The sequence below is a fragment of the Polyodon spathula genome, chromosome 4, assembly GCF_017654505.1.
Source record: "Polyodon spathula isolate WHYD16114869_AA chromosome 4, ASM1765450v1, whole genome shotgun sequence".
NCBI lineage: Eukaryota > Metazoa > Chordata > Actinopteri > Acipenseriformes > Polyodontidae > Polyodon > Polyodon spathula.
Genome location: NC_054537.1, coordinates 80,930,702 through 81,002,212, shown reverse-complemented (window position 1 = coordinate 81,002,212; position 71,511 = coordinate 80,930,702). Strand labels below are relative to the sequence as shown.

Genomic DNA, 71,511 nt, shown 5'->3' with positions numbered 1-71,511 from the left:
TACATTGCAAATGTTTCATGTCATTTTTTTATAACAACAAAAATGGGCGATGCAACAGACTAAAATAACAAAGCACGTATAATATGGTTTTGGGCAATTTTATATTTTTGCCTGCAAGGTTTTTAGGTCAGAGCCGTTTTGTTTGTGATAATGTTCCATCATTTGTCAATTTGCAAGAAAATGTGCACAACAGACTAACTACACAAGTAAAGCTATATTGTTATATAAATTGACATTTATATTGACATTTATTAAGTAATGGCAGCACATAAGAGACTCTGAAATCAACAATTCAAATGTGTCATTACATTACTTAAGGTGGATACACATGATAGTATGTTTAATGCACAAATAAAAGGTGATATATACAAATCACAAAATGTGTACGTGCAATTATCGAAGTGTTCTCTGTGTGCATGTTTATTATCAATTTGTCACAACTGATACACTTTCACTGAATTGTTGCATGTTGTGCTTTGAAAAACACAGGGAATACAAAAGCCCTTTTAATTAAATATATTTTCCTGACCATTGCACACAGGCTATCTCTCAATACAGGCACCAATGGGCTGTGTTCCCAAAATACAAACCTTGTGCTATGATGAATGTCTGGACAGATGGTCCAGTTTTTGCCAAAACATTATTTCATCCTGTGTCAAAGTGGTAAGTAGTGCACAGTTGTACAGGTGAAGCAATGCTCAATACAACGACAAACAGCAAAGTACTGGTGAAATGATGTTTATTTATAATCCACTTGACAACAACAATAATAAAGGAGGACTTGCAATGCACAACAATGTGTATTGCTCAGTGAAATAACAGCAGGGTTTAGCCCCAAAATAACAAACACAGTATAAACACACACAAAACACAAAGTCCACAGTGAGTGCTGAAGTGCAAGTGGTGCAATACAATTTATTAGTGAACACGAGTGCAGTGAAGTCCAGGTTGGGTGCTGGCCTTAAGTGACAGCTCCCAGATTGTGTTAGCCGTCCATCAAGAACAAACAGAAACAGACAGACAAACAAACAAAATCTGACAACATTCACGATTATTAATTACATCTGTTTACCCACGGGTCCTTACTGTAAAGGTACAGATCGCTGGGCCACTTCCCCTAAATACCCTCAGTCAGGCCCTCTTTCGGTGACGTGGCCAATCACGTATTCTCCAAACCGTGACTGACACATCTCCTACTTCCTGGATATCTGGCTTCCGACGGACATTGGAATGAACTGCCAAACCATCCATTACAGCGCCCTCACAGGTCGGAAGGGAGATTGTTGACTAGGATTCATTCGCACTCTGTCACACATTCTTACAAAATTGTTTTCAGCATGGACATTAAATACAGCACTTTTCCTGGAGCTGCTTATAGACTTAGGGACATCTGTTTTCCTAATTAAAATGTTACATTTAATCATTAGCATTAGTCATTTTAGTTGTCTTCAAATCTGAGTTTGAAGGCTTTTATGTACAGTACAAACTCACACCAGTACTTTATCCAAACCAGTTATCTTTCACTTCATTTGAGATAAGGATTTCTAAATATTAATTTGGTTTTGAAATGGACTGGGTATAAACATGGCATACATGTGTCCTGGAACTGCAGAAATGTTCCTGTTTCCTCCTTTAGCATTGCATTTCTTCACAAAATTGCATTTTTTAAAACAAATTAATGAACAGGCGCTTTGCTAAAAAAGTAACCAAATGATTCATTTTATCAAACTTTTATAACTCTCTACTAAATTAACTTACAATTCATTGTAATATGCATTTGCATGTAATATTATATATATATATCCGTAAATATATATATATATATATATATATATATATATATATATATATATATATATATAGGCATTTGTTAATTTGTTTCTTTAGATTTCCTAAATTACAGGAGCAGACACTGCAAAGTATGCAGGCTGCATACAGCTTTGGCAGTCAATATCCTCATAAAGAACAGTTACCAGCAAGTGGGCAGATACACTTAGGGGTAGATGCAAGTATAGGCGCAGTGCAAATAATTGCAGATGCAAAATTCAAATTGCAGCCAGGCAATTATTTTGCACTGTGCCCTATGTAAAAGAGTAATGCAAATTACTCAACACACACAAATAATGATCCGCAATTATGATAAATCGGATACATTGTGAAAAGTGTTGAATTTAAATCAAGGGAAGTAATGTTAAAACTGTACAATGCACTAGTAAGACCTCATCTTGAATATTGTGTGCAGTTCTGGTCACCTCACTATAAAAAAGATATTGCTGCTCTAGAAAGAGTGCAAAGAAGAGCGACCAGAATTATTCTGGGCTTAAAAGGCATGTCATATGCAGACAGGCTAAAAGAATTGAATCTGTTCAGTCTTGAACAAAGAAGACTACGTGGTGACTTAATTCAAGCATTCAAAATTCTAAAAGGTATTGATAGTGTCGACCCAAGGGACTTTTTCAGCCTGAAAAAAGAAATAAGGACCAGGGGTCACAAAGGGAGTTTAGAAAAAGGGGCATTCAGAACAGAAAATAGGAGACACTTTTTTACACAGAGAATTGTGAGGGTCTGGAATCAACTCCCCAGTAATGTTGTTGAAGCTGACACCCTGGGATCCTTCAAGAAGCTGCTTGATGAGATTTTGGGATCAATAAGCTACTAACAACCAAACGAGCAAGATGGGCCGAATGGCCTCCTCTCGTTTGTAAACTTTCTTATGTTCTTATGTTCTTATAATTAGGGTCAAAATGAGCCTCCCAGAGGTGATGGAGTTAGGAGTACAGAGAGCAGTAGGCACTGGATGACATTGTGGAACACGAAAATACAAACCAAACAAAAAAATACATCAGAGGAAGGGTGGCAAAGTGCTCTTGGTGCACAGAAAATAAACTTTCTGAGAGTCCTTATTGCTGAGGTCACTCAGCATGAAACAGAGTTGTTTGGAAAAACCTCAGTCAACATCAGTTATGCTGGTATCCTTAGGAAATGATATGTATTGGCCAGCCCTTTTCAGCATGACATCCAGAAATGTGCCTAACATGCTGGAAAAGGTAGATTGGGCTATCCCTCCAGACATTCCAACTGTGGTCTGAAAGGAACGAGAGGCTAAGTAGTGCAGTCCCTAGACTGACACAGGGGTCAAACTCATCCCTCAAATTAGCTATAGCACCGCATCCTCTTGCATACCAAACAAAGTGACCCTGGGATTGAATATGAGGGGTCTTCTACATCTTGCCCTTCTCCTCTGAATGTGTCTCTCCTCAACAAGAGCCAAGTGTCGCCACATCAAGAAGTGTGCCACAGCAGCCATCCTGAAGCCAATGACAGGTCTATGCAGGTGTGTGCTTTTATACAGCTCTTAGTTACTCGCTTCTACAATGATTTGCACCTTGTAAGAAGAGGTGTAAAGTTTTTGGAGGGTCAGCAATTGCTTAAGTGCAAGGCAAAATCCTTACATCACATTATAATGTTTGTGCCCGCTTAGTATCCAGATCCTGCCCAATTCCATGGTCTTTTCTTCATTTGAATACATTTGAATATCATTTTAATGTAGTAATGATGACAAAGTGCAAATTTCTTCACATCTGCCCCTTAATATCCTTTATAGTGCTGCTCATGTCAGAACATGCTCCGGAGATGCATTAGTGTTGGCAAGACTAGAATGATGATTTGTAACCTTTTCTGAGTCATCCAGTGCTATGCCAACAAATAACTTAAAAACCTTGGATAAACATTTATTAAAAGATTATAAAATGGTTCAAAATAGATACTGAAAACAAAGTCTGGTATTAATGAAACTCTAAAATAAACCAACAGTTTTATTTGCCTTAACACTGGAATAGAGAGCTTTAATATTGTTTTTGATGTGCTTTAAATTCTCCATGTGGCAATCATGGCTGTAACTAGTTATGAGGACACCGAGGTCTTGTCCTCAGTTCTTTAATTATCAATGCTGGTGCCCATGTAAAAATTCTGGTAAAGTACAAAATACAAAAGCTTGAAACCTAAGTTTTACCTCGGTAGAATGTCAGCTCTGATGGCAATAGAATTGTAATACCCTATTTTTTTAATATGAAAAATAATAATGTTGACTGCAGCTGTAATTTAATGATGCACACAGCACACAAAACATGCTGCACATCTCTTAGTGCAACAGAAATATCCTCCATAGACTTTAACCAACAGAAAACACATTTTAATTAACCTTTCGCAAATGAGGGTCATAAAATAAATTGAAGTTTATACAATTTTTCCAATGCAGGTTTTCCGCTTTAACAAGACTCAGCAAATCATATTTTTATGACATTTCGGTCTGTCGGATTCTATCAATCCATGCTCATAGGGAACTGGAGATTCAATACATCATGTCCTCATCCCCAGTTTACGATCGTTAGTGGAGGCCCAGCCAGAGGGAGCTCTGCCATAGCCTTTATGGAGCGCCATTTGTGCCAAAACTATCCGGCCGTCACTTTGTCAATTTGTTTGTCAATTCGTGAATTTGTCAATTTGTTTATCAATTTGTTTGTCAATTTGTGAATTAGTCAAGTTGTCCAGCAATTCGTCCATAAATTTGTCAGTTCATACAGTAATTCATAAACGTATTTGTTAATCCATCTAATAATGAATTAATTAATTTGTCAATTGAGTAATACGAAAGGCTGTACTGACCTGCAAATTTCCAATCAAACAGACAAACTTCCTATCAACCAGACAAACTTCCAACTGTCAATCTCGAAATGTGCCGAAAACACTGCAACCCTTCTAGCCAATGGGAGCACACACTAATATTTTAATCAATGAAAATCCAGCCTCACTTAAAACTGCTTCAGCCAATAATATTTAGAAGGGCATTTCAAAAGATATTCTGTTTAACAAGAAACTCGACTCCACTGATTTTCAGTGGAGACTTCTGTCTCACTGTGCGCAAAGCATTATGGTATAGAGTTAGGCAAAAAATTCTATGGAGAGTCAATGCAGGCATACAAAATGTTGCTGGTTTTCACCATGTTTAAAAAAAATAATCTGGTAGTTTGTTTACTGTACTATATTGCTGTGTCTTGATAATGTTTTATGTTGTAATGTTACGAATTGCGGGGCAAATAAACCAATTCACAAATTGACAAGCAAATTGATAAACAAATTCACTAATTCACAAATTAACAAACTAATTGACAAACAAATTGACAAACTAATGGCCGGATAGTTTTGGCACAAATGGTGCTCCATAAGCCTTCACTTACTCACCAATCCTCCAGATCAACGAACCATCTCAAATCTATTCAATTCACAAATAGCACTGCCGGCCATTCAAGAATCTGCTCCAACCTTCATCTTCTAACCACCCATCACAAAGGAGACGTGGAGTCCTGTCAATACACTACACTATGGATGCTTCTCCCCTTTCAAGAATGTCCTTCTAGAAACAACATCGTCTCTGCTACTGTGGGCTCCTCTGGCATGACAACATCACCACCAAAACCATCATCAGACCTCTCCATCATGTATTCTGTACAGTTAAAACACGTTAAATATCATACTAATCTTATTAATTGCCCTTTCTGCTCCTTCTAGTTACCTATCGAGGCATCCTACTGCAGTTATATAGACCTTAAACTTCAATCTCAAGTCACATATTTCATACATTCAAAGCTCATAAAATATTGTACTACTGTATTTGTCCTTTTCTGCTCCATCTAGCTACCTGTTGCAGTCCTGCTACAGTTCAAGGGGTGTCTCCTTTTATTTTTAAACAAAGTAAATGTGATATATTAAGGGAAGGAGAAACTGGGGGCATTGTTCGCAGTAATTCTATTTTTCTGTCCCCATGCTTCCATACTGAGATATCTGGCCTCCAGAACCGAATCTGTGCCTTAGGACCCGTTGTTTCTAACTGCGCAGAACCTGCCGGTCTCCAGATCCTGGTTTTCTGCAAGACTCCAAGATCTTCTCCAAAAGATGGCCTTTCTTCATCAAACTGTTTGTGCCGTTCCTTCAGGATTGGAGCTGCAACCACAGCTGCTCAGTGAAACATTCCAGCACATGGCATAAAAAGCTTATGAGATTTACATAAGGAGCCATCTTAAAGACATTGTCATTCCCCAACACAACTTGAAACTTCATCTCAATGAATGACTTTATTCCAGGATCCAGCCCTACCATATCCATTACTATATTTTGAAAAAAAAAAAAAACAGAAACAAACTACATTTTTGCTACATGATGCCACCTAATATTAATAATTAATATGTATGGGGGGGGGGGGGGGGGGGGGGGGGGGGGGGATCCCTGCATATGAGGCAACATTCATGTTGGGCATTTAAATTGGCTAAGAAAAATGATTATCTAAATCAATATTTATTGCATATTGAAAAATAGTTTGGATTACTATACAAAAATACACCATAGGTTTTCAGAAGTTAGAGAAACTGTTTCTGAAGCAGTAGACTGAAAAACATAAATGCACAAGCAAAGTACCTCATTGCAGGGTAGTAGATTGTACACCTGTTTGTTTGATAACTGCTTTTGAATGCCATTACCTGTGCACAGCCGGGTGGTAATAATTATATAAATGTTAATAAGAACCTCAGTAAAGATATGCACTTGAGTCTATGTGCTATTTTCTGTTTCTTACCTATTCTACCATGAGTTATATCTAAACATACATTGATACTCTGGAAAAATCTTGTTTGTCCGCATGCTTCCTACAAAACAGTTGAAAATCATTAAGGCATTCAGCCACCATAACCCCAGATGGATAATTTTCATTCCAATAATAAGTGCTGCTCTGTAGTGCGGCTTCATAGCAGAATGAAGGACAGATGTGTCATTATCCTTGTGTAGAATAATGTATTTCACTTCAGTTGAAAGCATTCACATTTGATTACGTAGAGCAGTTGCTAGACGACCAGCCAGATTAAGGTTGAAAGCAATGCCTCCCCAATTCACTCTATTACTCTGGACCCTGTGCAATCAGTGTACATTATTTTAAGGCTGAATAATGTTACAATTTCTGTTTGCAGACATGCATATTTGCTTCTGTTCTAAAGTATGAATGAAAAAAACTTGGCCATATCAAAGTTTACTTTGAATACCTTTTTAAACTCCAAGTTATTAAATACGTGTGGTTGCTTATCTTTTACAGAACTGTTTTATGTGAATTAATCTATACAAATGCACAATAAAAAGGTTTTTAAAAACACACAAAAAAAGCCAAACAAACTAAAACACAAGCACAGATCTTCAGCACAGCTATACAGTGCTTCCCCTTTATAAGGCATCCTATTATACCAGGGAACCAGTTTGGGGGGCAGGGTCATGGCTCCCATTTGCCCAATAATGCCATTCCACTAACACTTCCATTCTCGTTAAAAGGCAAAGTACAAATAGGATGGTCTTAATAGTTGTACCTTTCACGATAATTTTGGGTTACTGTATCTGGGCCAAATATAATAGTTGGGCTATCTAAGATTAGTGCTAATTGGGCTCATTGTGGATGTTTACAGGTATTTACATTTCCTGGTTTAACCATTTTTCCTGGTTTGAAAGTGCTATCTATATTTATACTTCAATCTTCATGAAAATATGGTTTGCTGTTATCTTCCCCAGATCACTTTCTAATAGAACCCCACAGTCCTAAATGATTGTTGACTCCCAGGATAATTGCATATTTACCTACACGTCTAATATTGAAGAATACATGTCATGAAAAGAAAGGGACAAGGGGACATCAGGAAATAATATAATTTTATTGACCCTTTTATAAAAGAAATATTGTATCTATGAGCCACAAATAAAAGGCTTAAATTGTCTGGTGGGTTGCATAGCAAATCACATAAACATTGCGTGAAAAAAATAGATCTGGAGAAAGAGACATCTGGTAGCTGGATACTGCCTTTGATATCATTCACAGGTTATTTGAAGGCTGTAATGTTATTGATAATTCCAACTGCTGTTTCCTTCCTGTGAATTTAAACAAAGACTAGGACATGGATAGGAACTTTGTTTACATTAAAAAAAAAAATACATTCATTATTGGCTTTGCAGCAGAAAGATGATGTTACCGGAGGTCTTGAAGAGCAATGCTTATATTCTACAAGTACAAAAGTAAAAGTATTGGCACCCTACACTTATTATACCATCATTTAAGGTAACAGATTAAGAACAAGCATTTAGTAAACTTGAACCACTTTTGAATAAAACTAAAAGCAAAATACACAAATTCTAGTAATCTTTCAAGAAAAAACAAACTTATTTTATTTAAAGTATTTGTTCATGAAAAAAGTATTGGCACCCTGCTTTAGTATTTAGTGTGCCCTCCTTTTGCTTTTATTACTGCTCTCAGACATTTCTGATAATTCTTAACCACTATGTTACATCTTGTTGCTGATATCTTGTCCCATTCTGTCCTACATATTCCCTTCAGTGCAGACATTAACACACAATGCTTGGCTACATCTTTTTTCAGATCAGTCCAAAGCATTTCTGTTGGATTGAGATCTGGTGATTGTGAAGGCCATTCCAGAACTTTTATCTTTGTTTTCTTCAAGAATTCCAAAGTTAGCAGCAAGTTAGCAGCATGCTTTGGGTCATGGTTGTGTTGGATTATAAACTCTGCAAATCAGCCTAGGAGCAGATGGTATCATTGTACTTTGTAGAATGTTTCATAATGTGTGTCACCTGGAGATGTTAACGCTTATAGTTAATGAATCATATCTATTGAAAAGAAACATAAGCATAAGAACATTTAGAGAAACCAGACTATGTTCCTATAAACCAAGTCGCGAAATGCAACCCAGAGTTTTAACATCCTGTTAGACAGTGCCAGCTAGGTCATTAACTGACTTAAACAGACATGCTACCGGAAGAGGCAGCTTTCATATATAAGATTTCCAGGCAAGCACATTTGCTTAATGAATCACTCATGTGAGGGACAGTCCATTCACATGATTTTAATTTAATTTTAGTATTGTCACTCTTGATTTGGAATACACTGGGGAGTGATGGTGTTCAGTTCCGGATAACTTCCCGGAACTGAACTTACCTTGCTTTTAAGATCTAACCCTTTGACCAGATCCGACATTCCATACTCTGTCTGACATCATCAAAAAGACGTAAAGCACAGGTCTCTAGTCGTTTTTTCTTCCGAAAAAAGCAGAGAAAAGAAAACCTTTGAATGGCCAAGTGAGACCAATAGGAGTTGAATCAAGCCGAAAAACAGGCATAACACGGTCATAACCGGCACATATTTTAAATGTTTGCAGTCAAGTCACAAAAAATAATCTGTATCAGAAAGTTTTAAAGCATTTATTTTAGAACCAAGGTTCACTGTAATTTACAACTTTTCATGCCCCCAATGTTAATAGGCCTACATCCTGAGCGATGAAGTTAGAGCACATGTGTGCTTGTTGTCGTCTACAGTTTAAATCCACAACATATGTATATTTCCACACACTGGGGTATGCAAACTTTTGGCGACATCCTATCTGTTGAGTCTTGAATCTTACCACGTAGGCAGGGTCATCATCTGAGCTCTCCATCATCCGAGAGAGGTGGCACAAAGCAGGCAACACCACTGAGCAGGAAATGTACTTCTCTCCTCCCAGTTCAGTCAAGTACCTGCAGTGGAAGATAATTAAATCACTTCTGTCAATTGTGAGAAGCTTGTTGCACAAGGAAACACACATATACTCTTGCCAGCGAGCACACACATATCTCTTTCTCTCACTCACACACACCCTTCTCACTCTCTCACACACACACACACCCCTCTCTCTCTCTCTCTCTCTCTCTCTCTCTCTCTCTCTCTCTCTCTCTCTCTCTCTCTCTCTCTCTCTCTCTCTCTCTCACTCACACACACACACACACACCCTTAGCATAACTGTATGATAAAAGGGCTCCAGTAGTGCCTCCAGCTTCAGCAGTTTCTCCAGTTCAGCTGTGGTTGGCATGGTGATGTTTGTCTTTTGTTGTGCCAGAGCATCCCTCAGTGGTTGTTGGTTTCTTTGCACACGTTTGATAATTTCCAGAGTGGAATTTCATCTTGTTGTGACGTCTTGTGCAAGTGACTCCTTCTTTTGCCCATTTGCAACTTGCTGTTGTTCTAGCTCTGCAGCGTTTGGTGGACTGTGTTTGAAATGCCCAGCTACTTTTCGTCATTTGGCTAGGGCATTGTCAAACCAGCTGTTCTGTAGGGACACTGTGACTGACCTTTGCAGACTGTGCGAGGTGCAAGGCAGGTGTTCAAAAGGCAGGTGTCTCGCAGCTGCAATCATGTTCCCTGCACTGTCTGTTCCAAGTGTGGTAACTTTCTGTTCAATGTTCCGCTGTTTTGCTACATCCATGAAATGCTCAGCACACGTTTCAGCATAGTGCCTCTCCTGTTTTCATGACGGTCAAATCATGTGAATGCAGTTTCAAATTGTCATCGATGTAGTGCGCCGTAACCCCAAGGAAGCTGTGGTTACTCATCAATGTCCTGTGGTCTACATTGAGGGCAACAGCCTGTGTATTTTTCAACTCCTCCACTTTCTTAGCCCTCTTGTTTTCGTACAGCTTGTGTATCCTCGTAACGATGGTGGCTCTCGATGGTAATTCATATGTTGAATCGTTCGATGCAATCCGAATGATGTCCCTCAGGCTGTCATCTTCCACAATGTTAATTAGTCTGCAAGCTGCAGCTATCCACTTCACTATTGCGTTTGTTAGCTTGCTGCTCGTTGACTTGTCCATTTGCCTCCTGCGCACGAACTCTAAAAGAGTAGGCTGCTGCTGTCCTGCATTGCTAGCCCTCTCATTACTGCTGCCAGCATCAACTCTGTGTTTTGCTTGTAAATGATACTTCAGACTCGATGTACTTCGGTGATACACAAATTCACCCCTACAGTAGCTGCAAATAACTTTGCTTTTATCCAAAGACCCATCTGTAAGGGTTTTGTAATAAAACTGGCCGTTTAAAAGCCCTTTAGCAGCTTTCTCCATCATTCAAGCTTATTTCGTCATTAAAGCTATATCTAAATGCAAGCAGTTGATTGACAAACAAGCGCGAGAGCGTGGAGTTAATTTTAACTATGGATGGTTCTAAGGCTCTACATATAGATTGTTCTGTGTAATCAGTCGTCCATGTGATGCAATGAAGAGAACATTAGAAACTTTGTTTTTAGTAAAAATGCTGATGAAGGTAGCCACATTGTGTTTTTTTAAGCGACCAAAAACCGCCCTTACATTTAAGATTTAATATATACTAAAAGTGCTACATATTTATTAAAAAAAAACAAAAAAAAAACAGCAATGCTATAAACTATGTATTTGTTTATCTGCTTTGTTTGTTTTTTTCTCACAATTTACAGTACCAGAACCGCTGTTTTGTTGGGGGTTTTTTTGTATTATTATTTTATCTGATGAGATCAACTGTGGTAGGCCCAGGAAAAAATAAATGGCAAATACATTCTTAAATGTGGAATGTATTCGCCATTTGTTTTTTCCTTGGGGGGCGGTCGGGGGCCTACAGAGGTCCTCGTGGTGATTGAAATTCTGCGCTGGTGGTGACCATAATTGAAAGGAATAGAAAAACAACATGCACGATAAAAAATAACTAAACCACTAGACAGTATTTACCCGCAAGATGTTTACAAAACAAGACACCAAACTGGCAGCACTTCTGGGGAGTAGCCTATAAAAGTTGCATGCAAGACACATGTAATACCTATTAAATGTTACCTCAAACTCAAGGATTACCTCACCTCAGTTTATTGTGTTGTGGAGCTGCTTGTTTAATGTAGCAGTAGTTTCAGTATATAACCGACATTTTTCAAAGTGTAACTTAACTAGGATATCGGAAGCTGGCAGCAGAACAATTAGGTTAGCTTTACCATGTTAGCGTTTACCCACTTTTAAAACACAAAAGTTTTTTTAAAAATGCGCTTTTTGGCTGATCAGTAATACCACTCTCAGTAACCTCTCATGGTCAACTATCTTCTATTTTAAATGAACACACTATTGCTGTATATGAACACATTACCAATCAATCTGAATTCAGCAATATTGATGCTAAAATTGTAATAGAAACGCTTTATGTGTGTGACTTAGATTTTTCTGCAGAATACTGCAATGTGTGAGCGATGGAGCATGTCTATTTGCTGAACTACAGTCACAACATGTAAAGGTCTCTGCATATATACAACTTTGGCAACGAAAGATGCTATTGTGGGCTTGTTTTCTGAGGCCACTAACCACACACATCACCTTTCCTGCTCCCATGTTCCAGCTTTTAAACCAGTCCTGCATAGTTTAGACAGTATGTCCATTCTCAACGTTTTCAGCTCACAGGAACACATTTTGTTCAATTCATAATATGAACGTAGTATGAACGTCAGATGTCTGTTCTTCATTAATTGCTTTGTATTTTTAATAGAAGGTGGATGAAAGCGCTATGCTAAAGAACTGTTTATTTATTTATTTTTTTTTATGAAGATTCATAAAACATATACCGTCTTGTCCTTTCTATTGTTCTTTTATAACACGTTCAGTGCAGCTGTTCCACGAGATACAACACGAACCCGCTGACGTCAACAAACCCTACATTAACAATCCTCACAACCCTCCTTTTGGCAGGGGAGCTGGCTCACGGAGGAGGCATTCTGCAGCCCCGCAGAAATCTGAAACACAATCACAATCCAGACTAGAGTGCGCAATGACAGTGCTAACCGAAGCAGATTGAATGTACTATGCAGAACACATTCAGGGAGCTTTGTTGATAGGAGGTGGTATTTAGCACAGTTAAGATCTGACAATCGTCGCTGGAGAAAGCGTGTATTCCAAATACAGTTGAAAACGGAATGGGTTGCGGGGGCAGCAGGGCTGATGCCATTGAACCGAGATACTATGAAAGCTGGACCAGAGACACGGAATCTACATGGCTTACAAATACAGATACAGATACCCCATTGCAGGGCATCACCAGCAATACTAGTGGGTGTCCAGAAAACGCCGTCTTTACCAGCAGTAAGGAGAATGGGACAGTTTACACAGGTCAGTTGTACCGATATATTTTCATTGTTTTTTTTCAAACTACATCTACTCTGTATTGTAATATAAATAAGAGCCTTACAGTCACGTTATACACTAATCACTATACGATATTATAATATAAATAAGAGACTTACAGCCACATTATACACTAATCACTACGATATAAAAGGGGATTTTGTTTATGAATAGTACCGGTGTCACGTCTCACTCTATGCTGCCTAACAAAACTTCATACTTTTCGTACGGCGCATGCCAGACTATTTTCATCCTGCACCGCACATGCCCAGATATATTTATTTCCTTAAGTCCGAGGACGCTTATCAAAAAATATTGCCTATTTTTCTGGATGAGAAAGTACGTGTTTTGTAAAGTTACATTTTACTCCACATGTAATTAGTTTTATATTAAATACAGGCAGTTGGTGTTAACGAACGGTAAACAAGTGTACTAGATAGCCTACATTTTTAAAATAAAAAACAGAAGATAAAAAGGTAACTATACGCAGATTGTAAATTTTGGTCATTGAAGCGTAGCGTTTTCTTGACACTATCAGTAACCCTTAAGTACAACTTTATAAATTATAAAACGTTTCCAGAAGAAAAGAAAAAGAAAAAGAAGAAGCTCTTAAAAAACCACAATTAAGCTAGTGTAACAACTATAATCAATCTTTTTATTCATTACAAATAATATAATGTTACATATACGTATAGCAATATAAATTATATATATATATATATATATATATATATATATATATATATATATATATATATATAAGAATATTTTCAAACTACTTTGTATATAACCACCAAGATGAATTGTTGAATTGTTTTAACTTGACCAAAAAAAAAAAAGGTTTATAGCTACAGATGAAATTTGACTTTTATAAATGTCATAGTTTGCTATGTGCAGCAAATTTTGACGAAGTGACAAAACTTGACATTGCAGCGGTAGTGCAAAGTATTGTAGCGCTCTGTGCGTTTGTGTTTCCCATCGCCACTGTGTTTACCTCTATACGCGTAATTCTAGCCCGGCTGTTGTTTATGTTCTGTGTCTCCCTTCTGATTGGTCTCGTCTGTCTGTGCTCCCATTGGTCCGAGTGTGCGGCCAAGGACCAATAGGATGTGTGTAAATTGGTGCGCGGCTGAATACCAATGAGATGGGTGTAAGTTCTGCATTCTGATTTACATACGGGGGCGGAGCTAAGTGTATAAGAACGGCTGTACCCGGCGGCAATCTGTGTCAGTATTTGAATTGTGAGTTGATGGCAAAGATGTAGATTCTGGGAACGTCGCTCCTGTTTTTTGCGTCATGGGAAATGCTGCAGTATTTATGGGTAGTTGCCAAGTCCACTTATAATAAGCAGAATTGTGCTTTTTTTTTTTTTTTTACGAAGTTGCTTTAATTCTTTGAGTCACGCATTGTGTGATTGTCTGGTGTCAATGTATATGCATATCATTAGAATTTTAGAATCCGCCTATCCCCACCAGTTCAACTAAGAAAAACTAGAACTAAAAAAAAAAGGCAGTGCCATTTTTTTTGGTCATGAGACTTGGTAACACTTAAATTTTCTGCAGTATTTATTTATCTGTGGAGTACAAAATTGCTCCGTACATACGTAGCTGTGTCCCCTTTGTACTCCCCATCTCCTCCTTCTCCAATTGCTGCCTGCCCTGTAGTTGATTGCAATGGAATCATATCGTGCACGGGCAGCTGCGCGCTTCCGGTTTCTGCCTACCATCGAGTCAACCTGTCTAGTTGGAAGCATATCACCAACCTTACACGGCGCCCTCTCTGGTCGGGAGGGAGATTTGCAGCTTACCTTTTCTCCTAGTCGAAAAGTCAGAATCCATGTTTGTTTATTGTACTGCTGCTCCTGACGATGCTGAGCTAGATTTAAATTATCTTGGGCCAAAAGACCAACCAATTCCAGGCTGTCTCTCAACATTATTACATACATAACTATGTTTTTGGAATTTTTTGTTTGCTCCTCCCACCCTTCTTTCACAAAATCAAGGATACCTCAGGGCTGCCTCTCATTTAGCAGCTCGAAGGGAGAGAACCCGGTTGAGCTCTGAGGCACCTCTCTCACTGCAATCGCCATCAGGACTGATAGTGTAAAGCAGCAAGTGACCCATTCTGTTTGCTGCATGCAGAATCAAGGAATAGTGGTGCAGAAAGATTATACAGAATGTTTGATGTTGGATAATGTTGGATATTAACTAGCACCATTAAGATGTCACCCTCCTCTGTAGTTTTCTATCAATCACCAGATGCCTTGTAGACTGTAACTAAATTGGTTAATATATTGATATATCATACTTGTCATACAACAAATCATTTTGAGAGGAATTACTTTTTACTTTACTGGTCATTGAGAAAAAAAAGTCAAATTAATGCCTGTCAGTTTACTCTATAATAAAATAGCTGGAACACGTATGGAAAATGTGCTTTCCATGATGCATTATAGCTTGCTGCTCAGGTGGCTTACGTATTCAACTATAATACGATATAAAAAAACTCAATTAAAAACAGTTGTGTGCCCAGATTTTGTAGAAGGGCTTTGTTTAAAGTTGAACAGGGGAACGCAGATTTTTGATAAATGAGCTCATGACTCTTGTGTTTGTTAACAGCAATCTTACAAATCCACAAAACTAATTTAACTACCATACTAATTTCAGCAAAAAAAAAAAAAGAAGTATTGCCTTCATTTTTTTAATTAAAAAAAAACATGAGTACAATAGGCCTACTTGTGATTTGGCCTGTCCAACGTGATCGTAGAGGCCTAAAGTGTGTATCTTAGCAACATACTGATGTTGTTTATCTACCGTAGTAGCAGTAAAAGAAGCACACTCACAAACACTGAAGGTCTTAATGCAAACTGGCAACAGGGGACTTCAAACTGGACTCTAGTTTCATACATCGATTGACCAATATGTAATTGAAGCTGGGGAAATTTAAGGACAGAGGATCAATAGTCGATGCATCGATTAATTGTTGCATCACTATTAAATATACAATATTTATAAACAACAAGAACATTTGAAATATTGTCATACTGTACACTGAGTACTAGTGGGTTTTTTTTTTTTTTTTTTTTTTTACTGCTGCAAAAATACCCTACAGATCTTTTTTGTCATTTTGTCACTGTAGTGGTCTGGAAACTAAAAATGTGTGACTCATCATTTTCTTCTATGTACATGTGCACAGTCCTAAATTGTGCCTTATTGTATTTGGGCAATGTATTTAGGCTGTAACCATAGCAAAATACCTATTGTTTCCCTTCTCATTAAATTACTTTAAAATGTAATTGTATCATTAGGGAAGGGAGCAGAAGGAAAGACGGCCCAAACCTATGTCACTGTGTCTTCAAGCGTAACAAACAAAGAAAAAAGGACAGTAAATGCGGGTACACAGTGCACAATTACTGCTGCTACAACCACACAGAAAAAGAGGACTGTCCTTCAGACTGAGCAACTGTAAGTTTTGCTGTTTTTTCTTTTTCTTGTTTTGTGTGAAGTAATCATGTGAACTCAGTGTATGAAGCTTTGACCAGATAGTTAGAACTACTGAAATATAAAGTTCAGTTATAACTGGCTGCTTTTCAACAACAAGTCATTTTAGATTTGATTTGAATTTCTCTGTCAGAGCTTTCACTGAACACAAAATCATCTAGCTATAAAAACTAAAAGTGAAAATGAACAGAGAAAACGCTGAAATGATTGATAGTAAGTAGCTTCAGGTGTCTTTTTCATGGTCTCTTTCCCTTTTATAATTCATGTTTGGTTCTGGGTTCAGTTGTTCTAACATTGAGTTGTTTCCATTTTTCTTTATATCTGTCTTTACTTGGCTTTAAGCTTTTCTCTAGATCCTAACTGCCAACACTGAACGACCTTTTCTAAATGTAAAAAGGCAATTAGAATGACATTTGACATTACTTACACTTTAAGCAATAGCGTCCAATTTCAGTTACTCATCCCAAAGGAGTATTTTGCTGAAAATACAATTCTGAGGTTGTTTTTGATTTTGAAAGAAACCATATCTGAACCTGGGGGCTGGTAAACTAGACAGAAGCAATGTAAGCGATTGTAACCCATTGTGATAGTCAGGTTTCACTGTACTGTGTATACTGCATCAATATGAGGAATGTAATGATGCACTAATTGATGATACGATATGCAGGTGGTGATACAATATATCCTAATCCATCTAATGGTCCAGGTTGACTATGCGTATGATACGTGCCTAAATCTTGGTCATAAATCACTTTTTAAACACTTAAATTAGATTTCTAATAAAATCTAATGACCATTTAACAATGGACTACTTAAAAAAAAAAAAAACTAAAATGAAATGAGAGGTGAATCGTAACACCCCTAATCAATATTCATGTATACATTCTTTTTTTGTTTACATTCATAGACCAAGTGGAAATCAAGACAAATATCCACCAAGGAAGTCGGCATTGACATTAAGAAAAGCGGGGCTAAAACAGGCGGACATGTTCAAGAGACCGATATGAAGTAAACAAGGAAAGAGCTCCTGCACACAGGCAGAGGGGCACACAGTCTCTGATAAAGATACTGAGGGGTGGTGTTGACATGGCTGGGGCTCTCTGAATAGCATCCACTTCTCCACTCGCTGACTCTAAAGAACTGACTTACCAAAGCACCTTTGCACCTTAACCAGGCTCGTCATTGAAGAATGGGAATGATGGGGATGTTAAAAGGCCTAGCTGGAGCAGAGGGTCGCTGCAAAGTGCCTTGAAAGTTAAACTGCTGTCTGGACTGTCATGGGAACTGCCTCTTTTTTGGAAGTGCTAAATATCTGAAAGCAATCAGTATTTCAGTTACATTAGATTCTATCTGATTAGGAAACTCATTTTTCTAAACGGCAGGATTCAATGGAAATTGAGTTGTATTTGAGGTGCCATTCCATTTATCAGTCCAACATTATGAAAGAACTGTGTATAGGGCCTTATACTATATCACAGAGACCACCTACCTTGTAAAATATGGTATGTTGGTTCTATGTTTCCAATCACTATTTCTCTGACATGTACAGTATACAGCAGATTAGACTGTGTTTCTGTGGTGTGACAAAAGCAGCCTGCATAAAGATTGGCTGATTATTTTTTTAAGAAAGAATGCGTATGCAACAACAATGCAGTAACTGGCAAATTCTTAAAATAACATACAAGCTTACAACCTAATCTGCATACATAATGATAAAATAAATCATAACGGTCATCATAATAAAGTCCTTCACCTGGATGTGATTAATTGCAGAATATAGGACAATCAATATATAGATAAAAGGGCTATTGTCAAGCCTAAAAAAGCTACGTACAGCTCTTGCTTGTTGCTGTTTTTTTCTTCTGCTGAATGTTATTCTGCTAAATAGTTTAACTAGACACTTGTATTACAGAACTGTCTCTTATACATAATAGATATTCAGTACAGAATAGCATTTGGGTAATTTGAAATGTTAATTTCTGTTTTGTATGTATGTGACTTTCCTGAAAACAGTTGTCTGAAGAACTCTGGGCTTTGTTCACAAAGTTTGTGCTGACTCAGTTTTCAGTCTGAATTAGTGGTTATAAGGCTAATTTTAAGTTGTGAAAAGTAAAGGATTTTTCATGGAATGATAGACTCCTTTTTTCTTGTATGTTTGAGTTCGTGTGGTATAAAGATGCTGGTGTCCTCCTCAAAGAATTGAACTGTTCTGATTTGCATGTTGTGCAGGGATGATGGTAATAACATAACACTTTTAGGCGTCATCTACAATGCCTTGTTAAGTTTCATTGTTTAACATTGAAATCTCAGTGTTTCTGTACTAAGGGATTCTTGCATCAACTTTGTGGGACTTAGCAAGTACTGAAGGCTTCAGTTGTTTAAGACAAGTTTGTCAAGTTTAAGGTACAGGTGTCTTCATAACATAACATAATGAAAAAAAAAACTTTTTATGTCACATTGTGCAAGATTTAGCCCTCTTTAAAAATGCAGCACCATGTTATGTACACTTGTAGGTAACTTTTATTTGTGAAACTGATGAAAAAACTATTTATAATGAATTTAGAGTTTAAAAAATATTTCTTAACAAACTCGCCTCTTTTATGAAAAAAAAAAAAAAAATCATTTGACAAAGAGACCTGTGACAGGCTGCTGGCATGTGGGTGTGTCCATTCGCTGCTGAGTGACAGTGGAGGTTGAAGTTGACACGCCCCGCGGGATATGTCGAGTGAGTGGTGTTTTTGTCTTTTTAAAGACGTAGTACCCATTTATTTTGTGACCAGTTTTTTGTTGTTTTTTTTTATAAATAAATGTTTGTGCATTATTACACCTAAAAACCTGAACTCTCTGTGTGTCATTTCGAGGCCTTCCACATAAGCTATGTAGCAATATTGGTTTGTGCCATTTATGGGGTTAAAGGTTGCAGGATAAAATCTACTTCAAAATGAGACGATCCAAGGTAGAAAATGTATCCATTTGGCACCCCAGGAAATAATGACACCAGCTGCCAATTTCAACCCATTATTATTATTATTATTATTATTATTATTATTTTATTATTATTATTTTACTTTTGCCAGTCTTACTTGACTTGAAAATCATCTTAAATGGTGCAAGCAAATTCCTACTTGGTTTGATTGAATGAGCACAAAAAGCTTAATATGAAATCTGAAAACAAACTAACTTACGCGTGTTTTTCGAATTATACTTTAGACTTTTGTGTAAAATGTTCAAAATTATTATTTTGGTAAGATCATATGAATTGATTTTCACTTTTGGTACTAAAACAATAAAATTTTATGGTGACGAAGTCTAATAATGATCACGAATTATGTCATTGTTACAAAATAAATCTCAACCACGGCTTGAATTTAGATAAGTACCGGGGGGGTCGTTGTGGAAACCTTCTTTATTATAATAAATAAATACCCCCCCCCCCCCCCCCCCACACCACACACACACACACACACACACACACACACACACACACACACACACACAAACCTTCTGGTTCTCTCATCTTTTTTTAATGAATATAACTGATCCCTGGAGCCAGCATTACACTAGAGAGAAGGATATCTACATCAACAGATGGCAATCAAAGCAAATGGATGGAGATGCAGATGGATCACCTTAGTTTACTGCAAAGCTACGTCTTAGTTGGTGCTTATCTTGGCGAGAGCCGAGTTTAAATCAGCATGAAGTTCAACATCTACTCTCATGTAATGGAAATCGTAATAATACATATTTGTTTTGTAGTCTCCAAACCAAAACTGCCCAGCATCTTGGTGCAGACACGCTGCTGCTAACGTCAGCTGTAAACAGTGCAGTACGGACTCGGGTCAAACCAATGTTCATGTAGGGTGAGTTTTATTGTGTTTTTTTTTTCATTTTCGAATTTTATCAATGTCAGACTTCTGGCATCGTCTGAATGACTTTCCATTTTTTATTGCATTTTAAGACTTTTAAAGGGAAAACCATAACAAAATAATAGTGTCTACTGAGCAAAAAAAGTAAAGGGGCAAAATGTGTACCGGTATTGCCTCCCCTGTGCTCTATGGGTTAGGCGCCTATGGTCTCAATCAAGTAACATTCACAAAAATCAAGTGTCTGCAAAAACATTTTTACAGTTTTCCGTGATAAAAAATATATACCTCCCTCGCTTTTCTAGCAATGGTTAAGCACTGACATATATGCCTTTGTTGCCAAGTTCGTTACATAGTAACCACAGAAAATACAAATACAATCCGCGGAAACAGCCAAGGAAACAGACAGAGACAGAAAAAAACAAAACAGTAGTCTTAAACAACATATAGTGCAAACCTTTTGTAAGCAATTTTTTCATGACTTACAATACTTTTTCCAGGCCTGGAAATCGCTGTTTTAATATTCCATGTCTTTACAATGACTTCCATGAATTTACGAACCCGACACTAAGATGACCCCCCCCCCCCCCCCAGTTCTGTCCTTTCACCTGCAAGTCCAGTGTGCCTAACACATTAACGGAACATACACAACCAATCACAGAACATGCAGTCTGGTAGCCACACCCCCCTGCTCACGCCGCAGTTTTGACAGAGAGAGCTGTCAGCTGTCAGTCTGGTGCGCAGCAAAGTAACACAGACACTGTATAACCTGCTGAAAGAAACGTTATAGCAAGGCTGAGCTCTTTTGTGGTTCGTCTGGGAGGGGCTATAAACACTGGGGTGCATTTAAATGGGAGTGTTACATTTAATTATTGTTTAAGTGGTTTGTAATTAATGTGAGGTGCACATGTATATAGGCTTGTGGTTTTCTGTGTTCAGGGTGGGGTGTTCAGAGGTGGAACGATAGAGAGACAGTAAGCTTTTTAAATATAAATATAAATTGCTATCCGTGCTGGTTTTACACCAGCACAATACTTGTCTGAGCATCTGTTGGCTTATTTTGGCCAACATGCCGTTTTGTTTTATGTACAGTGTTTTGTATTGTTAAACCTTTTTATTAATGAACATGCACACCAGTGCTTCATTCACAGTACTGTGTCTGTATTTCCTGGTCTGGGTACTTCACCATAAGCCTCCCTTGCCACACAGCCATATTGTTTTTTTCTTTTTGTTCTGTAAGACCAAGTTTTTGTATAGTAGTTTAAAGTAAAATTACAGTTAATGTTTAAGGTTGTACTTAATGCATACCCCATTGAAAGTACTCATGACTTTAGGGTAATTTTGCATTCTTCTCACTCAAAATACGTTTTACTCACATATGGACTGATGTAAGGATAAGCGCAGTGCAAACAATTGCAGCTGCAAAATCCAAATTGCCTAGCAGCCATGCAATTTTTTTTTGTAAGCTTAAGAGCAATGCAAATTACTCAACACTTACAATTAAAGAGCTGCAATCATGCTAATGAGGGTCGCAATGAGCACTGTCTGTGCATCAGGGTATTTAGCAGCCACACTTACAGCCCAGAGGTGAGGTGAGTTCAGAGTACAGAGAGCAGCAGGCACTGTATGAGATTTGTGGAGAACGAAAATCAAACCAAACAAAAAAATATGACACAGGAAGGGCAGCAAAGTCCTCTAGGCATACGGAAAAGAAAAGTTTTCTGAGGAGGGGCTGAGAGTCCTTACGGCTGAGGTCACTCAGCATAAAATTGACCCATTCTCAGCCAGCATGTTGTACTACTAAAAAGGCCATGTGGTCTTCTATAGTGAATAAAGTCAATGCTGTCAGTGTTATCAGGAGGACAGTCAACCAGGTGATGAAGAGGTGGCAGGACATGAGGCGGTGAAAAAAAGCAAAACTTGCAAAGCAGCACAGGCATGCAGCAGGAACAGGAGGGGGAACACCATCCACATCACTGGAGTCAGGCGGAGAGGACAATCCATCCCAAACAAAGTGACCCTGGATTTGAATTTGTGAGGACTTCTCTGTCTTGCCCTTCTCCGCCGAAGGTTTTCCTGCCTGATAGCGGCTGCAGAACTCCTTAACCGTATTTTTAAGGACTGTTGAAAGTCCCACTTTAGACCAGTTAAACACGTTTTTTGGAAGCAAAATGGGTGAATAAATTACTCAATGACCCAAAACCTTATCTGGAGCACTGATTGGGACCAAAAATTACCCATTGAGGCAAAACCAAGCAGGGTTAACATTAAATTAGGGAGGCAGTATTTAGATTTGCTATTGTCCAGACCCCAATTCCTACAAAAAGCTAAGTACATTTTTCACAATAATGCAGTGACATGTTATTGATGGGGGCTCTTTACTGCAGGAAAAGGTAATAGAGTGCCTGTTTAATAAATGATATGCCCATTTTTCATTTGTATCTTGAGAACCAATAATCAAATTGTAATTGTAATGCCTTTTAAATGTGTATAATCTAGTGTGCCAAATGCTTTACCCCCATTTACTTCCAAATTTATAAATGGTAAATACTGTTTCCCCCACCACAGAAATCTCCACAATAATTGAATTGAATTTCAGTGAGCGTCCACTGGAAGACAAAGGTCAGCCCAGGAGGAGTCCACTTTGAGCTCTCTGGTGGTCAGCAGGGTGTCGAGTGGCGAGGAGAAACAATGTCTCCCTGACCCGTGGGAGACAGTGCAGTACTCCCTGTAGAATCCACAGAGAAAATCAGAAAATTTGCACAGGATGTGGACCTGTGCTCCCATGACTGTATGACTCACTGTGCAAACCACGGAGCCGTGCCTTTACTAGGGGATCCTGTAATGACATATTTTTACTGGAAATTCTGGAAGTTCTCTAAATCTAGCTCAAGGTGACCTACGCTAAACTTAAGCACGGTTTACCTTATTTTGCACCTTTACATAGACATTTTTTAATTGTTTTAAATATATTCAGACAGGTGTTTTGCATCTCTCATTTTTAATGAGCTTTCAAGTAGGAGATGCTGTGTGTTACTTATAGGAATTGGGGTCTATTCAATTCATCAAACGGTGGCAGAAGTAAAAACTCCAGTTGTTTCGATGATTGAAATATGGAGAATTATGTAACAAGGTTATAAAAATCAAACACCTAGCAGTGCATTTTTTCCTGTAAAAATTAAATATCAAATATCAGGAAAGGTCCATTGTAAATATTTTGAAACAATTTAAATAGCTTACATTTAAAACACAGTAGCTGTCTAATGGAAAGGGAACAGAGTAATTCATCACTTGGAAAATACATTGTGTAGCCTTTCATTACAGTGAGAAAAGTACCATTGGGACACCATTACATTTCTTCAGAAAAAAAAAAATCAATAAATAAAACAAAGGTAAATTGGCCCCATAGGCAACTGTAATGATTCTGCAGACAGAATCCTATCAATTAAGATCCCAATACTTGTTTTAAGACAGTTAAGGTCTGTAGTCATGCATTTTTCAACAGTTGGGTCTGTACCCTGTCTGGATTCAAAATTTACGTACTGATCATAATCTGTACCATACTAAAATACATAAATGCATAATGACATAGTTCAGACTATAGGTCAATATCGATTAAAATACAATATGGCTTCAGATTATATGTAAAACAAGTTAATCAAACACAACATTTGAGTAATTGCAATTAGAATGACTGGAATCATCACAAAGATGTTAGAGGACCCCATATGTTTTCTGTGCTAAATAGGAACAGTTAAAAACCCTGCGTGTATTTGTGACGTGGAAGTATCACTCTTGCCAGTCTACTTGCGTATTTATCTCCCATTTGCATTGCTGACTCACCCTAGTCAGGCTCTACACATTTTTTTTTTTTTTTTTTTTTTGCTTTAATGTTTTAGGGTTACGCAACGATCCTTCAAGCATCATACAAACTATTTATATATTTGTTTGTTGCCATGTGCTCCAAACTCAATGTGAAACTCTTGACCTGCACTCAATGCTAATAGAGTGGGACTGCTTTCATTACATTGGTACTTGTTCAATAATTAGAAATTAGACCCAGCAGCTGATACAATGCAACGGATAATGCATATTTCATACTCTAACCAGTAGGAATTGGGTGTATCATAAAACAGATTTTGGCTTTAATGCTTTGAACACTATAGACCCCAAAAGATAATTAAAAACTGAATACAGCTTGTTATTATCATAGGAAAGACTGAAGACATATACACTACAGAATGCACTTGAGGTTAATGTGGACATTTACTTAGTATGGACAAAATTAAAGGGCCTAATCCATTTGTGCATTTTACATTGTTCTTGAAACACTTGATGTTGGCACATGCCCTTCTTTATGTGGACTATTTGCTAAAGATACACACTGACAGAGTCCAGATTTGACCTCCTTTTTGTGTTGTGTGATGCAGAAAAATGCTTCTACCAGAAGATTTCTAGCAACGCAAACTGTTATGTTACGATATCATTTCTGTACTGTATTTACTACACCATTGTGATTTATAATTGCATTAATAAAACCCAGCTGTGGTTTATCTCAGCTAGGTAAAGGTTGATTAAATCAGTCTCTTACAGGGATCATAGCAAATGGACACTGGGGTGGGTGTTGACCATTTTTTTATACATTTAAAAGGGATGCTATTTTTAAAAGAAATAACAGAAAAAACTACCACAAAACGACTCAAAATAACCATTTAAACTGCATTTTTTTTAAAAAAATGTTAATGTTTTTTTTTTTTTTCCATTTCAGGGGAAAATTCAGATATACAACAATTCGTCTAGCTTCCAAATCTAGCCATATATGTATTTTACAGCTGAAAGGCAGCCAGTATCTATTTATTTTTCGTTATACCTGAATTCAAGTTACATGTTTGAGGGTGTCAAAGACTTTTGTAACTGGTCTCCTATATGGTATACTTACTTGTAACAACTTAAACTGCCTGTTCATTCATAGTTACACAGGCAGCCAGAAACCATGTTGCAGCTAGACTGGGAAAGCAACTCCTTCCTGCTCTTTTTCTGAATTTCTTTTCACACCATGCTTTTCTGTAGGTAGCTAAAGATCTAGTAGAGCTCTGAAAGTAAAGTTTGGGAGAACGGTCAGAACCCAACATTCCACTCTCCCAATTAACCGGCACGTTAACAATATAGCCTACATTTTCTTCACTAAATTGCCCTGTTCACAAAGCTTTCCTCTTTTACACAAAAAAAAAAAAAAAAGAAAGAAAAAGGAATCAGTTTTATAAAGATGGAATATTGGGCCGGTGTACTTTTATTGTAACTATGAGCAGCATAAATAAAATAAAAAAGTTAACCACAATTGTGTATATCACGGCCTCTTTATTTATTTTTTTAGATATTACATATTTATATGTCAGATCCTTCATTGCAACCTGGCTGTTTTTGTAAATGTAACATTGTCACATATCACTTATTTTTACGTGAAAGGAAAGGTTAATTCCTTTAGACAATACTAAATTTAGACCATTAAGTCCTGCTGAGTTTTCAGATTTTATGTTATCCAGACTTGAGGGACTAATTTAGATGTTGCTCCACCATTAATCCCTAGTGGTCCTGGTGGTAACTAAACATTCAATTAAAATAAATAAATACAAATAAAAAACTAGTTAAACTCTTGCTTTATGTTTGACCTCTTCAGCAAGGTGAACAGGAAGAACAGAAGCACAAGAGTAAAGACCAATATTGTTTTCCACATTTTGACTGCTTATTTCTCTTCATCTATCAGCAGATTGTAAAGTTTTGATTGGTATGTGAGGCTAGAATCTTTCGCTCTATAAAGAAACATGATTAGCACCATTCAAAAATTGGAATAGTTTTCATTCCTGTCACAACCCATTATTCGAACATGGCAGGGGTGACAGTCTCCACCCTCAATAGCATTTGCTGTCTGTTTGCATTCTTTAAAATGTTGGGCATTTCTTTCCATTCCAATGTTTTTTTAAGAACTGTGTTTATCAGTCTCAAAGAAGAATAGCTTTGGGGGGTCATATTATGATAAAATGCATTTAAAAAAATAAATACCACTTATAGAAGCTCAGTACAGAAGAGTCCTGCGGTTATAGCCTATCATATGATTGTGCATCACGTGAGATAAGTGCAGTCCTTCAGCGCCGAGGGTTTTAACAGGCATTCACACGTCATGCGACGTAAAGGGGACGGTTCTCTTCGTTTTAACCAATAAAAACTGATAAAACATCCCGATTTAAAAAATGAAACCGGTGGATAGCCAATAAACAACGGGAAAACAGTGGAACAGGTTCAATTTACGTTGACTTCACCCATTTCCCATTTAAAAAATCAAACCTACTACTAAAAAAACATATAAATGTCCCGCTTTCCTGCCTTGTTGCTTAGTTCTGAATACTTTAAACCCGACCCAACTACCGACAGCACACTGGTGCATTTCTATTGGAGACCGCTTGCGTGATTTAAAACGAGATTACATTTAGGATGTTAAAATATGGAGGATTTAAAATAGAATTAAACATTGTGGCAAATGTAAAAAAAAAAGTCTGCAAGCCCAGAAGAATGTGCCCCTAACCATAAGGATTTCGTTGTGGAAGACAGCAAAGGAAAGAATTGGTACAACTTGTGTGTGCAAGTACTGTCGAGTTGCACTTTACATATTGTAGCGATGTCGGTTCCCGCATTGAGGCGCATCACACAGGGCGAGGCAATCCACACACAGGCGGAGGATGGGTGCGAACCCGGGCCCTCTCTCACTAAAGCACAGTGCCGATACAGCTTTACAAGAGCAGGCAAAAAGAGCGTATATTGGGTTTATGTCTGTGTGTGTGACCTGTAACCTACAAGCCCTGCTGCTGCCCCCCGTGCACACTATTTTGACCAAAAAAAAAAACAACCGGTCAAGCATTTTGGAAAGTAACCGAAAACACTAATTTCATACAGTATATCAAAAACGAAAGCCCCGGAAAAAAGTAAATAAATAAAAACGATTTACATAAAACTCGAAAATAGCTCAAAAGAAGCACCACAAAATAAAATGAACACCGAAAAACAGCAGCTCTAGTTTTAATATTGTAAAAATTGTACTAAGTGTAATAATAGTAAGAGCTAACCCTAACCCTAACCGTTTAGGGGTAGGGGTACAGGTTAGGGGTAGGGGTAGGGGTACAGGTTAGGGTTAGGGGTATGAATAAGGTTTAGGGGTTGATTTTAGGACTTTTGTTTTACTATATTTTTGTAAACAACTTTAGAACTTTTTTTTTTTATTTTACTCATTTTGTTTTTAAATAACATAATAAAGGGCATGGATGAGAAATTTAGCAAAACTGTCTGTTTTCGAGTGTGTATGTGTTAAGTGTACCGTACTCGCTTGATTATATAAGACTGCCACAGCAAGAAGAAGAAAAAAAATCCCTAATAGTTAACGTGCATTATTTTTGTAATCTCCCCCTTCTGGAAGTATTCCGAAAGTTCAGCGCATTCCCAGTATAATTCCTGATGGGAGGGGCTTCTCCAGGAAGCAACACAACAGACGATCATTAACAAGATCAGAACAGACGCCTGAAAAGGAAACATTTTGATAACAGAAAATACAGTTATGTGAACTGCAGGTAAGTTCTAACAAGATATGAAGTGCACTTAACGCTTGGTTTTTTTTAAACCGGCGGTAACACGTTCGTGCAATTCATCGTGCTGGGACCGGTTTAATTTTTGGTTTTGTTTTTTGGAAGCAGCAGGCCCATGAGTTAGACCTGGGGACAGAGGTTTAAGTGTTCTCATGGAGTCCGTGATGTGAGCCAAACGGGCTGCAGTCGCCGGGACTCAAGACCGAGGCTCTAAAAAAAAAAAAAATCCACATAAAGATTTTAAATTAAACAATCGGCTTTGATATTTAAGCGTTGCACGTGCTGTGTATGTTTTGTGAGTAGAAACGCATTTATTTAAACTGCTATGGTGCATGTAGACAATAACGTTGGTATGGTATCGGAGCTAATGGTGCTAATCACAAAGAAAATGACTAGTAAAAAAAATAATAGTAATAATCATTCAATTCAGTATTGTCCCTTCCACCAATTACAGTACCTGTCATAAGACAGCCACCTGTTCATTTATGTTACTGTGTACAGTTCAATACAATCTAGTTTGTGTATCTGATATGGTGGATTTATTTTTGCAACCTAAATGCATTGCCAAACATTATTTTCATCTAAATTTGATCGAGCCTGGCGTTTAAAAACGTGTATTGTTGATTAATTAAGCAAAACTTAATGCAGGAAGAGATACCAGGCTTGCCAGTGGGAAATCCGAGACAAAGTCAATTCGCCTTGTAGTTTTACGGCTGCAGAATATAGCAAGGGTAAGATTTGTATTTCCAATGAAAGCATGACTTTTTACTTGTCATAGAGCTAATCGGGCTGGTAACCACGGTGCGTGTATTGTTACATATTGTTAAATACCTTTCTTGTGGTTATTTTTTAGAAAATTCAAAGGTCATCGGACAACAGTAGATTTGTATTTCGCTCTGTAAACAGTTACAAGCACAGGTATGTGTGCACGTCGGTATAGATTTATTTCTAGGGTGTTAAGATAAGCAAAAAGTCGATTCAGTAATCCTTGTTTACACAAGGCGTATTTCGTGCAAGACAAGATCCCACGGTCTACTATAATTATTATTTTTTAAATCAAGATAAAAATCCGTAGTTTTTCAAACACATTAACATATGAAAGTCTTATGTGTATTGTAAATGGAGTTTGTTTGATCATACTTTATTATCAAAAGAGAAGGCTGGATGTTTTTTTTTGTTGTTGTTTATCTTGGGAGTATTCTGTGGAGGTTCGCAGATTTCTTTGGCTTTTAACACCTCAATCATTAGAGACTTTCTTACTGAGAGAGAGCTTTTAGCTGTTTGATGTGGGACTATAAACGTCTTCAGTTTTTGTTTGAGATGTTGCCAAGAAAGGTCTAATACATTTCATCACATAATATATGGATGACACACGTTTTTTTTGTCTTTTTCTTGAGGAACACGCTGTTCAGCACACCATGCTACAGTAGCTGCAAGCGCCATCACATCAAAACTCTGCCAGAACAATCGGTTTTGCAGGTTTTGTGAAGTTGACTAATCTCGAATTGAATTTAAGTTGAAACCTACAAACACTTTACCTTTTTTTTGTATCACGTACAGTAGTATAAGGCCAAATTTGTGCGTTCATAATGGTTGTCGTTTTTTTGTTTTTTTGTTTTTAATTTAGTACTGGATATGAGTCTACAATCAACTGTGGGACTGAACCCAGAAACTATCAGAACCGAGGAAGAGCTTGTGTTTATTGTCGGTATTTGACACTGTCATAGTAATGACCAACATGAGCAAGGATCAGAATGATCATTAACTTCTGAAGCAACCGAACAGTCCACAAATGGAGCCTTGTATTTGGAGATAAATCCAAAGCGTATTTTATTGAAATACACTGTATGCTCAAGCAGCCAAGATACAATGCAAAAAATGCTGAGATTGGGATTTTTTGTGTTCTTTTTGGAGGTGATTGGGGTACCCCTGATCCAGGGACACAGCGCTTTCACGTGTGAACCCATTAAAGTTCACAGATGTCTTGGGATGCACTACAACATGACATTTTTTCCTAATATGATGGAACATTACGACCAAGATATTGCTGCTAAAAAAATGGAGGTGAGTTGCATATCATTCTTATTTTATCTGTATCTTAAGTATACACTGCATCTGCTGTAGCTTTTTGCAGTTTTTCAGGAGACATTTACACTGTCATAAGAAAGTAGTAGGGTTTTTGGCTCTTGAAATCAACATTTTTAAAGCTGGTTTAAAAATAAATAAATATTCAAGTTATAGTTTCTGTAGCTGTAGTTTAGAAGTACTTCTGCTTCTCGATTTGTTTGCATCTTTTGGAACAAACTTTTAATGCACAAGAATAACCAGAATCAACTTGGTGGTTTAGTCCCAAAACATTAAATTATTGCAGGTGCTCTCTAATCTTGTAAACACTGTAGCGTTTGTCAACTGAGCCTCTATTAAAGTTGGGTATGTCTTCTGTGTTACCCCCTTTGACTGACTGAAACTGACTTGTAAGAGACATTTAACTTTTATGTATTACAAAAGATGTACGGGGATTCCATTTGATAAACATAGGATAATGCAGGTGCAGCATTTAGTTTTTGCTGAAATCCCTGTTTATATTATGGTTGAAAGTGGTAGTATTTCATTTGTCATTATGACCTGCATTAAAAATCCCTTACAGACTGTAATTAAGATTGTATTACAGCTCATATTTCAGTAGTCATATCAATGCTGATACTTCTGTAGCAATTGTCCAAATAAAAGCTCGTTAGTGTCTGCCTCTTCTGTCATTTTAGAGTCACTTCTTTTAAACAAACACAATAAAGCTGCTTTGTTGCAGCCCTTTTAGACAGTAGTCTCTGAAGATCTCAATCCTAATACAGTAAGATATCCATCTGAGAATGGGGGCTTCTTAAATAGAAGCACCTGACTGAGCACTGCCACTTCAGACTGTAAAAATAGCTCTGTAATCATTTCACTGGCCTGTCTTGCTGATACCAGCACTAGGTCTATCATGATCCTTTGTTTGATGTGTTGAGGCATATGAAGAACTGCTTAAATCAAAGAACACAGATGGAAGTACACAATGTATAGTACCTCTGTTGCAACAAAATACAGTGAACTGTACAGAGAGGTGACAGTGTTTTAAAGATTCATCGTTGCATAATTTAACTTCTCGATTTTAGGATTAGTAAATCCTTATTTCATGAATGATTCACAGTAGAGAACAGTATAGCTGTAGGCGTGTTCCAATTGAGTGAAAGTACAGTGAAGCTTTTTTCATCTTGGAGGGCAAAGACAAAGGAACAAAGGAAACACCCACATTCAAACAGAGAGAAACGCAACAAAATATTCCTGTCGGCGAAAGGGGTGTGCAGTTCATATCGTCTGACGCCAGGACAACAAGATTTGTGTAAAGTTTTAATGTAAAGTATAATGTAAAGTTTTTACATTATACTTTGCCCATCGGACCAGTGCTGCCAGATCTAAAAAATGAAAATATTATATTTCACAAAGTTATCGTACATCCCAAAACTTAAGAACAGACGAATGTAAATGTTTTTCGTCCTTAATATGATTCTATTGCTGTAAATAGCTGTTAACCTTGAGTTTATGTAAGAAAAACTAATATTGTGCAAAGTAATGCATGTAGTAAGCATATTTGTACAATGCCAAATGTAGTTAGTTAGACTTATAGTGGTGGTCTAATTGAAGTATTGTGAGATCTATATGCTATAGACTCTACATAACAGGAAAGAATTATACTAAATTGGTGTAAACTTGTTTGCAGCAATAGTATGTGTTTGGCAGACAGTACAAGAAAGATTTGAGCCATTTTCATGCTACCAGGTAGAATATCTCTGTCAGTCAATCTATATAATATTACTATCGCCGAAATAAAATAAAAAACAGCAATAGAAAGGTTGCATCTCCCACTCCTTACGATAGCACTCCGGCCAGTGTTTTGCTTTCATGGTCAATGTCGACTCATCCTCATACTTGCTTTTCTTCACAGGAGTCCCTGGATAATCCACCTCACTGTCAGTCCTCCTCACTAATCATGATTCCACCCTTTAAACTTCCAAATATGTCTTTAAAATAATGTTCTACTGTCACAGGCAGCTATAGAAGCACATTCACGAACACGCTTAAACAAGTCTCTGCCCACGAGTGACGTCACTGACAACTTGCTGGAGCAACAGCCAATCACTGAGGTGATGGTTCATTATTGTCATCTCCTGTCTCCTCCCAATGACAGAAGATGAAAAAAATGATTGAATATGAATTAATTTTTTTAAATGCTTGTACTCTGTGGACCTTCCTGAATTATAGTACATTTTGGCCACTTTGACAATTCTCTATCGTACATCGTCAATGGGCCAAATTATTGTATAAATACGGTAATTACCGTATGTCTGGCAGCACTGCGTCAGACAAATACATTTTTTTTTTTTTTTGTCACAACATGAAAAAAACTCCCGAAGATGGGCGGGCGGGCTCGGCGTTGATGAAGGAAGGAAACACACCCACATTCAAACAAAGAGAGACACAACAAAATATTCCTGGCTGTGAGTCACACCCACTTGTTTTGTTGTCTAGCCCACCGCTCCGTTTGAAATACAATTGCAGCTACACTTCAGAGCTTGATTTGAGAGCGCTGATTTACTCGGTAGATTAAACTTGATTATACAAGGTTTAGTATTGGTAAACAGTAAGACACGTTGTTTCTGAATCTAAAAGTGTTGCTGTTTCTGCACCCCCAGTAGAAAATTGTAGGCCTTTTTATGCTGGTTAAGGAAACCCAGCTATCAAATATGTTTCAAGTACAATTGCCTGACTTTCTGTTGTGAGAGACCACTGTTGCATATGGATTATAGAGTGACAGCCAGTGTTCCCTCTAAGGCTAAAATGCATGTGTTTTGCGCAATAACTGGCAACAGCCTTCGCACTTGGTTTACTAACTTTCGCAAGTTATCATAAATATCAACCTCAATCAAGACTCCAGGCTCTCAAGTTAAACCTGTTATTTTGAGACCATTCTTACAAAGCATTAACATAAGCATATTTGTGACTGTCTTGCAGCTGATTCTCTGATTTCCCTGTGTAAAAATACACGTTCCATTAGTGCAGAGCTCACTCGGGCACCAGCGAGTCTACTGGTACAGGGTGGGTGAAGCAGGCGTCTCTACCTCTATATAGAGAGTGCTGCTCATGAACTTTACAGTTTTGAACTCATCATATAATTGGATACTAAAATCGTGAAGCACAATCTTCCTGCATTATTTAGAAGTATAAATACTCACACTTTGACGATTTTTGTTTTATTTCCCTTTTAAAAAAAAAAAAAAAAAAAAAAAAAAAACCCAACCATTTCAGAAATCATTTCGAGCTTTTTGAAACTGGTAAAAATGTAACCAGAACATTAGTCGAAAATACACATTTAAGTGTATAGTAATAGAAAAAGACATACCATGTCCATTATTTTTTTGCGAGTTTATTCATCATTTGACTTCACTCCATGTCACTGTTGAAACTCAACATGGCAGCTGCACCAACGAAAAAAAAAAAGCAATGTTTCAATAAGACAGATCTAAAATAAGTCTGGTTATCTATGTGAGGATGGTGGGATAGTATTCTTAGTTTTGTTGTAACTCGCGTAATCATGTACGAGTCAATACCATTAACATAATGCCAGTTGTACACACATAGAGAATGAAAGCATGACAGCAACAGTGGCAAAGCACTGCATTCTTCTCTGCTGAAAAACAAAGACCTAAGCCTAGGTACTGCACTCAAGCCAGAGCTTTTCCAAAGTAAGCTAAATTAATTGCGTATTTTGTTATTGTTTTGTTTGCTACCTGCCTTTTAATGAAGCTATAATTAGCAATTTTTAACCATTGCCGTTTTTTTTATTGAATTATATTTTCTGACGACGAAGAAATGAGCTCAAAACTATTTTTCTAGTTATACAATCCTTAAAGGAAATTGATCACTTTACTGTATAAAGGATGTAGTCACTACACATCACACTGTTGGTTTCATAAAGACATTCTGTCTGGAGACATGACTCTCTTTAAATCTTGCAAATAACATTGCAGAATTAGGAAATAAACCATTGAGAGGATTAATTTACATTAAAAGGGGAGCTATTTAAATTACAATCTGGTAATACATAGCAGTGAACCTGTTTTAGAGTAAAGGGTAATTCAACACGCCTTTATCAGTATTTCATATTTTATTCTTGTTATGATGCCAGTAAAATGCTAAACTTAATTTGTGGAGTACTGTACATAAGATTACTCTCACATGATATTCCTGGACTGTCTCTAAACTGTTTCCTATTTTTATTATTGTAAATTCCAGCAATAAGCTAAACGTGTCTTTTCAAAACACCTTTATTTGTAGACTGAACTACTGTGTTAGTGGAAGACTATATGATTTTCACAACTGTGCTGGACATTTGGTTTTCTGAACTGTTATAATATAATTTTTTGGTTTTCCTGCTTATTTTAATGCAGCCAAAGAGCCAAGGGATGTCTATAAACATTGTGACAGGTCTAAAGTGTCTTTATGTGCTTTACTTGCTATTACAGCAACAAGAGTTGAAGAAAAAAAAAATTGTGGTAATATTTATTAAATGTACTTTTTTTTAACTAGCAACATTATTTTTATGTTCAAATGCCACATTTAATTATTAATACATTGATAAAAAGTGGGAACAAATGGAATTGACCATTTTTGAAAAATGGAATTTGATATTCCCAAGAGTGGTACAATTAGAGGCCCTAAAGATGGTTGCAATTGAAGGCAGTGCAGATGCCAGTGTTTTATGCAGAAGGTATAAAGCAATTTTATGCAGACCACCAGTTAACCATGTAGTCTATATGATAACAACTGACAGGGCTGCATAGGATCAGAGGATGTTTCAAAATCAGAGGCAGAGCCACGGTAAATATCTTGTTTAAATCTAAAGAACATTGTAAAATTGTTGAGACACATGTGTTGGAATATTTTTTCAAAATTGCAACAAAAATATATTAAAGTTTAATGCGTGGCCGAAGGTTTCTCGCTGATAATTTACCCTTTCTCTGTCGAAATGGCAAGTTTCTCAATATCTAAAAAGCTTACACGGGAACGCTGGTCTGCACTGCTGTTATTTTTTTGTGTTTTTATTCATGTCCTGCGTATATAACAGAATTCTGCCTGGTCCTGATATAAATGGCATTGAGGGTGAAAGTGCAGTAAAGCAGTGTGAACCCATAGAGTGTGCTTCAGTGTATTTCACAAACACAAGCTTTCATGTGTTCTCCAGCAGTGGGTTGAACTGCATAGTCTTAATGTGGCTTGGTACGTACCTTTTATTAATGACACTAAAGAAATGTCTCTGTTTATTTCTGTAATTAATGTTTTTTATTGGCACTTAAACTGTCAGCTTATTTTTAAAATGATGGATAGTGCATATAGCTTACACAAGACTGACTGTAAAATGACTGACTGTATAATGACAGCAAGGTTTAATCACAAGCTTCTTTAGTTTGCGGAGCAATAACTTTGAAAATTCTAGCCTACAGGGCATGGAATAGTATATAGAGCTTTAATGTATTAAGGTGAAGTGAGCTTTACAATAGACAATGGAGTTTTTACTGCTGTACTTGCTTCAAGCTGAAGTCCCAGTGCATTTTATTTATTGTTATGGTAGAAACCGAAACTTGTATGTAAAACTTTTTTGAATATTATTTATTTTCTTTTTTCAGCCGTTTGTTCCACTGATCAGTCTCAGCTGTTCTCCAGAAGTCCACAAGTTTATGTGTGAGGCGTTTGTGCCAGCCTGCACTGACCAAAACAAAGTGATTAACCCGTGCAGGAGCCTGTGTGAGCGAGTGCACTCGGACTGTGGAAAGGTGATTGATACTTTTGGAGTCACCTGGCCCCCCGAGCTTGACTGTGGCAGGTACAGTACTGTGATTTTTGCTGGGATATCTTAGCAAAATGTGATTTGAAGCTTTTAAGCTTCTGTGTTTTTTTTTTTTTTTTTTTTTTTTTTTTTTTTTTTTTTTTTAATATTTATTATTTTTGTCATGGCAAATGCATTGCCGTGTGGTGTGCAGAGTGAGCCATACGCTGAAGGGAGCTCAGATTCACTTCCTGGCTGTGCCAAGTTCCAAATCTTTTCTAGACATCCCATAGGGAGCATTGCAATGTCCTAGCAGTCCTTTGGGTTGGGGAGATAAGATTGTCAGGAACTGTTTCACCTCAAGACACTGCAGTAGCCCCTATTAAACACATGTGGTGAGCTTCAGCATACACCAAGTGGATGGAAGCTGGCTAACATCTGCTGGCGTGATGATTGGATTGTTGTGGGCTGTTGCTGTGGTGATGGAACGTAATTGTTTGCTGTCAATTTGTTTGAACATTATTTAGGTTGGAAGAATGTCGAGGTTCTCAGCCTGGTACTCCTGCTCCTTCCACTAAGCATGCAGTCACCCAGAAGGCAACCCAGCCTGTGCAGAGGGACTATGGATTCTGGTGTCCTCGGAAGCTCAAGACCCCAGTTGGTCAGGGTTCCATGTTTCTGGGAGTGAGTGACTGCGCACCACCATGTGAAAACATGTACTTCACAAGCAGTGAAATCAAATTTGCCAAGAACTTTGTTGGGATTGTTTCCATTATCTGCCTTTGCGCAACGCTGTTTACATTCTTCACTTTCCTGATTGACGTCAAGAGGTTCAGGTACCCCGAGCGTCCTATCATCTTCTACGCCGTGTGTTACAGCATAGTCTCCTTAATCTACTTCATAGGGTTCCTGCTGGATAACAGCACAGCTTGCAACAAGGCTAACGAGAAGTTGGGGCACATGGAAACTGTAGTTCAGGGCTCGCAGAACAAGGCCTGCACTGTCCTTTTTATGCTGCTTTATTTCTTTTCCACTGCTGGAACAGTGTGGTGGGTTATTCTGACCATCACCTGGTTTCTGGCTGCGGGGCCCAAGTGGAGCTGTGAAGCTATTGAGAAGAAGGCAGTGTGGTTCCACTCCTCGGCTTGGGGGATTCCTGGGGCTCTGACAGTGATGTTGCTGGCCATGAACAAAGTGGAGGGTGACAGCATGAGCGGGGTGTGCTTTGTGGGGCTGTATGACCTGGATGCACTGCGCTACTTTGTCCTTGCGCCCCTGTGCACTGGTGTGGTTGTGGGTCTGTCTCTGCTCTTGGCCGGCATCATCTCCCTCAATCACGTGCGGCGGGTGATCCAGCACGACGAGCGGAACCAGGAGAAGCTGAAAAAGTTCATGATCCGGATCGGCGTCTTCAGCGGTCTTTATCTGGTGCCTTTGGTTACCCTGCTGGGGTGCTACATCTATGAACAAGGTCACCGGACCACTTGGGAAATGACGTGGGTCAATGACCATTGTGAGGAGTATCACATCCCCTGCCGACCTTACCAGGTATTTATATAAATACAGACATAGGATGTATATTATCATTAGAAAAATGTGTATGCTGATATTTTTTTTTATTGACTTCCATTCCACTTACAGCTATGAGCCATCCCATAGAATTAACAAATTTTGCTTCATAAAGTCGAATGTAACCTGCTGAATTGTGTTATGTTGACATATTAAATTGCATACCGCTTTGTAGTTTTCCATATACTTAATAAAAAACTGACAAATTGAAAAATGTGACATTTCAAAGACTGCTATTATGTCTTCCAGTAGACTTTTTGCGATATCATTTTATAGTTTCTTTGATTACATGATGTTAAGTAAAACATCTGTATGACTCAATCCTCTCTCTCTCATATATATATATATATATATATATATATATATATATATATATATATATATATATATATATATATATATATATATATATATATAAAAAAATTAGTTGTAGTCAAAACTTTACATACCCCAATGGAAGTAAGAATTTCTAGAAATTCCTCAAACAAAGTAATTATAGAAAAAATCTTGTTAGATGTCGACAGTTATTTAAGCAATTTTGTTTTCTCCAGAAATGCTAATTCAAAAGTATTAATACCCTGACAAGGAAAATTAAATTAATAGTTAGTTGAGGCACGTTTAAAAATAAGTGATTATTGCTAAGTGATTAGGATATTTGCAAATGAGCTTTTGGCATCATTCTTTAGTGGTTTGTGAGCATTCTTCAACGCTAAATTGTTCCAGTTCATTCAAATTCTGAGGACTTGTGCACAACCTTCAACTTCATACCAAAGATTCTCAGTCAGATTTAGATCGGGACTTTGATCTGGCCATTCAGAACCTTGGTTTTCTGAAGTAGACTTTGACGTGTGCTTTGGATCTTATTGTGTTGGCACGTCCAGTTGCTCTTTAAACCATGATTTGTAGCGGAGGGTTTCAGGTGATTGGCCAGTGTCTCTTGGTATGCTATGGAGTCCATCATGTATTGGAACTAAATTTCCTGTGCCGTTAGAGGGAAAAACTGCCCCATAGAAGGATGTTGCCATCTGCTTGACAGTAGGTATGGTGTTCTCTTCTTTGTACACCTCACCAGACTTTCTCCAAACATAACAACTATCAGCATGACTAAATAGCTTGATTTTTGTTTAATCACTCCACAAAACCTTTGACCATAATGCATATCCATCATTCAAATGCTGCTTTGCAAACTTTAAGCAATTGTGACGTTTTCCTAAGAGTGGGTTTTTCCTTGGCCTGTGACCATTGAGATATTCACCATGCAATATTTGAAATAAATAATTGTTAATAATAATTAACTTTTTTTTTTTTTTAGTTTTGCGACAAAAGATCTTTCTAAATTTCTTTGTTTTGTAGAAATTATAAATTTCCATTGGGGTATGTAAACTTTTGACTACAAGTGTGTGTGTGTGTGTGTGTGTGTGTGTATATGTGTATATATATATATATATATATATATATATATATATATATATATATATATATATATATATATATATATATATATATATATATATATATATATATATATATATATATATATATATATATATATATGTATGTATGTATGTATATATGTATATATATATATATATATATGTGTGTGTGTGTGTGCGCACTCATGGTTATTCGTTTGCCCCTTTTTAATGAGACCAAGGATACAAAAACTGGAGGTTTAGCGCTTACATGCACTGAAAAACTCCTTGCTTCTTCGGAATGCTGACTAAACGTTTTTAAGAAACTATTCTATTAATGAACCGGACAGCTATACTGTTTACTGGCTGAAAAAACACACAGTTTTTAAAGAATACAACAAAAAGGCTTTACACTATACCTTTTAGTATGATTGAACACATCAATATGGCTGTCCACACAACAGCAGCCCCGAAGAGATTGGCTGCACTCTTTATATACCCTGCGCCTGGCTCTAATTTACAATAATAGCCAAGTGCAGGTGATTATTAACAATAAAATAATTAATACAGGTTTTTAGGCAGGGAGTATAGTAGCCCCATCCCTGCTGTGCTACAAATATATAATGTTTGTGTGCAAAATGATGCGTTGATTGTATTACTTTTTCTTTCAGGTGAAGACATTAGCAAGGCCGGATCTTTCCCTGTTCCTGGTCAAATACCTGATGACCCTGATCGTTGGCATCTCGGCTGTCTTCTGGGTCAGCAGTAAGAAGACGTGTTCAGAATGGGCATTTTTCTTCAACAAGACTCGCAAGAGAGAGTAAGGAAAGGATTTTTTGTTTAAACTGTTTTTACATTCCTTCATAGTAGTTAACAACTAAGTTATGAAGCCTGTCTTGATTTGAAATCCCAGCATGGCCATCAATGTTGTATCTGTCTGCTGTAAAAAAATAAGTACACTAACAATCCCAAATAAAACTGAATATGGTATCTCTGTTGGACTGGCCAACATTAACAATATATAATGAATTAAAAAAAAAAAGAAGATTTTGGACAGCTACTCCAGCATCGTGTCTACCATCTTTTCACATATCATTGTAACATGCAACAAGGAATTAAAACTTTATTTTGCTTCAGTCCCATCAGTGAGAGTCGGAAAGTGCTGCAAGAATCCTGTGAATTTTTCTTAAAACAAAACTCCAGAGTGCAGCACAAAAAGAAGCACTACAAGCCAAACTCCCACAAGCTGAGGGTCATTTCAAAATCGATGGGGACCAGCACAGGAGCAACGGCAAACCACGGCACGTCTGCAGTCGGCATCACCAATCATGACGTTTTAGCCCAGGCCACATTCTCAGAGGTCAGGGCTTCATCGGATGCTTCTGGGAAAGAGCTTGCAGAGCAGGGCAATTCCACTCGGGCAGCCCAGCCTCGATCAAAATCCAGGGAACGGGTACCTTCCGGCCAGGTATTGCCGTCACGTGCTTTGTCTGGGGATGTAGTGGAGAAGAGGAGCAAAGCTGGGAGCTCTGGCAAAGTAAGCAGCCAATCTGAGAGTTTGCAGCGAGTCCCTGATGGAAGGTAAGCACAACACCATTTAGCAACCCTTACCTCTTTTTTTTGGTTCAAAACTAAAAAAGCAGCAGCAAATGAAGACTACCTTTTATTGTATCCTCTCACTATGTGCTTGATAATAGAGTTTACATGTAATATTGTGTAATCACAGATTTGATGAGAAACCATAAAGCATTTTCTTTTCTAATATGGTTATAAAGGTAAGTATTTTCAAGCTGTACAACACTAGCTTTCTAAATTTTTTTAGTGTTTTAACGACTTACTTCTGTTAAGTCACCAGTCTTTCTAGCGATGTCGGTCTTTCTTTTTCTCCAGATTGACCCCCAGAAGTGATTTTCTGGAGGGGCGTCCAGTACAAAGCAGTCATCCTCTGCCTCGCAGCTCATCACAGCCCAGCAGCATTAAGGGATCCACTTCGTTTCTTGTACACATTGTTCCGGAAGAGAAGAAAGAGAAAAATCTGGACAACAGCTGCTCAAATACCTGAACGGGTATCTCTGTTTCAGCACAACCCCCCCCCCCCCAATACTTACCTACATTTGTTTGAACTTTTTTGGTTTTTTATGCAGAGTTTTGTGTCAGAGAAGGACCTACATTAAACATTCAGAATATTTGTATTGTCAAAAAGGGCTATTTAATGTGTGCGTGCGTGCATTTCTTTTTTAAAAAATTTTTATAACCTTTTATTTCCTAAGATTATCAAAATACTAAATTGTTCTGTAGTCATAACACTGAAATATTTCTGGAAATTGTATATAAAATACCATTTGTAACAGTCTTGAAGATTCCAATTAGTCTTCTAAGAGGTACATGTTACTTTTAAATGTATTCATTCTGTAGAGGTAGTTTTTACTGATGGTGCCTCCATTGATGTTTAACAGTTCTTACACTGTATAAATGTATTGCGGTTACAGTTTTCACAGTGTGGTGTAAGCAAGCGGGTATCCTCAGTCACATAAATTGTAGTTCTTTATATACGAATATATTTTGTTTTAGAACCGCAATATGTAGTTAACCATGTACTTTTCAAGCATTTGTTGACATCATGCACCACTGCAACCTGAGTGACATTTAAACAAAATAGATTGTTTGTCTAGCATATCTTAACTTAAGTTTCTTTGGTAAGATTTCACAATCATGTCATTTCAAGCATTTCACTATGCTTTTTTTTTTTTTTTTTTTTTTTTTTTTTTTTTTTTTTTTTTTTTTTAAATCAAACTAATAAATGTTTAAAAGAGCCCAACAACCACAAATTAACTGAATGAGATGCATGTATATTCCACCTATAATGGCAGAAACTTATTGGGGACACATGATTCTGGCAATATGTAGTAGTACTGTAATAAGAATGCAGTACAATGGGTTAATTCTGAAGGATTAAAGAACTTGAGACGACAATATACCAATCCTATATAATTATGCCCTTAGGTATTTGGGTATTCTGCAGTAATTCTGCAAAGTTACTGTGTCAAGAAATACTATACTGTGGAGTAGAGAACGAGACGACTGAATCCCTTGTTACTATCTTAAAAGCAATTAATTTTATGTCGAAGTACACACCCTCCCAAGTATTGCTTTCAGCTGCTCTAGGTGAATTGCAAATGTTGTTCAGCCCATGGAGCTGTCATACAAGAGGTGTGACTCGCTTAATTTCAGCATATTTGCATTCCTCTCTTTGCTTACTATGTATTGGTTGCATTTCAATCTGGTAAGCTCAGTAAGCAGTTTACCTTTCAGTCATTTCATGAGGCTTGGCAGCTTTTTTTTTTTCTTCCAGATGTTTCAATGTCTTGTATTGCATGTACATTAATGTCAGATTGTTATGTATTGTCAGACTGTATACAGGTTAAAGACGATACTGGCTTAAATCGCTTCTCTTTCTGAGCTGTAATGGGTCTTTGAAGCCTGGTGCAGCTGGAAGTGGAAAGGGATTTTGCAAGAAGTCACTTTTTTCATTGCTGTCTGTAGAGTGTTAACGTTAGTCTAATATCACAGTGATGAAATTCCAGTGGTTTCACCTTTTGGCATTTTTATTTGGTGAGGAAAAATAATGTACCTGTATAAAAACTGGTAAATGCATAATGCACAAAGGAAGCATAGCGATTGTTGAACTACTCCGCAACATTTTTGTATATTTTTCTTACTGCCTGGAAGGGTTTAAACAATTCTTGTCACATACCAAAGGAACACTATTTTTTTTTTTTGGTGGGGGGGGGGGTACACAGGAACAAAATGGTAATTTTTTTTTTTACTGCAATGAATCCTGATGTTTAACCTGTATTAAACATTAACCTGAATCAATATGGTATGTGAAGTTGCAAGTATGTGTGCAAACATGACATTATGAACTTGCAACACTGCGTACTAAGATGAAAAATCCTGATAATTACACAATTGCTTGGTGCTTTGCAGTTTACATTGAATGTCCACAACTTTTTATTTCTTTTTGCTGTTCTGCTTTTTTTTTAAACTGTCATTCTGTTCAGTGTTTAGTACATAGCAATCAGTTTTGATACCATTTCCATTGAATGAGTTTTATAATTTGAATAAAATGATCTTCCTAAGAAACGTTTGTGGTGTTGCATTTTTTGATCATTTACATCGACATTGACCAGGAGTAGTCAAAAACACCCTATTGTACTTAAAGGGTTTTGCTACAAGAAGACTAGCCGGTGGACCGGGCAGTGTTTGGGTGTTTATTTCCCAAAACATACCATGCAATCACTCATACTGTGTGTGTGTTTTTACTTCTAATATGTTGGCCATCATTGATTTGTACCTTCTTTTTTGATGGGATGGGATGGGATGGGATGTGATGGGATGGGGGGGTGGGGTGGATAAAAACAATTGCAAGAGTAGTAGTTTTTACATTGTTAGATACTGAGTGTTACTATATTATTGTTTGCTTTTCCATAGACCTGTATAACTTCTGTTAGTTCACCACTTTTTATCTGTATGTTACACTGCACATGTACTTACTGTGGTCGCAAGTCATATGGATCTACTTTGTGATACTAATAGCTTTAATGCTGTAGCCACAGCTGTGATGGATTACTGCTTGTTCATATGTCTTAAAATATTGGATGGCCGGCATATGTATAATAAAATATTATATAACTTTTAAATCTAAGTATTTATATACTGTAGAAAAGACAAAATTCAAAGAGTGACCATACATATGCTAGTTGGTGAGAAAGGTGGTTAGAATTGGGTTAAGTATAGTATGTCAAGAGGATTGAACCACTTTTCCTGAACACATCAACACTTGCATACAATTGGAGGTTATCATCTAAATTGCATTTAAAACGGCATTGATGGTTATATTAGCACAGGCACAGTATCATGTACTGTGTGTGTATACAGGTTAGATTTGTATTTGAGGTGTAGGTAATTTGGATTTTATAATTAAACATTGACAACATGCTGCAATACTGTTCATAATATTCCATTGTTATAAATATGATGTATTCTGTATGTAGGATATTCTGCTTTAGTTTCACTGCTGGGAAGCTTGTTTAGGTCTGCTTTTGTTCATCTGTGTATGCACAAGACCTTTGATAGACTCTGAAGCATGCCCAAGGCTTCTACTCCAAATACTTCATTTATAAACCCCCTTGTATATAAAGAGATATTTATCCTGAATATTCAGAATAATAGTAGTGGTAGAGCTTGGGACTGTCTACTGTAAGCACCCTGTGGTAAAAGACCAGTAGCTTAGATTTAGTTAATTACAGTAATTATAGTAGAAAACCACAGTTTAAATAGTAGGGGATTACTTCCAGCCAAAACCAAAGGTGGCAATCTATGACAGGTTTCACCTGTGTTTAAAAAAGCTGTTGCTATGACAGTCTAGTACGTTGTTTTCAGAATTATTCCATTTATACAAGCTGTATCTTGTGTTGTGCAGTATTTGGAATTTCAGTATTCTGCTTAACATAAATGTTCCCCTGGTGTATAGTAAGTTTGGTTCACGCAAATGCTGTACTTTATTCTGGATAGATACTTTTTTCCATGTGTGGAACTCATGCCCAAGGCGGATATTCCAAATACTTCAGTCTTTATGTAGAAATTGTCTTTTTAAGCCCATTGAATGATCGATCACGTTAAGAAGATTTTTCTGAATACCCATGCTAGGGAAATTTGGGTTCACTTTGTGCCTCACAACCCATCCAGGACGTGCAGTAATTACATAACTACTTTAGAAATCATTCTAATTAACTGTTTAAAATATGTATTGTGGATAGATTAATAGTCATCAGAAAACAAAATAGCTGCTATTCATTTAAGTTATATAAAATAGTTTAAACCTGTGAAGAAAGTTCTGTAGCTGTTGATGCACAAGGTGAGATCCTGGAATAAGAAAACAAGGTAGAAATGTGGAGAATGTTTGTCTGTTACTGATGAGAGTGGTGGTATTGTGAAGGCCCCTGGGAAGTTGTCAGTGATCAATCATGTGACAGCTAGCTGACAAACCTACCTTATTGTGGATCAAAGCAGTTATGATCTCCCAGAAGGAAATGTGACTATAAGGGACAGATAGACTGGGTTTGAGCTTCCTGAGAGACGAGGGGACGCTCTAATACAAGTCCAGGTGGTTTGTGTTTGCCGAGGACAAGCTTTGAATTGGAAACAGCCTAGCAAGTGACAATTATTTTAATTTAAAAACGATGTAATCTTGCATGTTCTTATTAACGTTACACACAATCAGGTTTTTTTTTTTTTTTTTTAACCCTACCACTATGTTCACAGTTAGCAAAGCTAGGTTAATGCATAAGTTATTTTTAAAAACTGTAAAATACATAGGGAATGTCAAGGTGTCTTAATTAAATGGGTTTACTCGCTTGATATGAATACAGGTATAGACTCAAGTAAAAGTGGGTAGATAAACTTTTTGCAAAAAATATTGGTTTAGTATAATTAAGTTATGAGTAGGCCTAATAGACAACAAACATCAGCCCACAACCTTAGAAAAAATATTTAGTCAAAACTGATGAACCTTGTTTGACCGAGATGATATTTTAATCTTGTATTGCTGAAGGATATTGCTGGTTTGTCTGAAACGGACAATCAGTTCTTTGTTTCCGAAATGGCACAGCAGTGCTGAATGCATACCATTAAATATAAGCAGCTTTATAAAAACCACAAATGTTTAAGCAAGATTGAACGCAAAGATAAAATAATTAATTAATGACATCATTAAAAACAATGATAATTACATTTTAGGAGATTAAGCTGAAAAGCTGCCCAAATCTAAGGAAATCCTTTAAAAAAAAAAAAAAACACGTTGTAGAAACGCAAAGCCGGTGTGGAAAGTGTTGGTAGACATTCCTGAACCCCTCTGGGGTTTTTTGGTTTTCGTGATCTGAAACAGACTTTTTATTCACCAGCAAAAGACAGTGTGTGATTCATTTCCCTATAATCCTGCTTAGTGACCAAAAACATTTTCTGAAGATCAAGCACTGTGCAGGCTTCTGTTCTTTCTGTGACTAGTATAACTGTTTGAATATGGCCACTCTTCTGGCTCGACTGTTCTTTTTTACCTGGCTAATCGTGCCTTTCTGTGAGACCGAAAAAGCGAGACAGCGAGCTCTTCGCCAGAGGGATGCCGAGTATATTGAAAGAGTAAGTCTAAATATCGACGTGTGCCATTATATGAAGTTTGGACTTTGTCTGTACTTTCTAAATATCGACGTGTGCCGTTATATGAAGTTTGGACTTTGTCTATACTTTCTATGAATGTCTGTTTTTTTTTTTTTTTTTTTTTTGTTATATTCGGTAAGACAAAGACAATGCATTTCAATTGTAACATGTATTTAATGTATGTGTTTATTTAATTAATTACATTGGGTGTGTATGTTTTTCTTTTTTAAGTAATACAGATTCTTTCTTAAATTCTAGTCAAGTTTTTTTTTTTTTTTTTTTTTTAAATAAGAATACAGACGATCCACGATGCTGGTCAATGTAATTCAAGGACTGTTTAAACGGAAGAGCAGCGTTGTGTAAACGTGTCTCTTTATTCGTATTTGTAGGCTCTGTATGTAGCTTGGGTTGAACAACGTCCACCGTTTTTATATGTAATGAAAAACTATTAGGATTGTGCGTAATTATGTATGTATTTTTATGTATGCGCGCAGTATTTATTATACAGCATGTTGGCAGCATCTGCTATATCTAATGGACACATATATTGACAGAGTACATATTATTCTGCTGAGACAGTTTTTAATGTGTATTCTGCTTCATTATAACAGTTATACTCTTACTTTAGAACAGGAAAATTACGTAGTAAGTTTTTGCAAGTGGTGTGTTTCATTTGTTCAGCTTTTATTCTTCATTTTAATTTAATTTGACGCACATTGCAAATAGTCCTGGGTCTGCTTCTACCCTTCCAGTACAATCGTTGTATCAGATGTTCTTCATGTAAAAGTGGTAATATTTTCCTTTGATCCCTCTCCAAATTACTCCCAAACACACAGGTTTTCTATGTGTAGGTCTGTTTGTAGTATCTTGGGGTAACACACTCAAAGGCAATCTAATGGAACAATACAAACTGACTGTTTTTGTTTTTTTCTGGATTCCCTAAAATGGAATTAGAGCATTAAACACTTCCTGTCATTTGTCATTTTGTATTCTAAATACTATTTGCATTTTTTTCATAGGATTTACAGTACAAGTAATTTTTTGTCCAAAAATACATAGCCACGTTCTTTGCAATATGTGGATATTATTTACAAGCGAGGCTTTACCATACGATACAGCCTTAAGAAGACATACCCTAGTTATCAAACTAATTACCGTTGTGATAAACAGTTTTTACAGAAGTCACAAAGAGCAGGCTTTTTGACTTTTCAAAACTGTGATGTTGTGTTAACTTTAACCACAACTCCATATTTTGTTATGTGTTTATGGAAGGAGTGAGATGCCAATAAGGTAACAATTTAGTTGAAATGTGTGGAGCTTTTAACGGTATGGCTGGTTTTAAATGAATAGCTCTATTGTACAGTGTAACCTAATGGGGATTCAGCAGCCACTGGAAACTGCGTGTAGGTTGGAGAGCAGTGAATGTTATTTAGGAGACCAAAGAAAAGCTTTTGTGGGTTTGTGCTATGGCAAAACTATTGAAAATAACTAGTAGTATTGCACATGGTAGCATTAAGAGTCAGTTAATAACAGGTCCTATGTAGAGATGATCATGTCCAGAAGATAGTGTAAAAGGTAATGCCCAATAATCAGGGTTTATTGTGATAAGAAACTGTTACAAAGTGTCTTTATTGGTATTGTGTCATCTTTAATTTAGATTCCTTTACCATTCTAATGTTTTACTCTCCTTTTATTCTAGCTAAATGTTCTGCAGTCAGCTACCACCTGATTGGTGGATGAAAGTTCTTCTAATGTAAGAATGCAAATGTTTCTTTGATTTAAACAGCTTTCATTCACTGCAGAGTATTTAGTATTGTAAGCTGTTAAAAGTGTGACAATGAACATTTAAAACAGTGCAGAACCTCAATTTGAAATGTGATGATGTCATTTCTATGTTATGTTGAAGGTGATTTCTCTCCTACTACAGTCCAACGAGCCAATTGCTTTTGTGTTATTGGCAGTGGTCTTGTCTGGTGCACTGCCAGTCCTGCCAAGTGGATGGTGGTCCCAGTTGAGCAGATCATGTTTGGCCTAACTTAATGGCCAACTTATGATCGGAAAATCTATTTCTCAAATTGAAAAAAAAAATTGGACATGTGTGTTATGCAATACATTTCCTGTTTGGAACCTACATTTTTTTATTGTTCTGAATTGTAATACGTCGTCTAAGAAGATGGGTATTTTCTGCTCAGTTCCTTGTAGGTGCTTTACATGGTTCTGTAGGCCTGTATGACTAATAATGTGCAAGTTCTGTAGATGTGCAAAGAGTTACACAGCAAATTACAGCATTATATATCCCCCCTTGCTTTTAACACACAGTTACTGGGCTTTATCATAGCTAACCACGGTACTACCAATGAACTTTATCTAGGAGCTCAAGAAAAGCAAACTCATTCAGACTGTAAGAACAGCAAGCTTTAACCTTTTCTTCCTTTTTAGGACTCTAAACATGTTCTGTTTTGCAGAAACCAGCTGTGTAAACAATCTCAGGTTTGTGTACTAATTATCCTGCTTTGGGTAGAGCACCACATTCATGGCCTATTTCAAGTTCCATTCTTTCAAAGAAAAAGCAACCATAACAAGCCGATGTATTCCTTTCTCATTTTTTACACTTTTTGTGTATACTCTGTATGCAGCTAACGAACCCATCCACTACTGGCCCAGGTTATTCAATTTGCACCATTTTTTGAAAGGAAAATGAAACTATTATCAAATAAATTAAAACTACCCTTCATTTTGTATTATCCCATGCTTATACTTAACAAGATGACTATGTTTTTCCTTTTTTAAATACAGTACTTTACCGTGGTTTCACATTACCTGCTTTATTACACTATGCAATGGTTTTACTGTAGCATATCACAGTAAATGTTTATAAGGAAGTTTGCACCATAAACAGCTTTTATGTTCCTTTCACAAAACATGGTGCAAGTTAACACAGGCAAGCCCAGGTAAGTCATGGTGGAAATGTGCCGTTTCACACGCTTTCACATGCGTTACTATGATGAGCATCTCATTCTGACAACAGCAGTAACAAAAGAATGTGTTCTGAGATCTCCCAGGTTTGAAAGTGTGTACTGTAGAAGGGGTTTGTTGGTGTGAGAGAGCATTACATGCACGGTTTCACGTCAGATTGTAAACAGTTCTCTGTGATTGTTGTTTTGTTTCAAGTATAATGGCTGCATGCAGGGCCCAGCTGGCACCCCTGGTAGAGACGGGAACCCTGGAGCGAATGGCATCCCTGGCACACCGGGCTTCCCTGGTCGTGATGGACTGAAAGGGGAGAAGGGGGAGTGCATAAGGGAGAGCTTTGAGGAGCCATGGAAACCAAACTTCAAGCAGTGTGCATGGAAGTCCCTTAACTATGGTATTGACCTTGGCAAAATTGCAGTAAGTATACAGCATGAGGAGATACAATCAACTCAAACAAAAACAGAAAAGCATAGTGGGCCACTGTTAGTCATATTGCCATACATACACTTTCCCATGCATTGCATAAAGAAAAGAAAGGTCACTCTGCCTGTCTGACTCCCAGCTGCTTAGTAGAACAATATTTGTATTTTCATTTTTTCTTATTATTCAGTAATGCCACTCGGGGACACTGCTGCAATGCAGGATTACTGCAATAGCATATGCAAACAATTCCAGCCCACCCTTCAAATAGTTTATTGAGGTTCACAATGGTAGAAGCGTACAAAATGATGGGGAAGCTTAGTTAACATTGGTAAAGCATGGAACAGTGTGTTAAATCACAACTTACAGTAAAAGAAGAATGGAAAAGTGTAGCATTAATACGGGAAAAGAAAGGTAAGCAAATTTACCAGTGAGCTTTTACAAGCATGCACATTTAATTGCCGTTCCCCCATTAAGAGAAAGCTTCCTCCACATGGTTCTGCTGTTCTTATGTTGTGGTACACTTTGTTGCATCACAAACAAACCCCTTTTCTACACATCTGAGCTTTAGAACTTGTTTTTTTCTGCTGTCACACCCACTACTGGTCTGTCAGTTTATACAGTTGGTAGTACTGTGTAATTTATTTTAAAAAGTAAAGCAGATTTTAAAAGATGTAACTGAGTGTGCTGGGCTAGGCTGAATCACCAACTACCAGTTAAGTAGTACTGATTGTTAAAGCTGTGTAATTAATGCTTTTTGGAGCTATCCTGAAATCTATGTAGTACCTGTCAAAATCCAGTTTTTGAAGTTTCCATTGAATTTCCTAAGGGGTGGTTTCAACGACCCAGATTAGCACTAATCTTGGACTACCTTACTTAAGGTAACATTAGGTAGATTAACATTTACTTAAGGTTCCATTAGCATTAAAGCCGTAGGATTAAACACGTTTAAACTTTAACATATTGAGGAATTTTAAAACCAATAAAAAACGTCCATTAGACTGCTGTTACTTTTTGATGATGAACTCTATGCAAACAACATCTGTGTGTATATGGAAGACTTTGAGTACGTATTAATTAACCTTACTGTATAAACACTACAGCTGTCATTATATATCTTTCATTTAGCATTTGAAAAACTCCAAATTGTTAACATTCCTACTAAATATATCTACCTTTTTTGTAGGATGATCCTCATGCCAATTTCCTTGTTTTTTTTTGTGGCAGTTTTGGAAAAGTTTGCTTACAGAAATGTCAAATTTGACAGTGCAATTCTTAAATCTCCTCTATTCTGTAGGAATGTACTTTCACAAAGATGCGCACCGACAGCGCTCTGAGGGTAGTCTTCAGTGGCTCTCTGAGACTCAAATGTAAAAATGCCTGCTGCCAGCGCTGGTACTTCACATTTAATGGGGCAGAGTGCACAGGACCCCTGCCAATTGAAGCCATTATCTACCTGGACCAAGGCAGCCCTGAGTTTAACTCCACTATAAACATACACAGGACCTCTTCAGGTAAGGGTTTCCAGATCCACAAAAACATTTAGCATTTTAAGAAGACTATATATTAATTTGTAGAGAGCCCTGCTTGTGTATTAGAAATGCATCTGTAACTATACATTTAGACAGGCAAAAACAGTGGATAGAAAGGTCTGCATGTTTGACATGTATCTCACACCAGTAACAAAATTTTTCCTTTTGCATTTTTTCTGTGCTGTTATCCAGTTGTGCGATCTACTAGTTGGAGTTCGACGTGCTCTCAAAGTCTTTTCTTGTTTCTAGTCAAAGGCTTTCTGCACTACAGCTTTGTGTTCAGCAGTGATGCGGAAAGCCTTCCACCATGTGACCAGCCATGTGTCAAACTACTAAATCTCAGGGTATTATGGGTACATAAAAATGCACAAACTAATCTGTCTGGTTGATTGCTTTTTAGAGCTTTTATGTTATTACCTCCTCTTACCAGCTGGGGACAACAATACATGTAAAAGAAGCAGCAACATGTTTTAAATAATGAAATATTTCCTATGGAAGTTGCTTCCCCTTTAATGGAACTACCATAGGGTATATGATGCAGTCTTTAATTTGATTATTGACACCTTTTCATTTTTTCCATGTGTATCTAATATGGAGTTGGTCCCCTTGTCCAATTTTGCAAGGCCATTTATTTTCTTCCATTTTTCTTTAACATAACCAAAATCTTTAAAGAATTTCAGTTTTCAGTATAGTGTTAAATATTATATGATAAAAATGAAAAGATTATATTGTTTAAATATAGCATAATAAAAATATTACATTTTCAAATTCTGTCATTTTGCATACTCTTACACTTTTGTCCTTTACAGTAAGTAAATACAAAGAAGCACAAGCTTGCTCAAGTGTAATGCAAAAGCAAAACTTAAAATTATTATTAGAATTGAAATTGTCTATTCTCACTTGTGAGAATGTCTGAAATACCTATGGTATTCTTGAACTTCAGTCTCAACTCCACCAGTACTGCAGTATATGTTTGAGACAGCTCTATATACAGTAAGTGTACATGTTACATGCTGCACAGTAGGTCTGCTGATCCCCCCCTCCCCTCTCTGTAATACTGTAGATGTGTTTATAAGCTACAGCCAGACATATAAAAGGGTCAAAAGACAGATTAGTTCTATAAATACTACAGGGAGCATCAAGCATACAAGGACTAGTAAATGGAGATTGTTGTCCTAAAGTTGACCCCAGAGTTCTAGCTATTATGTGACTTGTTTTGCTCTTGCCTTTAAGGTTGAGGATTTGCAGGTAACCCAGATGTTTACATTTTGTACTGCCCTAAATGTTTTAGAATTCCAGAGTTAGTTTTTTTCAAAATTTGGCGACTCAGTCTTTTTTGTTACACTGAAAGACAATCAAGCAGCTGTTATTCAACCAATTTCATTACTGTTTTCAAGATTTGAATTTCTTATTCCACTTGCCAGTTCTCTTTCGGACACCCATAATAAAGTATACTTACTTAATAAAGTGTACTTACCTGACCAGCTTTATGTTTAACAGGTATTAGTTTGAGAGGACTGTAGAAATAGAGTAACTAGTTTACACCCCAACTTTGTAACCAAAACTAAACCGGTGTCTATATATTACTGCTTAAGTATGCTTTTACAGTAATCCACATTGTAAAGTGGTTAGGAAATGTCTGGTCAGTGGGGCTGTGACTCATTCCAGACACATCTGGAGCTACACTATCAGACAACTGAAATGAAGTAATGGAGAGTAGTGTGCCCCAGATAGGAATAAACTCCTATTTAAAAGCTGTTTGAGAAACTCCAGTCTTAGAAAACATAAGAAAAAAAGCATGTAGGTCAAATAATTTAAGCACACAGGAAAACTTGGAATGGCTCAAACTGCTCTGTAACACAAGTTACTTCCATCCATCACAATTATCCCCGGTGACATATTTGATGCATTAAAAAGTTTATTTTGGAATACATATTTCCACGTGGTTGATTTCATAGGTTAGACCAGTCACTCACCTTTATTTGCATTTTATTCATCATAAGATGTATAGTTCATTGATGCAGCATCACATATGTGGGGGATTTTTTAAAGTGTGTGTGTGTGTGTGTATATATATATATATATATATGTATATATATATATATATATATATATATATATATATATATATATATATATATATATACATACACACATACATGATGATTAGAAAGTGATGAAATATGGTGTTGATGGTAACCCTACTGCGTAATCACCCTGTATGTGTATATTTTCTCTCTATATATATATATATATATATATATATATATATATATATATATATATATATATATATATATATATATATATATATATATATATATACACACACACACAAACTTTTTTTTTTTTTAATAAACCCTCGTAATTCAGTTCTTCATCTAATCATCCCTGATTATTTGCATTTAAATAGAACTAAAAAATTCAGGTAATCCCTGTCCATTTTTGCTGCAGATCACTAGATGGCAGCGTGCAGCTACAACTGTATGTGAATTTAATACCTTCTGTTCGCAGTGGAAGGGCTGTGTGAAGGGATCCATGCCGGCCTGGTGGACGTTGCTGTGTGGGTTGGTATTTGTCAAGACTATCCTCATGGAGATGCTTCCACTGGCTGGAATTCCGTGTCTAGAGTCATCATTGAAGAACTCCCCAAGTGAACTACATGATTTCACCAGCTCCCAGATAGTTTTCTTAATCTCTTTTTATTCATGTTTTAATGCTGCCTCGTGCATTACAAGTCTTGTCTGGTAAAGAGATCACTGAATTCAGCCATGGTCAATATTTTATACTTTGTATGCCTATTAATTAAATGAAAACACTGGCCTTACTAAAAAATGCATTGTCTGATTTGGTTCAGAAATTGGCACTGTTAAGTCACAAAGCTACACACACACATATAAATAAACGTATCATGCCATTTATTACTTCATCAACAGTCACCTGAATATTTCACATAAATATTATGAACATGTCTTTATGAAGCAGCTTGGTTTCCAGACTGCAATTTGCACAGTAGGCTATAATTGTTTTTTGGTATTATATAACTATACCCTAAACACACCAGCACCCCATCAAAAAAATGCAGCCTGATAAGGCTAAAATCTGAAAAATTAGAAAAGAATGACACTGCAAGCATTGCCTGGGTTATTTTTTGTTATCAGAAGGAGATAATACAGTTATCAACATAAAGATTGTATTTTACAAGAAATGTGCATCACAGTAATAATTAAAAATATAAAAATAAACAAATATAATAAACAAATCTGCATCAGCTGGAAGACATAAGAGGTCCTATTTTAAATTAAGTGCTGAGCTAATCTTCCGAGGAATACTCTAGCTATAAACGTGTTCCAAGTACTGGTAGTTTCTTACTAGATTTGACTTAGCACTTGCTTCACAAAACAGGTCCCAGTCAGTTTTACACAACCATGTAAAAGTATCAGTTTGATTTAATCACACACAGGTAAAAAGGCCACATTCTTAACACACCAATGAATATTGATGAAATTAATTTCCAGTTTGAAATAAACCAAAGCTCTTAAACACAGAATCTTCAAAGAAATCACTTGTTGCTAAATGTAATTTGGTAGCGCAATGGGGGATGCGTGACCAGACTGGGGAGTCAAAAACCATGTATGGAGCCAGGAACAGGCACTGCATAACCTGGTGGGGACCCAGTCTCCTCCCCTACATAAACAAGGCTGTACGGTTTTTGCATTTAGCTCTGACGTTAAGGGGATAAAACTGTAAAGACATTTTAAAACACATACACACACACACACCAATAAACAACAACATGCCATTCAAACCTGAAGGACTGACTTGTGCATCAGCTATATTCTGAGAGAAATCCTTGCAGATCCACAATTAGTTGAAGAAGCCTGTTGCCATGACACTGTTCCCTCTACTTCTGTGGTACCATGATATGTACATGATAACAACCTCTACGGCGCTTTACCTGTGCCCAGGTTTTGTGTCACAGCAGGGCAACAACATTGCCAATGTCTCTTATCTGAATTCCTCTTAGTAATCTCCCTGGTTTACTTGTGTAGCAAAAAACGTGACACATTTTCATATACTAGAAATGTAATACAGCAGGCAGGAGTCACTCTGATAACATTAGGTACCACTCCTTTGTAAAATCCATGAACACCTTCATTCCTAAAAGACAAATAAACCTTGGTTACATATCAACATTTCAAGCCCACCAGTGAGATACTCAACAAGAATTAACAGCACTGACTTGCTTATCTCTAGTCTAACTGATCACTGTTCATTATTTAAATAAAGAAACACAAAATAGTTTTATATATATATATATATATATATATATATATATATATTATAGATATATATTAAAAAGAGATGAGATGGAAATATTGTAATTCTCTATTCCGCAGATTAAGTTCCTATTACTTGCCTTTTAAAAAACAAATTATAAAACTACAGGTACAAGAATGCACTGTGATGTGAGACCAGAAAAAAAACAAAAAAAAAAAAAAAAGGTGAACCTGGTCACTTGGTAACAGTGAATTCCAATTCCTCTTCAACTCCCCGTTTACAAGAAAAGCAATTGAAAATGCTCGGCACATTTTTGCAAATCATCTGATCGTAAAACATAATTACTTGCATTGGCAACGTCCAAGTCAACTGCATTAATAATGAAAGTAGCGTAATGATTAGAATTAGGGCTTCTGTTTCATTTTGCCATTCTGTTTTAAATTCTCCCTATAACTAATATAGCTTTCAATCCCGTGAACAAGCCTCCTACCGTAATTGTAATCTGGTTTTAAATCATGCAAGTGGAGTCTCCAATAGAAATGTAGGCATGTGCTGTCACTCTGTAGTTGGGGCGGGTTTAAAGTATTCAGAACAAATCAATGATAGATACAAGTCAGGATGGAGGGACACTGCCCAACTGCAGATATATATATATATATATATATATATATATATATATATATATATATATATATATATATTTTTTTTTTAATGGGAAAGAGTTGAAGTTAATGTGAATTGAGTATCCATTTCCAGGGTTTTTCCGGCGTTTACTGGCTGTACACCGATTTCAATTCTGGGGTGTTTTTATTGGTCAAAACCAAAAATCAGAAACCATATTACAATTTAATTATATACGCTAATCCTCTAATTTTCTGTGCATAAACCTGAATTTAAGTATCTCATGGCAGTCTAATGCTTAAAGAACTTATTGCATGCCTGTTATAACACAGATAGTGGTTCAAACCCCCCCCTCCCCCACACTCACCTCCATGTTCTTCTCACCACATCCATCACTCCGGAGTACTTGTTATGCTGGTCTTGTAAACGGGCCCGTATTACCTGATATGGATATGTTGCAGAAGCAGCAAATATTTTGGACACCGCTGCCATACTTATGTATTCTAAAGGATTCTGTTGTGAAAAAGCAGAGTTCTTAAAGACATGTCCAGCCCAGAAAAAATTAGTGTGCCTTACTGAGGCAGGCTTCAATTAATTATTTATGCCTTCATACTGTTTTGCTACTCCTAAGCTTTACAGATCTATGCTACAAAATGTTAGTTAACACGATTTTTTTTAAACTTTCCTCATTACCCTTCAAGTGACACCTCACAATTTCTAACAAGTCACACGATCTCCATAACCAACAACAAACTAATACAAAAAGAAAAAGGGAAAAAAAACTTTCTAGACCAAGACCTTCTGTATAAAACCTACGACCCCTAACAGGTGCCAAAAGGAGCGGCAATACTTTGCAACTAGTTAGGGGTCTTAGACTATGTCAAGCATTTACTGTACTCACCAATTTAGTCTCTGATGGCAGGCTCCTGTACTTGTTGTATTCCCTTTTCAGCTCCTCGTAAGCCATAAACTGAAGTGCACCATGTGATGTACCCAACAAACCTGGTACGAAGCCCTATTAAGAAATTAACTGTTAGCTTAATGAGTGCACTGTCCCACCAATAATACAATGCTTGGATTAAGAGCAGCCACACTGAGTACATGTAATGGATACTCTTGAATTAAGAGGTCCCACTTCCATGACGATTAAAGTCAGTTCAGTGATCATTGGACATAAACTCCACTATGCAGCAGTAACGTCAATGGTGAAATAGGTTACCAACAGTACAACAATCAATTTTATATCATAAATAAATACATTGTTATGTTCCTTGTAAATAACATGTGCCAATAGTTTCTAGTCATCAAGACTACAGACAAGAGTACTTCACAGGAACATTTTTAAACTGACAATAGAGGAACAAGAAGTAGCATGGAAAAAAAGTACTAAACAAAAGAGCAAGCCATTACCCGGTATAATCCTGGTACACCCTCATGGCGGTATATCTTTACAAGAGCATCCAACATGCCCCTGTATTGCCTTTTCGAGGGGTCAATTCCTGCATCATACTGCAGAACTAGTCGAGTCTTTGTTACCCATATTGGGTTTGTTAAGAAGAGTGTTAAGGCACCTGGAACATATAATGAAACACATGAGGTACCTCTAGAATTAATAAAAAGATATACACATCCTGTTCAAAGGGGAGTTAAATGTACTTATTGTTGCATTGAAGGCTACTGAGTAATGCATGAAAAAAAGCGTCACAGTGATCAACACAACATGTAGATGAGCAATGTGCATAGTTTCATGAAAATCAGACAAGCAGGATTCAATAACCAATCAATCAATCAGGTGTCACTACTGTGCTATAGACAATGTGCTTTTTTAAAGTCTAATGCTCTTGAATAACATCTGATTTTTAGATTAAAAATAACAAACAATATGAATGTGGTCAAAAGCCTTACCTGCCTGAGCAGCAGACACCAGGTGCTGAGTAGCAGTGAGTTCAGACTGCTGGCCCTCTTGCTTATATGCCTTGATTGCATTATAGCTGTAGAAGAAAAGCCCCATGCAAAACAACGATCAGTTTACATCTGAAGGACAGGTTTTGCAATTTGTGATTTTACATCACAGTTAACCCTAAAAAAACAGAATCAAATCTTGAAATCTATTCATGAAGCATGAAACAGTGAATTACTGAGGTTAAGCTGGTATTTACTTCAAGTGATCATTATTTACTAAAAAGTTCAGATCAAAGCTGGTGTATATATATATCTTGTTCTTGCGTTACTTGAGAATTGGTACCAGACACGAGCACCTCTTGGGTGTCTATAAGCTCTATATTTCAATGAAGAGATCTCACACATACAAGAAAAAGTAGAGTCCCCAGGATGCTCCAGCTCCCCAGACGTTGGGCGTTACCCCTTGATAAAGGCCCCGAAGACCCTCCTGTTTCCATACGCTTCTCATACAGTGAAATATTCCATTGTACTTGGGCCTCAACTCCAGTCCATCGCTTACTGAAATGCGACAAACGACAAACACAATCAATGGTGCGTGGTAATGTGCAGCTCACCAGCAGCCTTCAAGTAGTGGTACAATTTGCATCTTGTAAAGTGCTTTGTGATCGAATACAATATTCATGAAATTTCAAAGCAATTGGTAGAATATCTAAATATGTAAATATGTAGTGCACAATAAGATTATTTGTTTTCGTTTTTTACAGATGTTGACTGATAAATTCCTGTTATTTTAAATGATCATTACCGGTTTCCTCCATAATTTGTCTAGCTTAATCTTGAACCTCCAGTTGCAGTACCATTTATAACCGCTAGTACTGCAATTAAAACAGGTGGGAGCTCATCCTATGCAACGAGTCTCGTCAGGTTTGGGTTAGGTTTTATTTTTCATTTTATATTTTTTAAAAAAGGAAAAAAAGCGCGTTCCCTTTATGTGCTGTAAAGTTTTTGATGCCACGACCTTGATTCTGAAAGGTGATTTTGGATTATTATATATATTTTTTAACTTTTATTTTGTTATTGGATACTGTGAAAATGCGCAACTTGGTTGTTTTCAACTGTATGTCAACAACACAAGCGAGTACTGCTGTACAACTGTACTTAAAAGCATGTACACTCGGGGCACAGTCTAGGACAGAAAAAATAAACCAGTCAAGACCAACTTTGTATGTCACTGTAACACTATGACGTGCAATACTGACAGTTACTGTATTTTGTCGTGCACTCTCAATGTACGGAGACTGACGTGTGACACTGCCTTTCCCTTTCGAGTTCTTCTGTACACAGTTTATGGACAGTATTCAGCTTTCACACGTCACTAGTTAGCATGTTAACTATCAGTTGGGTAAAAACTAAAATAATTGCAATTCTTCAATACCTGAACAAAAATACGATATATAATATATTATATATATATATACATATCCACATACTTTTAGACTAAATCTAAATCCATTGCATTCCACACACTTACCTGCAAATCTGATTTTAACGAGGTCTAGCGGATGAAGCACCAATGTAGAAACAACCCCACCACTTAGCCCGGCCACTAGGTTCTCGTATTTGACGAGACTGAAAAGCCGCCGAAGACCTGTGTCCGGGAGAGACCGACTGGGACACTCTGCTGCTCCAGGTAGCGCCGCGGTGCTCTCTTGGGCAGCAGGACTCATTGCTAATTTTGTGGTACTTGAAAATATACGCTCAACTTATGTTTACTGTCTCATGTAAACAACTATATAATACTTCTAGCATGTAGACAACGCCAAAAACGCATATGCTTCGCTACAAAACCACGTTGCGCAGCCCAAATGAAAATGACGCAACCTTTTGCCTTTGACCTCGCTGATAGATTTAAAGATGGAGGATACCAGAACAAAATGGCAAACTATCGTTTCATGTTACTGCAACACTCTAACCCACAATGTTTAACTTGCAAAAGTTAAAAAGTGACTTATAGAATTATTTAAAAATTTTCCAAAAGAGAAAATATTGTTTTGCCCACAGTTACTATGGCACCCGAACCGTCAAAAATTAGACCACGTGATAAGTTAAACTCCTGACCTTTGACATCCTCAAAGAGCACATGGACGTGATGGAGTAAGGCTTCTATAGCGTCTTCGTGAAAATATAAAAGAAAAACAACGATTCTTACTATCATTTGCATTTCTATATCAAAATGAAGGTAAAAGTACTTAGCAGAAACCCGGACGATTACATTCGTGAAACCAAAAAGGATATACAGAGAGGTATGACGGAGTTTTTACGATTAATTTGATCGGTGTTGTTGGTGTGCTGTTTTTTGTTTGTGTTGTTTTTGTTCAATTACAAAAACTGTGATAAACTAAACGTCATTTTTTATAAAAACATATAGGTACAACATTGATAACTGTGGGATAGGTTAATACGTTCTGTAATTTATAGTATATTTGGTTTAAATTGTATTACGAGAAGTGCGATTTTGCTGTTGATAATGCAGTATACTGTTTGTACAAGTTATAGAAAAAACCAAAACAAACAAGAAAAAAAACAAATACGACACTGAATCTGTTTAACAATTTTGTTTGCTTTACGTACAAACACAAATGCCCAACCCCCAACGAGTAAGACCATCTGACCAATAACCACGATTTCAATACGGTTCACGCTTGTTTACCTGGTACCACGATCTCGATACGTTTGACGCTTTTACCTGCTTCAGTCAAGCTCCCATTTGAGAATGATTTTTGGGTTTTGTTTTTGGCACGTGACCTGTCTATCGTTTTCATTAAAAAACACATGAGAATTTGATTATTGGTTCATTTCATTAGTAATGTGTTTGCATTCACGTTTGCACCAAGTCAGACAAACTGAGATCACGTAATAAATGGGCTTGTTTCACTTGCAAACTTCTCTGTAAATTTTCCTTTTTTTCGGTGACTGAACTGGGTTTGACGGGGAAGAAGTGAGGTTAATAAGCAAATAACTAAATTAACTTTTTGTTTTGTACTTTTAGTTGGCTTTCAGAACAGGCTTTCAGAACACTTGAAAAACAAATTAACTTTTCCCTCTGTATCATTATTCTCAAGCCTGTGTGAATCAGTCTCTAGTGACTTTAGTTAGGAACATTAGTTTGATAGATTTGTTTGTTTTTAACTGTGGCCATGCTGTATTAAACTGATACTCCGTGTACTTTTTAGCATATTTTACAATTCAGTGTGTGTTCTTCCAGTCCCAAGAAACTATGACCCATCACTCCACCCTTTTGAGGTACCTCGAGAGTATACCAGGGCTCTTAACGCCACCAAACTGGAACGTGTGTTTGCCAAACCGTTCTTGGCATCACTGGATGGTCACAGGGATGGAGTGAACTGTATGGCCAAACACCCCAAGAGTTTGTCTACAATTCTTTCAGGCGCCTGCGACGGAGAGGTTAGTAAACTTGAATGTAGATGTTCATTTAGAATTGACCCATTTTAAAACACAAGTAAACGCTATGCACCACGTGGCAAAGCAGAGAAAGTTGCACTTTTATAATCGCTAATTAAAATACATCAATTAAAATGTGTTAATTGTTGACTTTTGGGAAATGTTGCTACTGTTTCATGTGAAACTAGTTGCTGTACAGGCTAGTTGTCTCAGCCACATTCCAATTATTATTGTGCATGAAGACAAAGAAGATTCTGATTGGTTAAAATATGTTAGATAGGATTCTGATTTTTAGATCGTCATGAATTCTAACCCCCTAATTTTGTAATTTTTAAAATAAGAATTTTAAAACTTTTTTAGCACTGCATACTTGTATACAAGTTTAGAAAAGATAACTCTACTAGAAACTGAAACCCACTGTTGAAGTATAGGAATGATTGGCCCATTCAAAACTACAGACCAGTTAGCCAGTCTTACAAATGCGCGCATGCACACACCACATTGTTGCTCCCATTTACGTGTCTTAATTCAACAGGTGAAAATCTGGAACTTGACCCAGCGTGAATGTGTCCGTACTTTACAAGCACACGAAGGTTTTGTGCGGGGGATGTGCATGCGATTTTGTGGTGCCTCTTTCTTTACAGTAAGTATACAGGCCACTATGAAATTCGTAAGAGCAGTGGCCAGGTTAAATAAAGCCTGATTTTACATTAAAAAAAAAAAACAAAAAAACAATTAAATACAAATTTTAATGCTTCTACTTTCTCAGCTTCAGTCTGCTAAAGGGGTGATAACCGTGCTTTTAAAACCCATTTGTAGCACTAGCAACATTATCACGGCCCTCTATTTTAAAATACTTTTTGGGTATTCATATTTTTTACGAACATGTTGAATAAGTTTCCATTGCTCCCTGGAATGTAATCACCTCCTTTCTGTGTCTTATCTTTTCTAGTGCTTTATATTTTTTGCCTGTTTTCCTGTCCAATGTATTGATAGTGTGCGATTAACTCGGTTAACTTAAAATGCAGTGATATTCACCAGGACCGATACTTGCTGATTTGATGTGTTTTGATTTCTTCTTTTAATTAAGGTCGGAGACGACAAGACTATCAAGCAGTGGACTATGGAGGGGCCAGCGTTTGGAGAACAAGAAGAACCCCTTAACACAATACTTGGAAAAGTATGTGCATTGCAAAAGTACTACTGCTTAATCCTGTAGGCCATGAATGAAACTTGTTAATGCATGTATGCTTCCACACTGCATGCAAACATATTTCAATATGTTAAAATAATTTTCGTAACCTTTTGTTGATATCTTGCTATCTAACACAGATCCTGAGGCTGGGGCGATGCCTAATTTTTCACTATTGATATGTTGTTCTCCAAAAATGCTGATGCATCGATTCATTGATGTTATGAAAGGGGGGAAAAAAATAAAACAATCAGCAGTACATGTGGATTACTGTGTGATATTGCAAGTGACGCTTTAAAAATATGGATATTAAATTGATTACATCAGTTTATGCATATACAGTAGTAAATATATAATATGTATTTTTTTATAACTTTATTCGTGGTGATTTGTACCAGTTGGCAATGTGTAAAAATGCAGATGTTCTGGTTGTAAACGCAGATTTTGAGATGGTGCGCTTTTTCACAAATGCACATTTCTAAAGGCTAGCGTGACGTCTGCACTCTAAATGGTTGCGCAAATTAGCTGTGTTACCTGAGTATTCCAAACATTACTTTCTATACTTTTATGTTGCCTTCTTACTTTAGAAAACAATTCTCAAACATCGAAAGGCAGCGTAGCTCGGTTGATGCAGTATTAGTAATTCTAGCACGTTCTGGTAACTCCTGCACAGATCCATTCCCATCAGTAAAGACTCACACGGGGCGGGGCAGGGGGAGAAGTGGAGCTCAATCGCACGCGGATTCAGCGACTCAGACCTGAGGGGAGCAGAGAAGCTCTGCGCTAATGCAAAAAATAAAGGCGGATTCCAAATTTAATAAGAAATAAGTTTTTCTTCGCTTAAACCCTTTATACAAAAACAATGCACAGGCTTGACTATCGCTAGTTGTCAAACGATATGATGCATCGCCTCAGCCTTAATAAATATAAAATGATGAATAGGGCTATTTTTTTCACAGTAACAAACTTCTTATTTCATGGTCTAAAAATTTGGTGCTTCAATATATTTTCTGATTTAAACATATGTATAAAAGCAGAAAAAAATGGTGTCACATTCAAAACTGATTATATTCTTGAGTTATTATACAACAAATATTCCTAAATATTGAACTGCTTACCTGAAAAACAGTAAATGCTAAATAGCAGTTTTTTTTTATGTCCACCTTTTTAAAGAAATTCTATTTTCACCATCGGTGAATTAACAAAGAAAATAAAAACATAAATACATCTACAAATAACACGTGAAATGTCTCCATGTAACTGACAGAGCAACCTTTAGCAGAAATATTTCCGATCTTTGATACAGCTGCTGCTTTTCTGTTTGACGTTTTCAAGAAATTGTTCACCTCTGCGGTCTGTTTAATCATTTTCTGGGAACAAACTAAACTGTCTGCCAGTTTCCTAAATGGAGTGTAACAGGTAGTCCGTCAAGAAGACAAATGTTTGCTGGGTTTAAGAAATGGAAATGTTCACGGCATTGGGCACATTTCACAGCAATCTGTTATGATCGTGAAAAAAGTGCACCCTTTAATTATGAGGAATGCCTGTTTTATTGCACATACAAAAGCAGCATGTAGGAAAATAAACCAATAAACAAGCAAAACAAAACAGGGTTAAACTGTGAAGGGTAACTGTTTCCTTGTTTCTATTTCAGACAGTATACACAGGAATTGACCATCATTGGAAGGATGGGATTTTTGTAACATGCGGCCAGCAGGTGGATATCTGGGATGAGCAGAGGACCAGCCCCATCCGCACATTCACCTGGGGCGTGGACAGCATCAGCAGTGTCAAGTTCAACCCTGTGGAGGTATTTCGGAGATTGATTGAGGGTTTATTTGGGGACCATTTCCATTTGGTTTGTTTATTTCTTAGTCTGCTGTTTGGTTTAACACAAATTTTAGTGTTCTAAAATGAATGGATCAAACTGCTGTGCAGTGAGTCTTATTTCCATCTCTGGAATGCACCTATTATAATGCTTTTTGGTTGATATAACAAAATTAATGTGACCCGTATACTTTTGTAATTTTATTATACTGCACTGTTGTAGTGTTTTTCTAGGTAGAAATGTAACATTCACAGCTGAGTAAGCATTCATATTGAAGTGAGAACAAATTGAGGAGAGCTGAGGGTTAAAAGCACGTGGACAATCAGTCAGGCTCTATAGAAACTACTTTTTATTAATCTTAATTTTATAAATGTCTAATCTACCTTTTTTATAGCTGGATTACATGTTTAAAGTACAACTAGCAACTGGGTAAAATGGTTGCTAGTGACTGCTAGTTCATGTCATGTTAGTCCTTAGTAGTTTTAATTGTGAAGGAACATTTGATTGGTAACATTTAAATAAATATCTGCAATAACTTATAATCACAGAGTCAGTGTATTTAGTAATTCTTATTGTTTTTTTTATATTGGTGGAAAGTCAGTGAAACACGCTTTGTCAGGGTCATTCACCACACAGAAAATAATTAGGTCATCCAAATGTTCATTTCATCAAACTACTTTTCTGAACAAGTGCCTGTGTCTTTTAAATGTGTCTTATTAGTTGTCAAATTTTGAAGATGATCCTTTTCCTTCATGATTTTCTATAAAAGTTTGAGAAATTCCTGACTCAGCGGTAAAGCTACACAGGTTCCCCCTGTACTATTAATTAATTGAAACCATATATAAGCTGTATGTTCTGTCAACAGTTAACACTGTATTTTTAATAAACTTTATTCCAGACATGTCTTCTAGCAAGCTGTGCTTCAGACAGAAACATTGTGCTATATGACATGAGACAAGCAGCTCCACTGAAGAAGGTATGAAGGTGTCCTCATTTGTTTTGCATTATTTTAATATTGAGCAGTTGTTTTTTATTATTTCAATTCAGGTTAACTTAAATCTGTTTGGTGGATAATTAGTTACTTTGCAGTAGCCATGAGGTAGGATATCTTCTTGGAGGTAGGCCATACTAAATCGCAGTGAAGTGTAGCTTGCATCAAGTAGAAAGTGTTTCCCCTCTTCCCCTATTCTAGCATGTCCTGTAGGAAAAAAGTGTGCTCTAATCCTGTCTGGGACCACAAGCTATTCTAACAAACCAATACAAATCATGGTATTTCTTCCTCTATTTTCCCTTTACAGAACTGTATGCTTTTATACAATTTTTTTTTTTTTATTTGCTCTGCTAGGTTATAATGGAACTGAGAACTAATACAGTATGCTGGAATCCAATGGAGGCTTTTACCTTTACAGGGGCAAACGAGGACTACAAGTATGTACTGTAAATATGAAGCCACTCTCCTCCAGTCAAACTGACAGATTTCAGAACATTCCAGTATAGCTCATTTTGACTGAAATAAGTGTTCACATAAGAGATAGGGGTGTGACGATTCATTGTACATTTGTGATACTTTCTTTACATGATTATCATATCGTAAGAGAGGTGCCATGTGCATCATTTGTATAATTGTAGTTCACCAGGTGATTCTTGATTCAAGAATAAGTGTGTTTTATAGTTGGCATAAATGCATACTCTCCCCAATTCCTTACATTTTTATCTTGCCAAAATAGTCAATTTTATCTTATTATTCATCATACAACAGGCTATCTGGTCCATCGCATGTATCATGATACATATCCTATAGCGACCTGTATATCGCAGTATGCATTGTGACATTAGGGTACAGTGTGCTGTTACACTTAAGAGAATATAATAGATATGTCACAGTTAATATATTTGCAGAGTGAGCACTACATTAATTATACTGAAGTGCTTATTCTTCAGTGTTGCCTGTAGGTGTAGTGCTATGTCAAAGTATGCCCCTCCCCCTCCCATTGTGGTGCACACTTATGGTATTAAATGGCCCTTTCTTCCTGAGGTTCGATTATTTCTTTATAATTACAGTTCCATTGGAATCGAAGCTATTACCCAGGCACTCAAGTGCTACAAGATCTAATTAGTAAAATGGACAACTTTCTTTGCAGCTTGTACACTTTTGACATGCGTCGTCTGGATGCCCCAGTGATGGTGCACATGGATCACGTGTCTGCGGTCCTGGACGTCGATTACTCCCCGACTGGGAAGGAGTTTGTCTCTGCCAGTTTTGATAAATCTATTCGCATCTTCCCTGTAGACAAGGGCCACAGCAGGTCAGTGACTGTTTGCATAATCCTAAATTCCCCATGTTATTTCTACCTCGTTCTCATTAGCAGTATTGCTCAAGCAGTTAGTGTTATCGTGGGCGATGAAATTATTATAAAATTATAGCCCTTGGTTTCTGTTTGTAAATTGTATTATTGTAGAACCCAAGATTAGAGATGAGTAGTGTTTCTGACCAATTTGTCTGGGATGTAAATCCTCTTTTTTTTTTTTTTTTTTTTTTTTTCTTAACTGTTGTCCAGAATTTTTTTTGACTTTGGCCTAGCGGCCAGTAGTTTTGCACCCCCTATAGATTTAACTAATTTTGCTTCCTAAAGTCGAATGAAACCTGCTGAAATATTGTTTCATTAATATCTTGAATTGTGAAAAACGTACATTTAAAAAATACTGCACTACCATTGTCTTCCGGTAGCCTTTTGCGATATCGTTTTGTAGTTTTTTAAATTTTTATTTACATGATAGATAAAATATCTAAATTCAGTTTATATAGGTGTATGTGTGTATATAAATTGTCTTAATTGTAAAAGTCTAAGTGATACACACTTTTGGCCACAGCTGTAGGGGAAGCCAATTTTTTCCTTTGCTTCTGGTTTCACAGGTAGTTGAACCCTACTACCTGAGCCTTAGACTTGCTTTCTATGCTGCCAATAGGAAACTGTAAGATGCCCTATTGCAGTGGTCCTCAAAGTAATTTTGGCACAGGCATAAATTGATCTTACTTGGACGTTTGCGGGCACGCTGACTATTGTATAGGTTCTTATCTTAAACGCTGCCTTCTCGATTTTTTATATATATATATATATATATATATATATATATATATATATATATATATATATATATATATATATATATATATATATATATATATATATATATATATATATATATATATATATATACATACATACACACACACACACACACACAGTGCCTTGCAAAAGTATTCAGACCCCTGACCAATTCTGTCATATTACTGAATTACAAATGGTACATTGAAATTTTGTTCTGTTCGATATTTTATTTTAAAACACTGAAACTCAAAATCAGTTGTTGTAAGGTGACATTGGTTTTATGTTGGGAAATATTTAAGAAAAATAAACTGAAATGTCTTGCTTGCATAAGTATTCAACCCCTGTGCTGTGGAAGCTCCCCGTTTGCACCAATGAAAGAAATTGCCTAACAAGGATACAATTACCTTACCATTGGTCTCCACCTGTGAACCATTAAAGTTGCTGTCACATTTTCTGGATAAAAACCCCACTGTTGAAGGATCATTGGTAAGGCTGTGAATCTGAAGGAAAATGAAGACCAAAGAGCATTCTACTGAAGTTAGAGATAAAGTAATACAAATGCATAAATTAGGGAAAGGGTACAAAAGAATATCCAAGTGTTTGGATATCCCCGTGAGCACAGCTGGATCAATAATCAGGAAGTGGAAGCTGCATCACACCACCCAGGCACTGCCAAGAAAAGGCCTTCCCTCAAAACTCAGTGCTCAAACAAGGAGGAGACTTGTGACAGAAGCCACAGAGAGGCCAACAATCAGTTTGAAGGAGCTACAGAGTTCAGTGGCTGGGAGTGGAGTAATGGTGCACCAGTCAACCATATCAAGAGCTCTGCATAACACTGGCCTGTATGGGAGGGTGGCAAGAAAGAAGCCGTTACTCAAAAAGTACCATCTGAAAGTGCGTCTGGAGTTTGCCAGAAAGCATGAGTGACCCAGCTGCGATGTGGGAAAAGGTTTTGTGGTCAGATGAGACCAAGATAGAGCTTTTTGGCCAAAACTCAAAGCGCTATGTGTGGTGCAAACCTAACACTGTCCATGCCTCAAGACACACCATCCCTACAGTGAAGTATGGTGGTGGCAGCATCATGCTGTGGGGATGCTTCTCATCAGCAGGGACTGGGCATCTTGTTACAATTGAAGGAAGAATGGATGGAGCAAAATACAGGAAAATACTGCAAGAGAATCTGCTTCAGTCCGCTAAAAAACTGAAGCTTGGGAGGAAATTCACCTTTCAGCAGGACAATGATCCCAAGCACAAGGCCAAAGCAACATTGGAGTGGCTCAAGAACAAAAAGGTGAATGTCCTACAGTGGCCCAGTCAAAGTCCTGATCTCAATCCCATTGAGAATCTGTGGCACTGTTTGAAAATTGCGGTCCACAAGCGTCGTCCAACCAACCTGAACAACCTGGAGCAAATCTGCCAAGAAGAATGGGCCAAAATCACTCCGACACTGTGTGCAAAGCTCGTACATACTTACCCCAAAAGAACCCAAAAGCTGTTATTGCAGTGAAAGGTGGCTCTACCAAATATTAATGTGTGGGGGGTTGAATACTTATGCAAGCAAGATATTTCAGTTTTTTATTTTTCTTAAATATTTCCCAACATAAAACCAATGTCACCTTACAATAATTGAGATTGAGTTTAAGTGTTTTAAAATAAAATATCGAACAGAACGAAATTTAAATGTACCATTTGTAATTCAGTAATATGAGAGAATTAGTCAGGGGTCTGAATACTTTTGCAAGGCACTGGGTGTATTTATATATATATATATATATATATATATATATATATATATATATATATATATATATATATAAAGTTTTAGTGGGGTTAGCCTTTGCTCACTCTAAGGCCAAGTCTCAGGCAATAATTGTGTGTGCTGCGCTCATTCTTTTTAAATAATTTTATATAAGATACGCAATGCAAATATTTTTTAAATAGCATGTTTACACAGATAACCATTAACAAACTAAAGTGCAGGTAGCGTCTCTCTTTGTTTCAGTTTGTACAAATTTGTTAACACTGCTGTTTTAAAGATCGCTCATCTCAGTACAATTATTCAGAGAAAGTGGATTCGTAACTAAATCGACTACGTGTTTCTCTTGTCTGGTGAAATAAGAGATAGAAAATTTAATTCTAAATACTGAAATGTATTATTTTTCTCTAAGTCGGCGAAATTCAGTGCTTACCCGGCATATTAACACCCACCTCTGCTCACGAATGATTGGACAGCTGTCAGATGTTTCACTTTCCCATTGGCTACTCGCTCCCCTTCAGTTTTTATGCAGAATACCGTGAACGGCCTGTGCTTGCTTATGATTGGACAGCTTCTTAAAACTTGCCAGATATTTGACTCTCCCATTGGTTAAACTTACTGTCAGTACCTGCACGTGAAACAGACGCAGTTTATGTCCCACCCAGCTAATTTTTGATTGGGCTACCGCAGAGACAATGCAGATATTCAGTTGGTTGATCATATCGCAGAAGCCATTCAGGGGAAAAAAAATGTTGCATAGGTACAAGCACAGCGTAAGCGAGCAGTGCTGTTAACTGACTGCGGTGACGCTTTTGATGGAAAACGTGTTTTAAAGCTTTCTTTATTTTCCCGCGCTACGACCCGCCAGAAATGTGTTCACGACACGCGGGCACGATGGCCTGGCTTCACGGGCACGATGGCCTGGCTTCACGGGCACGACTTTGAGGACTACTGCCCTATTACCTGTAAGACTGGAAGCGAATAAGGAGAGATATATCAAACCTTCAGTGATAATTGGACTTAACTGGAATGAGAACAAATCTGTAACGCAATAAGGAACTTAATATTGTAATCCAGACCCAAGGTTTTTACATATTTAGGTTTGGAAGGCACAGACAGTCATATTGTTAATTAATGGTCTTTTCTCCTTTTAAAAAGATAGAGAAGTTAATATGGCTGTAGTTTGGTTGGTTGTTCTGTAGGTTTTAAGAGTTAATCTGGGACAACGGGTTTATAAAAATGGCAGAAAACCTGAGGTATGGATTCGAGATTACTTAAGCATGTACAAATAATGAATTAACCCGCACCTATCTCTCTCTCTCTAGTCCTGCAGAAAAATAATTATTTAATGCAAGTGCTATTGATCCACTTGTTTGCTTGGAGGATATTGAACTGATTTACTGCAGTGGGTTGTTAAATATTGATTTTAATACAGAATTTAAATGCATTAGCTCATGATTGCATTAGCAGAAAGTTCCACAGTTTGCTGAACACAGAATAATGTATTTTATAGGGGTCATTTTAAATTAGGATCTTGATTAGTAACTTGATGGTACTGTTGGTAAATCATAATTAGGCAGACAATGTTGTGTTTTTTTTGTATGAAGGTGTTATTAAAGTAGCTATGGAATATAGTTAACAACCACACTGGGCTAATTGTATACTTTTTTTAATACATTGTTTAATTTGAAAAGTACTTTTCACCATTTGTGAACAAAATTTCAGGAGCAAGAAATGGCAGTACTCTGGGATGGAAATAAGCCCCCCGTTGCCCAGCAGTTTGATCCGTACTTGGTTTTACTATGAATTTAATACACACCTGATCTTGTTACCAATACATTGTGGCAACCAGGCTGATATTAACACCTGGAATAGGTGAAACTGCTGTGCAATAGGAGTCTTCTTTCCATCTTTTAGTTCATCAACACATTAGATTGAATGTTACTAATGTACGATCCTTGAGGATTCTGTTTTTGCTTTGCTAAGTATGCCTGGTTATTCAACCATTCAGTACCTTTTAAACAATATTAGGGTTGTATGCAGTATGACCTAATAACCTTAGCACAGCTTATTAGAAGTATTGTGTTTTCTCAACTAAAGATAGTAGCTTGTAATTTTAAAAGAAATGGAGTAGAGTAGAATAAAATATCTCCAAATGTCTGATTTTTATAATCGGTTATATGCCTGTATAGTATCAAAATGTGTAACTAATCCAGTATGTTGTAATTTGTTTGTTTTCAGAGAGATATATCATACAAAACGCATGCAGCATGTCATCTGTGTGAAGTGGTCTTCTGACAACAAGTACGTTCTTTGTGGCTCGGATGAAATGAACATTCGCTTAT

At 37.0% G+C, this 71,511-nt stretch overlaps 5 protein-coding genes across 5 annotated transcripts in view; 4 read left to right on the top strand and 1 right to left on the bottom strand.

Moving 5' to 3' along the window:
- The first annotated feature begins 12,619 nt into the window (after positions 1-12,619).
- Positions 12,620-19,352, top strand: LOC121313875 (brain and acute leukemia cytoplasmic protein-like). The gene is made up of 3 exons (XM_041246654.1): positions 12,620-13,023; positions 16,346-16,502; positions 17,446-19,352. Exons 1-3 carry the CDS (start codon positions 12,831-12,833, stop codon positions 17,543-17,545), a joined length of 450 nt encoding a protein of 149 aa, XP_041102588.1. The 5' UTR covers positions 12,620-12,830; the 3' UTR covers positions 17,546-19,352.
- Positions 19,353-27,918: 8,566 nt separating this feature from the next.
- Positions 27,919-43,017, top strand: LOC121314929 (frizzled-6-like). The gene is made up of 7 exons (XM_041248698.1): positions 27,919-28,017; positions 29,660-30,096; positions 35,754-35,950; positions 36,421-37,441; positions 39,546-39,694; positions 40,012-40,455; positions 40,765-43,017. The coding sequence occupies exons 2-7, from the start codon at positions 29,902-29,904 to the stop codon at positions 40,934-40,936; spliced, it is 2,178 nt and encodes a 725-aa protein (XP_041104632.1). The 5' UTR covers positions 27,919-28,017; positions 29,660-29,901; the 3' UTR covers positions 40,937-43,017.
- A 2,783-nt stretch (positions 43,018-45,800) lies between these two features.
- On the top strand, positions 45,801-53,849 carry LOC121314928 (collagen triple helix repeat-containing protein 1-like). The gene is made up of 4 exons (XM_041248697.1): positions 45,801-46,071; positions 49,261-49,479; positions 50,780-50,996; positions 53,529-53,849. Exons 1-4 carry the CDS (start codon positions 45,955-45,957, stop codon positions 53,669-53,671), a joined length of 696 nt encoding a protein of 231 aa, XP_041104631.1. The 5' UTR covers positions 45,801-45,954; the 3' UTR covers positions 53,672-53,849.
- A 92-nt stretch (positions 53,850-53,941) lies between these two features.
- Positions 53,942-59,700, bottom strand: LOC121314927 (mitochondrial folate transporter/carrier-like). The gene is made up of 7 exons (XM_041248696.1): positions 59,350-59,700; positions 58,226-58,376; positions 57,822-57,907; positions 57,327-57,487; positions 56,818-56,931; positions 56,284-56,429; positions 53,942-55,175 (listed from the first exon to the last, which is right to left on the bottom strand). The coding sequence occupies exons 1-7, from the start codon at positions 59,543-59,545 to the stop codon at positions 55,055-55,057; spliced, it is 975 nt and encodes a 324-aa protein (XP_041104630.1). The 5' UTR covers positions 59,546-59,700; the 3' UTR covers positions 53,942-55,054.
- Positions 59,701-59,927: 227 nt separating this feature from the next.
- The window catches only part of LOC121314926 (DDB1- and CUL4-associated factor 13), a 20,228-nt gene continuing 8,644 nt past the window's right edge, over positions 59,928-71,511 (top strand). The window contains exons 1-9 of the mRNA XM_041248695.1: positions 59,928-60,121; positions 61,084-61,283; positions 61,816-61,923; positions 62,371-62,460; positions 64,127-64,282; positions 65,199-65,276; positions 65,646-65,728; positions 66,442-66,606; positions 71,408-71,511. The exon at positions 71,408-71,511 is cut by the window's right edge and continues 32 nt beyond it. Coding sequence (XP_041104629.1) covers positions 60,052-60,121; positions 61,084-61,283; positions 61,816-61,923; positions 62,371-62,460; positions 64,127-64,282; positions 65,199-65,276; positions 65,646-65,728; positions 66,442-66,606; positions 71,408-71,511 — 1,054 coding nt within the window. The 5' untranslated portion in view covers positions 59,928-60,051. The remainder of the gene's footprint in view (positions 60,122-61,083; positions 61,284-61,815; positions 61,924-62,370; positions 62,461-64,126; positions 64,283-65,198; positions 65,277-65,645; positions 65,729-66,441; positions 66,607-71,407) is intronic.

What these genes read in the sequence shown, in the direction of transcription:
- LOC121314928 (XM_041248697.1), top strand. Translation starts at nt 45,955, where the DNA reads ATGGCCACTCTTCTGGCTCGACTGTTCTTTTTTACCTGGCTAATCGTG. An exon ending in ATGCCGAGTATATTGAAAGA is followed by an intron (nt 46,072 to 49,260) that starts GTAAGTCTAAAT and finishes TTTTGTTTCAAG; the next exon opens with TATAATGGCTGCATGCAGGG. An exon ending in TTGACCTTGGCAAAATTGCA is followed by an intron (nt 49,480 to 50,779) that starts GTAAGTATACAG and finishes TCTATTCTGTAG; the next exon opens with GAATGTACTTTCACAAAGAT.
- LOC121314929 (XM_041248698.1), top strand. Translation starts at nt 29,902, where the DNA reads ATGCAAAAAATGCTGAGATTGGGATTTTTTGTGTTCTTTTTGGAGGTG. An exon ending in TTGCTGCTAAAAAAATGGAG is followed by an intron (nt 30,097 to 35,753) that starts GTGAGTTGCATA and finishes TTCTTTTTTCAG; the next exon opens with CCGTTTGTTCCACTGATCAG. An exon ending in TCCCCTGCCGACCTTACCAG is followed by an intron (nt 37,442 to 39,545) that starts GTATTTATATAA and finishes TTTTTCTTTCAG; the next exon opens with GTGAAGACATTAGCAAGGCC.
- LOC121313875 (XM_041246654.1), top strand. Translation starts at nt 12,831, where the DNA reads ATGGGTTGCGGGGGCAGCAGGGCTGATGCCATTGAACCGAGATACTAT. An exon ending in GAATGGGACAGTTTACACAG is followed by an intron (nt 13,024 to 16,345) that starts GTCAGTTGTACC and finishes TTGTATCATTAG; the next exon opens with GGAAGGGAGCAGAAGGAAAG. An exon ending in GTCCTTCAGACTGAGCAACT is followed by an intron (nt 16,503 to 17,445) that starts GTAAGTTTTGCT and finishes TTACATTCATAG; the next exon opens with ACCAAGTGGAAATCAAGACA.
- LOC121314927 (XM_041248696.1), bottom strand. Translation starts at nt 59,545, where the DNA reads ATGAGTCCTGCTGCCCAAGAGAGCACCGCGGCGCTACCTGGAGCAGCA. An exon ending in CGTTAAAATCAGATTTGCAG is followed by an intron (nt 58,377 to 59,349) that starts GTAAGTGTGTGG and finishes GTCGCATTTCAG; the next exon opens with TAAGCGATGGACTGGAGTTG. An exon ending in GGTGTCTGCTGCTCAGGCAG is followed by an intron (nt 57,488 to 57,821) that starts GTAAGGCTTTTG and finishes TATATGTTCCAG; the next exon opens with GTGCCTTAACACTCTTCTTA.